This window comes from Pezoporus flaviventris, unplaced genomic scaffold (genome assembly GCF_033815535.1).
Source record: "Pezoporus flaviventris isolate CSIRO_AGI_PZ_B2104156 unplaced genomic scaffold, CSIRO_AGI_Pfla_v1 ptg000027l, whole genome shotgun sequence".
Lineage (NCBI taxonomy): Eukaryota > Metazoa > Chordata > Aves > Psittaciformes > Psittacidae > Pezoporus > Pezoporus flaviventris.
The window spans coordinates 172443-244531 of record NW_026892575.1 but is presented as its reverse complement, the minus strand read 5'-3'; positions in this window follow the sequence as shown (position 1 = coordinate 244531).

Here is a 72089-nt window from a genome sequence, read left to right as displayed (position 1 = left end):
TACTCCTTTAGGACGCCAAACTGGGGAAACAACAGCAAAACCCCAAACATACACAACATGCAGCCCATTCTCACACAGCAGAAGGCTCAGTTGGAAAATCTAGACAATAACAGCTTTAAATAAAAAGTATTATCTCTAGGCAGAACTGTATTTTCCTGGTCCCTTACAGAATTTTCCTCTTGTTTCTGGCTTTGTTTTTTGCCAGTGGGCACCCTGCTTCCCTGTTGCTTGAAGTAAAGAAATCTATAATGATTTCTCTTTATCCATTAAAATGTCTCTGTAAATGACTGGAGATAAATTCACAGGATTTTAAAAGCCTCAGTGGATGCAAAGTTGGAGAACTGAAGTGTTTTATGGCTACACTAAGAATATTACACAATGTCAGTAAACCAAATGAGTCTTAGTACAAAGCATACAGGTTGGTGCATTGCAACACAGCTTGCCTGCAAGCAACAGCTTTGTCTTTACTGATCTCCTGCCTACGCCAGACAGAGGAGCCAGGGGAGGTTTCCTTCCCACATATCCAGTGTTTGCAGAAGCTGCAGTAGCAGTGTGTTACTTTTCCACACGCATTTGCCAGCTGTTTTATCCTATAGATCAGTCAGGGCTCCTTACAGAGGAAGATGGTGAAAGCAGTGAAACACCCTTCCTTAATGTACCTCCATTTTCAAGCTCTTCCAGAGGTGAACTGCTGAGCACTAAATACTTTAGTCACCACATCCACATGCAGGGGGTTGGTATTACTAAGCCTCAAGCAATGCTGAATTCTGTGAGAAGTGAAATTCCTGCAGTTTACATGCATTCAGATTTGTTATTATTTAACGCTCACAAATTGTCTAACCTGTGCCTTATGGCAAGTCTGCTGCAGGCCTGAGCTTTCATGGGTTGCTGTGAGAGGCTGTTATGGCCTAATAAGACTTTTCTTCAGAATGGCACCAGACTGTGGGACTGCTTAAAAGTGGAGTTTTGAGAGCAACAGGAGAATACTGCATGAGGCCTCAGTTATTCTGTCCTATTGGGGAAGCAGCAGCAAAGCATGTGCATCTCATCTAGCAGATACATGAGAATCTGGAGGTGTTCAATCTCACCCTCCCAAGTCATACTCTTTAAGTAGGTCACTCTCTTTAAGGACCTTCATTAAGGCTCAATCTCATTAGTTGTCTTGTAGAAGAACATGATTGTGATCTTAGTTCCCTCATTGTCTCCTCTGAGTTATCATTTACATCAGTTCTTTCCATATAAAGATAACTCACAGAAGAGTACAAAATAACCAGATCTCAGCAAAAGAGTATGTATTTGACACAAGAGGAATGCACTGTTTACAGATGAGTGTAGTTTAAACATCCAGGATCTCTGTGGGTTTGCTCTTCTCTTTTTATGGGTGCACATTTTAAATCATGCTTTAAAAGGCTGACCTTTTGCTAAAGAGACATAAAGCTGGTGTGAGAAGGCTTAGGGTAAAAGGAGTAATAGAAATCTTTATTAACTTTTACTTCTGCTGCTGCTAACAAAGGTGAGTACGCATGAGAAGGCAGCCTGCATGTAGCTCTGCTCATGACCTCCCCAGATCTGAGCTTCACATCGTGCTTAATTCTGAAAGAAGCAAGGCCAAGGAAAGACAAAGATATGTTTTATTTCATTGTGCATGTGGTCTGGCTTAAGCAGTAACACCCCCATAGAAGAAAATCAGTCCAGTTGCTGCAGACGTGGCTTTCTGTTTACATGTGCTGTAGGAACATTAGGGGGTTGCTTTGTTAGATTTTCACAGAGCTCACAATAGTCCAGCTCTGAAGCCCACCAACATTGGAATTTTTGTTTTTCGACTTGCACCAGGTTTTCCTGCAGCTCTTCGACTTGTATGGACTTGTACTTTGTTGTTTTGGTTGGTCAGGAAAAACATGACAGGATTTCATAGGGAAACTTAAGAAGGTCTCAAGAATCTTTGGTTTCAAAGCTATTGGTAGGACAGTTCTATTGAATTTTTGGGTAGCTCCAGGCTCAGAGCCCTCCTGTAGTAGGCACCCTATGGTACATTACTGCCCGCTTCCAGTGAACTAGTAGGAGATGATTCTATGACTATTCTATTATCCTATGTTTTGTTTTTCTTTAATACAATACAAACAGATTTTATTAAAGGAAACGGACTGTAGAAAAGGATGCTGTCTTGTGGTGACTGTAGGATCTTTAACCTGTTCAGTATCCGTACAAAGCTGGGGCTGAACAATGTATGAACATCTTCTGTCACTATCAACTGCTGCATTTTAGGTTTAACTTGGGACTGGAGAGATCACTAAATTTGAGAGAAACATTTTTTGTTCAGCACCTCTCACATGCTTGTTATATGCACCCATCAAGTTCATTGTTTTATTTAAATTATAGATTGTTTGGTCTGGGACCATCCCTTTTCATAGGTTTGCACAGCCCTAAGGTAACAAGCTCCTACCCCTGGGGAGTTGTGCGGTGTAAGTCACTGATGTTAAGTCTCCCCAGATGTATATACAAAAGGACATTAAATTTGTGAAGTAAGGATTCAGCAAGGTACCAGGATTGAGGTTTCCTCTGCAATTGCCTATGCAGTTTTAATTTGGCATGCGTATATGCATTATGGTACAGACTCTCATAATACAGCCATATGCTTTGCACAGGAACAGACAAGTGCTCGCTACCACTACTGGTCCTTTTATTTTGTTCCCCTCCTTTGCTCCATAGCCTCCTGCAATCCCTGCTACACCTCACCAGACTCATGAGGCTTCCGTAGTTGCCAAATGTGCTATCTTGTTTGGGTTGCCTGGTTTTAGAAGCACGGGATTTGACTTTTTAAAGCAATTACAATGTATAGCACATTTCCACTCAGAACAGATGTCAGCGCAATAGAGATATTGCCACATCTGCAAACCAGAAACATTAGCTTAGATGTCTCAAGCTGGATCCCCAGAAAATGAGAAACATGGCATTACCACCTTCAAAACCTTGGTTTAAATCACTTACTTTTATTAACTACATGTGAGTGTCTGCCAAACATACAGTTCAATAGACATGTATTTCACTATACAAGCACTGATCTATATTAATGAATCCTCTGCCCCTTTCAATGTAGCCACAACATGTCTCCTCAGAGATCGCTTTGAGCTGGCAGTTATTTAGCCATTTCTTCTCAGGGTTAAAAGGTAATTTTAGTCTGTGTAATCGAAGCACCTGAGGATAGGCACAATTCTCTTTAGATTTGTATCTGGGAGGAGAACTTAGCACACACTTACTGCCTTGCCAAGGTCTTCAAAGGAGGTCACTGTGTCATCCTACCACGTTCTTAATCTGAACAGTTTGACAAAACATGACCTTAAAACATATTATGTACCATACCAATGGTGGGGTCCAGCTACAGTCTGAGTGGCAAAATTCAGTGCAGCACCCAAAGAGATTAATTTCTCATAACTGTCTACTATGAATAATGCACAGAAGTCTCCTTTGTTCACCAGAGATTGATCTTTCATTAGTCTACATTGATCTAGGACTTTCTTTGTATCATTGACTTCTTTGCCCCTAATTTGCCCACTTGCCATACTCCTCCTTGCTGGTTTAGGCTGTGAAGGGTGTGTAAAGATCATTTTATTATCTTACAGCAAGATCCACAGTAACGTGCAGTAATCTCCCCCTATTCTTCTCTAATCAGCCTCGAGACATAATTAACAGTTCCATTTCTCACTGTGATGCACCATGTAAAAGCAGCATGATACCTACCTGGTCCACTATAGACTCTCACCCTTGCAAACCTTTTTCTTTGCTCAGACACTCTTTTTGCCCTTGAACTTCATTTTATCCAAATCCGTGAAGCTCACTGCCACCTTTGATGACAAGGAGCAAAAAAATGCCAGTAACAAACTACCTGGACTACCTATGCTTGCAAAAATAATACATACAGATCAAACAGTGCTTATGTTCTAAAGTTTACTGATGCTGAGAAGAAGACTCACACTCCCCTTATCGAGAGAGATGAAAGTGTCTTCCCCTGAAATTCCTGTATTAATTACAGAGAAAACAGTGCTTTACTGGAAAAAAAATCCCTCCTGTTATCTTCCTAATAATCAATTTGCAAGTACAGATTGTAAAGCAAAACACCAGTGGGTGGTTCTGAGATGATTAACAAGATATAAATCTTTTAATAAATAATCTCATGGGTATGGCATTTTAGGAAGACTGGTACCAATTTCCACACTATTTTAAAGCCTGCTGTGCAGTTAGGCTGGATGCCATGCTGAAAAAGAACATCCTGAATCTTGGCATGGCAAACCTCCAGTGGGCAGCTTTAGCCAGTGAGTGGTCATATTATGCTCTTCTAGGGCACTGTTCTGCAGAAGCTATCAGAGGAAGAGGCCCATATACTCTAGTGGAGCACTAGTGATATGTAAATCCAAGTGTTTTCATGCTGTTAACTGAAGCCTACTTAACACAGGCTGTGTGTGCAGCATGTAAAATAACTGGGTGAGCACTTCCCGGTGTGCTAAGGCCACCCTTGCAGCAAGGGCAGAGAAAGAAAAATAGCTGCCCTGTCAATTTTCATTTAACTCTTTCAACAAAAATATGGCACTCACAGTGTCTAAGGGTGTGTATGTCTGTGGTGACAGCAACAGGAGGAAGAACTTGCAGGGGTACCATACCTCTGGATGTGCTTTCCCTGCTAGCATGGCTGTAAGGAACGGGTGATCTCAGAAGGGGCTGAATTCAGAACCTTTCTGACTGGAATGATAATGCCATCAGGAAGATAAGAAATGAGATGAAGCATCCAAATGCCTTATTAGCCTTTGATGGAATGTGGGGAGCTGCCAGCAGAAACGAAATATATACGATCTGCATTTCAGCTGCTTTGTGTATGAAAGCACAGGGCTGGAACAACGTGGAGGGTGTTCAGACATAAATTCTCCTTCCATGTGACAGAGTAGGTGAAAAGAAAGCCAGAGGAAAGAATTATAGTAGTCTCTCTTTTTCTGTTGTGATTTTATCTGTAGTCAGTTTTGTCCTCTCAGTCGGTTAATTACAATTCTGTTGTTTGTTTTATTTATTGTTACAGGATCTGACTTGGCCCACAGCTTGTGTTTTTTGCATGAGGACTGTATCATTTTGGTGTTTCTTTTAGCAGTCTTTTGTCTATTCCAAACTGCTTGCTCTGGCTATCTGGTTTGAAAAGCTAATACAGAGTTAGTCTATTCTTTTGGACAGTAGCACAAGGTCTAGGACAGCTTATTGGGGTGTATTACAATGAGAGAGACCTCAAACAACTTAAGAAAGAGGCTTTGTGTATTCTCTGCCCCAGCTGACTTGACTGTTGGTTAGGACAGCAGCACAGCATGTGGTTAGGCTCCTTCACTGCCTCTCATTGTCTTTGAGACTACACTAGCTCGATACTGCTGAGCACAAATGTTCATTTGTTTATGCTCTCCTCCTCACCTCCACCCTGGGAATATATATAATGGAAGAAAAAGTACTTTGACCCGTTTTTACACTTCACAGTGTTCTGGCATCGGCCAACCTTCCATGTGAGGCTGCTATGGCTGAAATAACACTGTTATACTAGCACCTCCCCAGCACAAAGATGTAACAAAGTGCTGGTACTGTAAGGTATGCAGTCCCCATGCTGATGCCTCTGCCAATCCCAGCTGTTAAAGCCACCATGAGCCAAACACAAGATAATCAGATCCTGGTTTAAAAGATGATACGTGGAGCTCTCTCTGTCCTCTGACTTTTGAACTGCACAATTTTGCCTGCTACGGAGGGTAGAAATACAATCTGTTACACTCTGTTGTCCTTTTAACACCGTTTGGAGATTCTTCGCACTGCTACAAGAACCTTTTTTCAGGTCAAACGCTAATTCTGGAGTTTAGTTTAAATGCTGTAAGACTCACAAATAGGCGTGAGGCTTTAAAACCAAAGGAACTTGAGTTTCAAGGGACACGTGACAGAAAGGGGCACGTCACAGGAGGGGCACAGACTGTAGGGAGAGCTCATTTTAGGAACGGGAATATAGGGTTTAAACTATTAATGTGCTCTCCTATTCTCTCAGCAGCTAGTAAGCATCTTCAAAATACTGTGTTTATTATTTTGTGTTATTTGGGGCTACTTACATTCTTATATGTATTATGTTTACTGGATCAAAAAGGGTGGACCTGAATTCACTCTCATTGGTGAATGAAGTGGTGAAACTGCCCAGAAAGCATGTGCTGTTCCACTGTCTTGGCTCCTTAAACGTTGCACTTAAAGTGTATTTCCTCACACTGATCTCATCAGCCATATGTCTCCTGTCCCACAGCACTATGTAACTGTTCAGTCCTTGGAAAATCAGTAATTCCTTGCAGTGAGCAATTTAACCATTTTAGCCACATGCCTTCAAGATAATTGCTTGAACAGGATGTGCAACTGATGTAGTTTAACAGTAAAATATTCATAAGGATGTATTCAATAGTAACACATTACAGGAGTTGTCAGAGTAGAATAAAAGAAAGGAATAAACACTGCTTATAAATATCTAGCTGAGTGCTTTAGCTCAGCACATTCTATATCTATCTATAAAGAATCTCTCTGATTAGATTCTTTTCACAGACCCTACCATGGTTCTGCTACATCCACTCTACATCACTTCATTACTTGGCAGGACAGCACCTGGTAGGACTTCATCTTAAAACTGGTGTTTGTCTCAGGTAATTTACAACTCTCTTTTGTAAATATCCTATTAGTTTGACAGAAACTAAAATGATCTTGCAATATGGACAATTATTTTTGTTTCTTTTCTTTGCAGGAAGTCTTAAAAGAAGAGTTTGTACAAAGTATGACTGAAACCCACTTGAAAACATTTTCTACTGCAGATGTTGCCACCCCATGGTAAGTAAAGTATGTCAGGAATTCTTTTACCATTGCATATGATTATGTGACAAACTTCTAAATGCATCTCTCACAGTCAACCCACAACTGATGAAGCATGAGATAAGAAGGATTAGGTTAGCTGGGAGCAGTCCTAATTGAGGAACTGCCAGCATACTACAGTCATGAGTTCTACCAAACATAGAGCACCACAAAAATTCTGCTACATTGCCTGATATTTACTACATTCACTGCATCTGTACATGCCAACACATTGATTTCCATTATAGGATTTCAGCAAAACAAACCCTTCAATAGGAACAATGTTGTAAGCCAGGTGGAGATAAAGATTTACACAGAGGCAAACTTGAAGGTCTAATACAAGTGAAGAACACCTGCTTACTCTGTCTTACACAACTTACTGACTAACACCAGATGGGTTGACGTGTCATGTTCCTTGCTAAGAACAGAAGCAAAATACTAGGCCAACACCTTTATAGCTTGGTAAGATGCACTAGGTAAAGATTCAAGAGAATAAAGAGATTCCAACATTTCTTGTAAACTAAACTATATGAAAATGTAAAGTATATGGTTGTGAAGCTCAAGGAATTCAGACTGTGGTCTATCTAATAAGATCCCATGTAAAAAGAGATATGTCAAGGGCATGTGGGTAATAAGGGTGGATACACACATCAGGTTTTTTGGTCAAACAGCCATAGGCTAATCAGCAAACACGAACGTGATTACTCCAGTGTAAAAGCTAGTGTAACCATGCTCAATGAGCTGTCATCAGGGTTTTCTTTCTTCCAGTCGTATCTGATATTCCCAAATCTTAATCTGGCCAATACAATCAAGACCCGTCTGCCATCTGCCATCTGCTTGGAAAGTGCTTGAATGTAACCCTGAAGTTTCCTAGCTCCTTCACTTCTCCATCAGTCAGGCTTCCTGGCTCACTTACCCTTTTCATCAAGAAAGCAGGATTGCTTTTCTAACATCCCATGACTATCAGACAGAGCAATCATGAACAAGAGAGAGACCTGTTTCTGCCCACAGCTGCAGAATAATGGGGCTTGTAGACAAATCATGGCTTCAAGACCCACCAGGAGGTTCTCCCACTGGCCATCCCAATCCACAGTGCCACCAGAGGAGGATATCTTCCTTATCATTAGATCAATCTTCTATTTTGCATTAATTATAAACCGTAGGGTCCTTAAAGCTGAATTAAGGATTATTTTTTAGGCTTAGAAATGAAATGATCTGTGAAATATATATATTTTAATGCCAAATGCTTTAATACCTATGAGAACGCCTTCTTTGATGGAAAACTTCAGCTATATGATCTCTACTGAAACATTTGAAGCAGCAGCTCCTGGCAACAGTAATTGACAGGGCTTGTTATTAGGAATTTTAACTAAGTAGAATAAGAGATAATGATATGTTTTTAAGTAATTTAGGCAGGATATCAGAAGAAAATTCAGAGTGAGATCTATTAAACAATGAAAATATTGTCTAAAGGAAGTGATAAAAGCCACATCACTTAAAATATTTAAAGCTGGTTTGTTTAAAGCTCTGGAGAGGATAATTATACTGAATCAATCTCCATTCACAGTGAATGAAATCAGCTTCTATTCAGGAGCATGAAATAAACTACTTAACCAGCCTTCGCAGTCTCTAACTGAAGTGACTCCATGGTTTCTATTCTCTTCAGGGGATGCTGCTTCACTCTATATGTTTGTTTTCATAGAGGAAAACGCTTCTAAAAAGAAATTAAGCTGGAAGACTAGTTTAGATAGCCTCCCCAAACCACTGCTGTACCCCAGGGTATAGTGCATGCAGTGGTGTAGTACTGCTGTACAATGAGCAAAATAAACTATCCCAGAGTACCATGGTTCTGCTAGATCCTGTACTCCTCACCAAAATGACCACTATGAAACCAAAACTATTCATAATTTAAACACTGCTCTGCAGACCAAAGAGGAAAGAAAAGACCCATGAGGAGAGATCCTGGAGCTGAGTAAGGCATTTAATAACCAGCACAGCTAAGAAAAGGCAATGGATGACTGTCATAGGTGACTCTCACAACTCAGAGATACAGAAGCACCCATTAGCTGACCTGATGCTCTTACTACAGAGGGTGTTGCCTACAGGGCTCATATCAGGGATGTCACTGAGAGACTACCAAGCTTCGCACAGCCCACTATTATCTGATGCTGTCGTTTCACATGAGCACCAATGAATCAGCCAGAAGTAGTCTGAGGAGTATCAAGAAGGGTTACAGGGCCCTGGGAGGGTGGGTAAGGGGCTGGAGCTCAGGTGTTTTCTCACCAATTATCCTGCTCAAAGCGAAAGGATTTGAAAGGGTCAATCAAATCTTGGGAGTAAACAAATGGTTATGGGACTGGTGCCACAGTCAGGGGCTCAGCTGTTTAGACCATGGAACTCACTTTGAGAAACCTGGTCTACTGGGGGCTGATGGGGGTCTATCTATCAGAGAAGAGGAAAAGCATCTTCAGTCATAGGCTTGTCAAGCTGGTGAAGAGGGCTTTAAACTAAAGTTGCTGTGGGAGGGGAACCTCAATCTGTCCCACCCTTATCAGTCTGACACCAGCAAAATACACCCAGAGCACGGAGAGGGATTGCAGGTCATCAGGAGAGGACCTGAAGATCAGCACAAAATAAATCCTGCCACACCAGCCAGTAAATCAGCATCATCTGTGGCTCTCAATGCCTCTACATAAATGCGCATAGAATAAGGAACAAACAAGAGGAGTTAGAGATGTGCACACACCTGCATGGCTGTGATCTTATTGGCATCAAGGAGATGTGATGGGATGGCACCTATGCCTAGAGTGTTGGAATGGAAGGATACAGGCTCATCAGGAAGGATGGACAAGGGAGAGGAGGAGCGTGTCACCCTCTATGTCAATGACCAGCTGGAGTGCATGGAGCTCCACCTCATCCACTTGGGGATGGATGAGGAGCAGACCAAGAGATTATGGGACAAGATTAAATGGATGGCATGGACACAGGACATTATAATAGCAGTCTGCTATGGGCTGCCTGATGAGGAAGACCATATGGATGAGGCCCTCATGAAGAAATTAAAATACCCCAATATCTGTTGGAAGGACAACACAGCAGGGCATAAACAATCCAGGAGGTTCCTGGAATTTGTTGATGATAACGTCCTTTTCCAAGTGACAGAAAGCCAACGAGCTGGCTTGTAAAACCACATTCTGCAACATTTTCTGGATTATCTCTGGTATATTCTCCTTCAGCACATTTAATCATCTCATTTGAAAGTGTTTTTCTGCTTCTCCATAATGTTGAGTCTCAGTTCTACAGTATGGATGATTACAAACTTGGATCCCTATATCATTATGGCACTAGGTCATATCATCTATCAACCACTGATGAAAAATGTTGACAGAAGTGATTTATAAATTTTCAATTCTGAGCCCCATCTAGATGTGCTCTGATTGTTTCGCAATTATTCCTTGGAGGGGTATATAAGAACATTCGTAAGTAGGACACTAGTGGGTTCCTGTCTGAGCACAATGAAAATCGTAATTGCAGTTACAGGAGCTGTTCTTATTATGTAATAAGACTTTGTATTGAGCTAGCATCCAAATGGAAGTTTTTGATGCAAACATCTGTTAATAAAATATTTACTACTTGACTTTAATATGGAAATCAGCCAGCGAGTCTGATTAAGCCCTAGACAATCCTTAGGGCAAAAAGCAAGAAAAACCCCAACCCTCACAACCCTCAGTTTTAATTAAAATGAACAAATACACCGTATATTAGAATTACATCATGGTTTGGATTATAAAGCCATTTTCCAATGGATTTATATGCCACATAGAAAAAGGATCAAAGTTTGCTACAGTGTGATCAAATGTTCTCAGTATAATGCACAACCATCCAAATAAATTCCTGTTTTAATAATTTAATTAATGTATATTCCTAATTCTATAAATATTTGGGTTCATATTTAACTAAATCCTGGTAGCAATCCACTGATCATAATGAGATTATCCACAGTTTGTTGACTTAACCCTATGCATAAATTTCTACAGCAAAGGAAAATTATTTTTTTTCTGCATAAATGTATTTTTATGTGTGCAAAAATATTTAAGACAGCAGTCTGAATTTTCTATAGTTTATTTCTAAAATAATTTTTTGTAATACTTTGTGACTGTGTGTGCACAAATGTATGTCTTGATATATTTCCTTTTTAAGGAAAGGTGTGTACACTAAAGGCAAAAACTATATAGGTATGTATCCATGTACTTTTGCCTCATCTACACGGTAATTAAATACATACATACATATTTATACATATATATACTCACATATTTATGTGTTAATAAATACATATATGTATGTCTTTATGTATATAGATGTATAAATAAAATAGGTATTTTATGTAAGTAAAAATAAATATAGTAAGAAGCAGAGTAAGTGGAGAGCCAGAGCTAAATATCACTTTACAATCCATGTCTCATATACATAAATACATGGCATTAATATAGATTAATACTAGAAGGGATTAGGAAGAAGAAACAGTGGATTATCATGAAGACTGGGGAATAAGGAAGAATAAATAGCTGAAAATTGGAATTCCCCAGCAATTATGAGATCTTATACTCCCTATATTCTTCATGCCAAGAACTGTGTAAGTTAAGAAATTGATGCACAAACAGTGCCATCAGTCACTATCAGCCAGTACTCCATTTTTGCAGAATAATCTAATTCTCCTAAGCACAGATTTATACTTCATGCTTTACTACTTCTTCATGTGTTCGCAGTATCAAAAGCAGTCTAATTCCTAACAAAATGAGATTGCTAATATATGGTAGATCACTAAAAAGACAGCTGTGCAGCAATTCCAGGTGTTTCACAAGCCAGTCCTAGGCAAGTGTATACTTCCACCTGTCCATAACATTTTGTTCAGAAAAGACTAGAATTAACTATTCAGACACCCTGCTCTGCCCCAGCAGCCAGCTTCCTTCTCCTGTGTCCACTCTGTGGTGAGCAGGTGGTTAGTGTTCAATGGGAGCAACAGCAGAGTAACCCATCACCTAACTCTGTGCCAGAGACATACATAAAAAGTGCAATCCCACCACCAGTGCTCAAGAACATGGCTACACCCTGGATTATTTTTCTCTGCAGTATCTTGCCAATCTTTTTCTGCCATGTCAGTGTGGTAGTGACCTAGCATGGATAAACTCAAATGATACACCTGGTATCAGCTATCTACACGATCTTCCAAATATCAGTTTGTTCTGGAAACTATGTATTACCCATCTGCCTGGAATGCATCCTGGGCAACTCCACCAGCTCCTGAGAAAAATCCAAATACACATTTGTTTCACAGCTAAGACATTTTTTCCATAGTTAATAATGCCCCAGATTTCCTAACCTAAGATAAACTCGTAGTGGTAGTGAAATAAGCTATACTATGTGATTTCTACAGCTACTACATTTATATTCATATATCTCATTTGAGATATATGAATATAAATACAAAAATGCTATGTAGTTTAATGCTGTACAATTTGTCTATACTGACACAGGATGTTTGACCAGATATCTAACTGGAACTCTTTCATGGGCACTAGGTCTTAAACAATCACAGATATTTTTTTTCATGTAATACCTTCTGGAATAGTAATTATGTGACCTGTTTAGAGGATTTAAAAAAATATTTTGTGGGAAATCACATAAAACTTTATGCAGTTAATAAAGAATTACATAGTTTCAATTTTCTTCCTATATATGCCACTAAAATCTGCTGTATAAACATTTAAGTTTGGGCATTAGCTCTGTAAACAACATGAATATTACAGTGTTGTATTTAGCAGTGTTGATTCCAGAAGAGTACCTCTTATCTTAAATGAGATAGCAGTACTGGCACAGCTGTAGCATCATGAGTTAGGTACGCAAAATGAAAGAGCTAACTTTAACCCTCATAGTTTTAGAATAGTGTTATGAAATTTGCTTTCAACTTTTGCAGCCTTAAGGCTTCACATTTATTTTTGTTTCCGCAGTTAGAACGAGGAGGTTAACTTTAAAAAATAAAGTAAGAACTAGGAATCTATTGTAATTCACACTGTAGGAGCTGGAATTATTTTTAAAATCCCAATATTGTGAGGACTGGAAGCTATGAGACTGGATGAAAATTGTTCAGCATTTCCTCTAATAATTGTCTGAATTTCTTTTTTTAAAGAAAAATAATTTATTTCCACAGAGTTCGTGGAAGTACAAAAACACCTAGCATTTCTGGCCTAAGAACTTGACAGTCCTGTTTGAAGTATGATTATTTAAGAAGTTGTCCTAAACCATTTTTAGATCTTGGCATACAGTATTGGGCTGAACTATAAATTTTCCTTTCCCTTTTCTTTTTAGCTGCAATTTGTGTCGGTATAAAGCCACATATGTCTGTAAAAGCCATAATTTAAGCATGGCCATTTGTGTTAATTGGAGAAGTCAAGGAAGATAAACAAAATAATATGCTATAGGGACAGGATACTTGTTCTTCCATTTTAGAAATTACAAGAAACGCACTAAAATATATATGACTCCCATTGGTCTCTGCATATCAGTGTGGCAAATCTCGAATTCCAGCACTCTCTGTGTTAACAGGCACTTGCTGGTTTTTATTTGTATAAATCTTACCTTTGATTTACACTTTCAAAACACAGAGAAAGGGAACTACTGCATGAATTATGGTTCAGTTTTTCCACTCTATACTTAAAGAAGTTAGATATAAAGTCTTATATAAAACAGCTTTAAAAACAAGACTTCCTTATAGACCTGATTTTCACTGCTCCTTAAAAGTCACAGCTGAGTTAGCTGTATTCACTAAGGAGTGGGGTGTTACTTAATATGAGAAAGTGGGTTGAAGGGGGAGGCAAAATCTAAACTAGAGCAAATACCTGCCATTCAGAAAGAGCAGTGCTAGGCATATAACATGGCAGTTAGGTTGTATGCAATAAAATGCAGTCTTTCAAAGATATAAACAGCTTGTCCATAAGATTGTCTCTGGGCATCCTTTAAGAAAGTTGTTAACTAGCCTCAGCGTTGCCCTCGTATTGAGTTCAAGTGGAACCTATCATCCTGTGAGAAATCTGATGGATGCTTACAACACCTTCCTTTGCAGGGTGAGGATCACTACCTGGCTGAATCACAGCCCTCTGCTGTGGTTACCAGCATTTCATTTTTCTGTGAAATAGTAATTGCTGTTTCCTGGGTCACTTCTAATGAAATACTTATCATCAGCCCAGTAATTACATTTGTTTCTGGAGATTGCTGGGCTTTGCATTGCCTGAGATTCACCATGTCGTTCACTCTAACTGCCAGCCCCTGTGGAAGATCAGGGTCATGAGAAATCTAAGCAGGGAGGAATAACTGAATTTGCTCTTCACAATACTTTTTAACAGTTGGCTTTGGCTGTGTCCTGAAATGGGCAGCCAAGCGCAGCTCCAGGAAAACCCTTTACAAAGCTTCCCCCATTGCAGACAGGTGGCAGCTGCAGTGCAAAGGCCCCTTTTTGAGCTGAGAAATAGACCACATGGGAGAGTATATTTAAAAATTTTAAATGTCCTTTTTTTCTGCTTTTGGTGTTTCTGAAGCAACAGCTGCTTCAGCTGAGCTGCTGCGCTCAAAACTCCCAACATCCTTCTCATAATAACAGATGCATTATTGAGCATTATGAAAGAGTCTCTCCAGGGAAACGGGGCCTGCTCTTGGGGTGCCAAAAAACACAGATATTACTAAAAAGACAGATGATTTGTGAATTTGAAACTGCCTGGTTCTGTCTCTCACTGTGTTAATAATGAATTCATTACAGCAGAGCTGTAGCTCTCCCCACCATCCAAGTGAATCACCTTTTTTTTGTCAGGCAACCCAGCACTTAATAATAAAAGCAGTTCTGATCTGAAATTGTACAAGTCTTGGAGAACATTCTGGCTGTAAGCTGCCCTTGGATTCCTTTAAAACCCCAAATTTTGCACTGTGGCTTCAGTGCTATCGACTTCAGGTGGTTTCAGACTATTCCACATGAGCTGAGGAAAGAAAATATGCCTGTATGGTTTGAACAGCTTGCCCTCTATCTGAGTTATGAGCAGGGATGGCCAAGTAGAAGAAAGTTAAAGAATTGCATTCTTTTTGATCAAGTGTACTGGAATACTTGCCAGCTTAAATCACAGGTTTACTACATGGCAGGCCTTAACATCCTTCTAGCCTCTGACCCTCATGGAGCAGCAACATATGAACAAGGCAGTAGTTCAGCACAGGAGGTACAGAACCACTTGCTACTGAAGGTGCTGTCTGCACTGGTCACTGCACAATGGTACCAGGTAATTATTAGGATATTATTAGGAGATTATGAGGTCCTATGCTTCCAACCTGACACTGGAAGATTTTGCAGAGCTTCTCCCATCAGGACAGCATGAAGGTGTTTAAAGTTAAACAAATCCCTAAAAAAAGGAGTGTGTGAAGGTATATGTAAAATAGGCATCACTGTCCCATCACTGGTGAGCTTCCAGAAATAGATGAGCAACAGTCTGGACAGAGCCATCAGGATACGTAATTTATGCCAAGTGTGATAAATCAGAGGAACACGGGGATTGAAACACATGGTAGGTGAAAAGATGAGTGCAGGAACATTTAGAGAGAAACAGACTATGAAAAGAGCTATTATTCATGTACATTTAACAAAATGAGGTTAGTACTAGTTGCAGAACTCCAGTTATGAAACACAACAGCAGAGCAATCAGTGGAAAAGTACAAACTTTACCCAGCAAGTGCTCTTTAGCTTTATACAACTTCAGTGTAGCTTGCCAATCTGTTGGAACCAGACATTCTTAATACTGCTTTACTGAACTGACTTTGTTAATTCCCTATTATAAGCAGAAAAATAGTTGTAAAAAATAATAAAAATTCTACAAAACAAAATGGTCCAACATCAGGAAAGGGATTTGCCAGGGCTGTATTCTGTCACCCACTCAGCTGTTCAGATGCTATTGCAAAATGATAATGTACATTGAATCTTGACCATTAGATTATGGAGTATGACTCTGAGAAAACAGATGGTGTGGTCTTGGACACAGCATGATGATGATATCCTTCCTTATTCCTTACTTGGAAGAATCAGCTGGGGTCAAAAAAAGTCTGTGTTGTTTCTGCGCTACACATGTATAATGTGACCTTTTTCGGTTTTCCTTCTTTGGAACTGGTAAAGTCCAGCAACAATGGACACTAGCAGTGAAGTGTCTGGGAAGGAATTTCAATACCCCATTTTTCCAGCATATAGTGATACAAGATGTACCAAAATATCTGTGAAAGTTAGTAACCCATCTAATCAGGAAGTGGCACATTAAGTGAATAGTATAATGAACTCCATAAAGAGTGCTCAGTGGAACAGAATAGTGATTTTAAAGCTTAGGTAAACTATTAAACAATGTATGACATAAAGAAGCAATCCCAAACTATGACCACTGTTTTCCCTGAGGATCATCATAAATGGTCTGCAGCTGATCAGCAGATCACCCTCTTTCCACACTCAGAGTCCCCCATGTATGGCATCTGTAGACATGTAGCCTAGCAGACAGGTAATTTACCATTTGACATACCCTACACACTGTGACACAAACCACAAGTTGTCATAGATGAAAAGAATTGTTGAGAACTGCTAATATATTTAATGCAGCAGCCCTATCCCTTCTCTCCAGTATGTCTGGAATATGCATCAATTAGATGTCTATTTTTAAGCATATTTGCCAACAATGCTCACTGGTACATCATCCTACTCATTTAATGAGATTAAATCATTTATCCTGTCAGTAAAAATTCTACAGACAACCTGTGTAACTTGTCAAAATAGATAACCACTTACTTAGACAATATGCTACTCAAAACTAGACATTTGTGTAATTTTCACACATTTCTTCTGTAAACTGAACATTAGGGAAATGGCTGACTTTGACCAAGTTAGATCAGGCTAAACTGAACATGGGCAGGAAGTTCACTTAAAACCATTTCAGACTGGCAAGTCTGTCTAGATATTATTCTTGGCTGACCTGGGGACCTGCAGGGACAATTCTGGAAATAAAGCTATATTAATCCTTTGAACATAATCATTGTGGATTATCTGTCTTTAAAAACTGATCAAAGTTCTTGTCTGACCAATAGAAATGTTTTACTTATGACCATTCAGATCATTATGGCCGTTCTGATCCCTAAGCACTATTTAGACATAGAGGAAAAAACCCACATTTGAATATGGGTATTACTAACACAGAGCCAGATAGAATGAAAAATGCACTGTGTCATAGCAACATAGCTACAATGACACTTGCTTCTCATTACGTTTTTAAGAAAGAAGAATTCATTACTGCATAATTTCCAGCTATAAAATAAAAGTATGCTTTTAGGATCCTGTTGTAGTCAGACTATATTGCTAATATTAGAAAAAGCCATATAAGATCAAAATGATAACAAATATTACACTTGATATTTTGCATGCAGTGATGAAAAGTTTTGATTCACATTTTTAGACAGGAATTCTCCTCAAGTGATTTTTCTAGCTCCTTTTGAAGGTCATAGCAGCATGGAAGCAAGTTGGCCTGAGTCAGCACAGATAGTAGCTGTATCATTCTTCACACTTTAAAGCCTAACTCATGTATTTTTTCAATTACAGAAAAAGAGTTCACAAACGCTTTTTCAACATATTGCATTTCAGCTTTAAAAATAAGCCTTCAGATATATGCCCTTTTTAAAACACAAAAAGGAGATTTCAGTTCAAAATGAAAACCCCATCATTCCAGTTAATAAAAAACACTTGTTAAAGCAAAGATGAGCCTTGGTGGAAATGTAAGTTTAAAATTATTTGGACTAAATGTATGTGTAATAAAAAACCTCCCAACAGAGAGGATACATTTTTACAACATATTCCTGTCATTTCTTGTTTTCTAGAGTACAGAAGCACTTGTACAACTGTATGTAGAGAAAATCTCCTGGCAAACTACTATATGCAATCATTCTGAAAGCTAATGTAGCAAACCAGCTCAGTGCTGACAGAGAAACACAACTCCAGCCACTAGCCTAATACGTGAATTCTTTTATTGCCATTTTGCTAACTGGAAATATTTGTATTTCTAGGATGACTAATGTGAATGTGGTTGCAAAAAGCCATAATTGCTATTAAGAATAACTGTGTTAATTTCTGAAGAGGATTTCTAAGAGCTTCAGTTCAGATGCAATGCTATAGAGTAAGACACAGTGATTTACTTGAATGTTAATGGTGGCATAAGCATGTCGGCTAATGTGTTTTTTCCAGGATTTGACACCTGATAGTCACAAAAATTGTTTATTCAATTCACTCTGTTTCTTAGGATGCTTGAATTTAGGTGCTAACTCCTCTACGGTTCCATCAGTACTTACATTCAATGTTAACTCTTTTTTCCCTTTTCTTGTCCTCATTAAATCAGATTAAAGCAGCACAATATAACACAAGATCATTGATGGTTCTTCACCCCAAAAGTAAGACCTACTCTCTTCTTGCAGTATTTGTGGCTAGGGACCCTTCTCAGACAGGGAGAGTGTTCTAGGAATCCCTCATTCTTTCCATCCTAAAAGTGGAAAAAAGCACCAACTGTCCTTGAAGCAGCAGGAAGCTCTTTCCCAGCTGCTAAGACAGACAGAGATAGCAGCAGGGGAGCCCACTCGCTCCAGCAGCTGGGAAATATCCAGTTGGGTGTGTGGGTTGGCCTTGTGTGACTATTTGTGGAATCTGTCTATGTGCAGCTTATGAATTCTGCATTGATATTTTGAAGCTGCTGTTGTAAAAAATCCTGAAAACTGGAGCACCATAGTGGCCTGCATCCAGATCTTCAGTGGGCTGACTTGACCTCTGAAAATGTCTATACATTATCCATATATATACATATTTATATAACCATACACAGGCAGCCTATGTACATACTACAGACCTAACTCGCACAAATGACATGATTGCCTCAAGTTTGGTTCAAAAAATTTGGAACTGTGCATCCTCTTTTGTTGCCAAAATCTCTACTAGGTGCCAAGGACAAGTGACTAACCTGTATTTTGACTGAACTATTAGTGTGTTAAGTAGATGAGGTAAAAAAATGCTGGTGTTCAGACGGGATAGCTGAATAGACTCTTTTTACTAGAATCGTGCACTAGGAATAGCAGTGTCTTTTGGAAAGTAGGTACACTCACTCTATGGTATATGCCTCAGAAATGATGTAATGTATTTCTCATTCAAGGATTTTATGAAGTGAGCCATATTAGAAAGAATGGCTTTACTGTGTGGTGTTTCCCAAAACATACGCTCATCAGAAGGGAATTCATGGCACTTGGGTACTGACAGAGATCAGAAAGGGCAAAAAGTACATGAGCAACTGCTACCACACAAATTAAAACACATATTTTGACCTTGAATCTTTTGAAGGATCCTTTTTTTATTTTCATTTTTTATCAAAATCTCTTGTTTCCTTCAATCTCCTTATTAATCCAATTCCACCTTTGTTATGCTCAGCTCTTTGTTGATAAGGAGAGAATGACAACCCAGGTAATTCTACCTCTTCTCTGGTCACTGTAGATTGTTGCAGTCTGAAGCTGTTGATTTATTTAAATCCACCCAGCTTTGTAGTTTTCTTTGCATGGGTCTGTCTTTCTCCTACTTTTCAGGCCCTGGTTATCTATTTATCACTCTGTCTCAGGTCCCATTCTTTCAGTAAGATCTCTGTTGGCCAGAAACTAGTTTTGACTCCAGAAAATGCTGAACACTTTTAAGGTGGTTAACACAATGCATCTTTGATCCTTTGGGGATTGTATTGCTACTGAAGTATTATCATTTATCAAACTGGGAAATTAAAATCTCAGTTCATCAAGAGAATACAGCACAGATGCCCAGTTGAATGAAACCTTCCGAACTACTTACAGATTACTTACAGGAATCTGTATTCACCTGTCTGAGAAACATTACATTTAAGATGATGAATATAGACATGGAAGAAAGACCTGTCTGTGCCTACTTAGTTTGTTTTCATCTAAACAGCTGAATGTTTTACTGTGTTTTTATGACACACAGGTTATATAATTTTATCACTGAACTGTACTTTCTGTAAAAACAGTTTTGGCTTCAGTCCCATAATGACAAACCACCAACAATCCCTTTAATAAAATCCTGGGGTCTTTCTTCTCACAGTGACCCTTAATTTCAAAGTTACATTCAAGGAAAAAATATTGGTTTCATCTTTGTTCAAATCATCTTGAATAAAAATACTGTAATCAATCCTTTAGTGAGTTGCAATCCACAGTTTTCAAAGAAAAGGACTGGTTTACATTTAAATATTTCAGATTTATAGACATACTGAAAACACATTGCAGAGATTTATTGCTTTTTTTTTTCTTGCTGGTCTTATAAAGATGGGCCTTTATTGCTGACACCACAAAGATGTAAACACTCTGGATAAAAAATAAAGAGTAACCCCCACCAAGAATGAGATCCAAGCCACAAGACCTATAAAATGGCTGTGGATGTTGCAATGTTAAAAGCATTCTTGTTTGTAGACTGCTAAACTTGTTTTAGCAAGGACTTGAAACGGACTTTTAAAAGTTTATTGTATGACGTGCTGTGTTCATATTCTTCATGAAGAATATTTAGTAATTTCTTTTATAAGGATAATGTGTACAAATTCCTCACAGCAGCTTTCTTGCTTTTCACTTTTTCTAGTAACATTTTCCTCTCTTTTTATTTCCTTATTTTTTTCCTTAATTATCTTTGCTTTTCCTCTCTTTTCCATCTTAAAAACCATCCTAGAGATGATCCGTGCTCATTCGTTCACCTTTTCAGTGTTAACACTGATCTGTGCCTGGCAAAGTGACTGGGAGCACACTAACTGTGAGTACAAGGAGTGTCTGTGCCATGTATGATAGCGATTAGTACAGGATAAAGATTCTTCATTTCAGAGATGGCTTCTTCTTCACCTTAAAAAAAATACATGATTGGTTATGTACTTCCCCATAGGTTATGTATGACTTCTGCTTTACGAATATTGAAAAGATCAGTGAAGAAGCAAATGCCAAAGGCAATATGTGTAAAAATCAAAAGGTAGAAGAAGAAAGGGAAAAAAGAGGAGGAAAAAAATCAATCTTATTAATGAAAGTTGATTAATAAACAAGCCTTCATTGTTTTGGAGACAACTCTAGGAGAAGCAGTTTCAAAAAGAAACAGCAATTGATTTTCATACCAGAATGACTCCTACTGCCCAGGTGAGGTCAATAGGGTGGACTCACAAAGCTAGGCTTAAAAGACTTTTGACCAACCTGATCAGCACTGAGAGCACTAATACTCATCTCCTTCAGCCACAACTGTGCTTCATTTCTTCATCAATCTAGTATTGTCTTGATGCTGTTAGAATCACAAATCTGTCACTTTCCATTTTTTTCAATGGAAAATTCTGCTAAAATACTGTCGTCTCCTTGGCTTCCCAAGAACAGCTACTGCCCAGAGCTTTATTTTTTCCCTTCACTCCACTACAGCATAAGAGCTAGCATGCTTTATGCTGTTAATGCTCTGCTCCTTCCATGTTCATGTAGCTCCAGTTTGAGAGGTTTGCCCTATATATTGTTCCTGTAATTAAACTGGAAGATTTGGCTCCTGATTATGAGCAATTGGAGTTTTCTTGCAGATGCCAAAAGAACAAGGAACAAGATTATGTTCAAAGACTGTGGCTAGCTTTATAAAGACCCAGCTGGTGGGGAGGATGAAAGGAAAACCCTTTACTTCTGCTCCTTTAGTTTAACCAGGGAGATAAACCCGTAATTCAAGTAAATGTCATCACCTGCCTCAGCTTCTTTTAAAAAGAAGGATGACAGTTGAGAGCGCAGCTTGGTGGAGTTGCCTACAACTGGCATTAGAACGAATACAGTTCAGGATCTTTTTCTCCTGGTAATAAACAGCATTTCTTGCAAAGCACACTCTAATATTCCCTGTTTGGTACTGCACCTATTTGTGTAGCTTAAGAATCTGTTCTGAAGATTTATGTAAGCCAGTGGCATCTGCAACGTGTCAAGCAAAAATATGGGCCATCCAACACTTTGATTTAAAGATGATGCCTTGTGCTGTGTAATACTAAATAATGTCATGTGTCTGACATACCCATTAGAGCATGAGACGCACCCTACAACATGTTTTAAATTAATTTATCCTTATGGGGAAAAAATTGTTTCCTTGCTTGTGAGAGGTTTTTTTTATTATTTGCCTGTTCTTGGAGAGAAGGTACATCTGACTACACATTTTTTCTGCCTGTCAACAGGATGCCAAGATCTCAAAAGTCAGGATAAGGCAGAGAAGGAATGACTTTATGATTCTGAATTTTTTTCCTTGTTCCATAGCACTAGATTGCTTTGGTGCAACATTACTAATACTGACTTCAGTAATGAGAATTAAAATGAAGGTAGAGAAGTGTAATTTTATACTATCTCTTTACTTATCTTACACAAGTAGGATAGGTATTTTAAGATAAAGGTTCTTATCTGTTTTAACAATTATGTGGTTTGCAGAGATTCCCTCTTGCCTTTTCTAGGTTAGTTGTGAACCTTGAAGGATCTTCAGGAACATGATCATGAGCTGTTCATCTTTTTCTTCACTGAAGGCAAAGGAGCACAAACAACTCTGGAGAAGATGAGGTGGCCCCTGACTGCCAAATTCAGTCTGCTTCTGGTGGCTTTTAGAATGTAACTCCTCAACTGTTTGCTTACCCTTTCAAAGTCCTGCTGCAATATGGTGCAACACAGGTACCATTGTTCCTGTAATCTGTAGGATAAAACTGAAAACTTAAAAAAAAAAACTGATTTAAAATAACAAAGCAAAAGCTTTCAGTCCCAGTGCACTTTGGGCAAAGAGACACATTGACGCAGGGCTGTTATCACAAAGGTACTTCCTCTGCCTGGGTTTTACAATGCATGCCTGTGATATATTGAATTATTCATGTAATTGACTACACTGTAGGGCACTACAAGGTTGAAAATTACCCTTTTACTTTGATCTTTAGACATTACTCTTTGTAATCATGAGTACAAATGCACTTGCAGGAGCACAGAGGCAGTAAGATCCTCTGGATTAGTTTGTGACCCCCTACAGTTGACTAGTGAACAGGAACTCTCCTGTGATTAAAGTGAGGTGCACCTAAACAGCCTGCTGGGTTTGGTACACAGTTTAGAAATGAGTTACTTGTGCAACAGAAACCACTAGTATTGTCTTGACTTCCTTGTCTCTGTTGGGGAAGTAATTCAAATATATATCTTGCAAAGCAGACTTGAATTAGAGTTCTGCCCAAGCAGAAAATTGAGGTTCCTTTTCTCAAGCTTTGTTTTTGAAACTTCTGCATGCCCATGGGCTCTGGAAATTCCTGTCGGTTTTGAAGACCTAACTATGCATGGAACTGAAGAACTCTGTTTATATCCTGAAAGTCTATTATGTTGAAAAAGATTAAAGATAATTCTGTGTTTTGAGACTTAAGCTACCATCATTGTTCTCTCATTAACAAATAATCACTGATAACAAACAGAATCCCCCATTCACTGGGGACTACAGCTTTTATGACACACACCAAGCAGTACCAGATGACCTTCCTATTTTTGCTACATGAAGAGTGTAAACAACTACATATTTCTGAGCTATAATGAAATCAGTAATAACGTACTATGTGAAACACAGAAATAGGGCTCTGCCACTGATGAAGCAGAACTGCATTGAGAGTATGGTGTAAACAAAACAGGGCTGCACCTTGTTGTGACATGACTCACAAATCTGAATGTTAAGAGACAGCTGAAGTTCAGATTCTTTCCCCCATTCTTCTCCTTTTGAATTGCATAGGGACATAAAGAGCTCTTTGGGGCCCTAAGACCTCAAAGATGAAGACTCCTTTATTGCAGACCCTATGATACCTAAGCTTAAAGCTATCATATGACTCCTTTCCAGAACAAAAAAAGCTGGAAGTGATTCTATGATTCCATGTTTATTTCAGAACCCGGGCATCAACTGACAGCATTGACAGCACATTCAGAAGGAAATGTCAGGAAGAGGAAGTGGGGTGTAACCGGGGAAGCTTTCCTCAGGTGTTTTTTGGAGCGAGAGTATCTCTAGCCTTCAGCGATGACCATAGTTGGGAGATCTCAAAGATAGTTTGAAAGCACTGAAGCCTTTTCACATGGGCTATACAGCCTGTGCTTTGCCTCTCAGAGCAGTGGCCAGTTAGAACAATTTTCTTCAGTTTGCATACACATTTTTCCAATGTGCTGAGTGTTTTTTCTTCTGTTTAGTGTTATAAACCAAAGCCATTAACTTCTTCACTAACTTTGAAAAAAGAAACCATATTATTCAATATTATCATTTCTATAGCAGTCTCATGATTTGGGACAATCTCAATACTTCCTTAGTGCCCAAGACACAGATGGATTTGTATCATTCTGCAGTCACTGATATTTTACAGCCAAGATGGCAGTTTGACTGAAATCATTCAGTTTTATTCAACAAAGGCTAAAGATTTACAAATGTTCACTTACCTCTTTATACCGTAAATGAGCTAACTGTAATGACCAGACTTACTGTTTCCCACTGACAAGCCTAATCCTTACACATGCACTTTAGTTTGCCCATCAAGTCAATCCCCATGAAAACTCAAGTTATGTTTTCCCATCAATATCAGTGACATGATCAAATCTTTTCTGGTACTTATCTTTGCAATCAGGTTGTCATTCCTGAAATGTCTCTCATACTTTCCCACAACAAAGACAATCAACAAAGAAGCTAAAAAAAAATAAAAATCACTATTTGATGAGTACAGATTTGCCTGTATCTTTTAAAGTTAGCTTATCCACTAAAGCTGTAATTAATTCTTATACATGATTATGTTTTTTCTTCTGATCCCAGCTTAAAGCCAAATCTGTGCAATAGGACCAGCGACATGGAAAATCCTTCTGCTATTAAACTAAAGCCACACTAAATCCACATTTTAGAAGATGAAATTCAGAAACATGGAATGACTACTGAGCTAACAACAGTCTAAGTACATTTCATTTCAACTCAAGTAGCTGTAATTTACATTGCAAATAACCTAATTACACTGGACTTTTTAGTACTGTATTCTTCTATGATCTTTTTGATCAGACTAGGAAATATTAGCAGTCAGAATGTAAAATGATAAATCACACTGGTGAGTGAATAAGTGAGTCATTCTGATAAGTGAGTCATTCTGAAAGACCATAAGAAATACAGATAAATAAATTTGGATACCAGAGAGGGACTCTTCATTAGGGACTGTAGTGACAGGACAAGGGGTGATGGGTTTAAATTGAAATAGGGAAAGTTCAGGTTAGGTATAAGGAAGAAGTTCTTTACTGTGAGGGTGGTGAGGCACTGGAATCAGTTGCCCAAAGAAGAGGTAAATCCTCCATTGCTGGCAACTTTAAAGGCCAGGTTAGACAGAGCCTTGGGCAACATGGTTTAGTGTGAGGTGTCCCTGCCCAAGGCAGGGGGGTTGGAACTAGATGACCTTAAGGGCCTTTCCAACCCAAACCATTCTGTGACTCTATGATTCTATTATAATATCAGTGGGAAAACAGTAAAAAACTTGAGCTCTGAAAACCTTCTATGATTCTCTTGCATAAAAATCTGCAGAGCAAACAGTTCAGCTGTAAATATAAGAATTAACTGCAAACATCTTTTTTAAAATTCTAATTAAATATTCAAGTAGTAAACATCTTAGGTTTTGCTGCCTGATTAATTCTGAGTGGTAAAAAAATAAATGTAGCTTTTCTTTATACTTTGTACCAGAAGAAATGCAAAATATTTAAACTGACCATACCATAGAATCATAGAATAGTTAGGATTGGAAAGGACCTTTAGATCATCTAGTTCAAACCCCCCCTTGCCATGGGCAGGGACACCTCAAAATAAACCATGCCACCCAAGGCTCTGTCCAACCTGGCCTTGAACACCACCAGGGATGGAGCATTCATAACTTCCCTGGGCAACACATTCCAGTGCCTCACCACCCTCACAGTAAAGAGCTTTCTCCTTATATCCAATCTAAACTTCCTCTGTTTCAGTTTTAACCCATTACCCCTTGTCCTATCATTACAGTCTCTAATGAAGAGTCCCTCCCCAGCATCCCTGTAGGCACCCTTCAGATACTGGAAGGCTGCTATGAGGTCTCCACGCAGCCTTCTCTTCTCCAAGCTGAACAGACCCAACTTTCTCAGCCTGTCTTCACACGGGAGGTGCTCCAGTCCCCTGATCATCCTCGTGGCCTCCTCTGGACTTGTTCCAACAGTTCCGTGTCATTTTTATGTTGAGGACAACAGAACACAATGCTCCAGGTGAGGTCTCATGAGAGCAGAGTAGAGGGGCAGGATCACCTCCTTCGACCTGCTGGTCACGCTCCTTTTGATGCAGCCCAGGATACGGTTGCTTTCTGGGCTGTGAGCACACACTGAAGCCGGCTCATGTTCATTTTCTCATCAGCCAACACCCCCAAGTCCTTCTCCGCAGGGCTGCTCTGAATCTCTTCTCTGCCCAACCTGTAGCTGTGCCTGGGATTGCTCCCACCCAGGTGTAGGACCTTGCACTTGGCATGGTTAAACTTCATCAGGTTGGCATCAGCCCACCTCACAAGTGTGTCAAGGTCCCTCTGGATGGCATTCCTTCCCTCCAGGGTATCAACCGAACCACACAGCTCGGTGTCATCGGCAAACTTGCTGAGGGCGCACTCAATCCCACTGTCCATGTCAGGGACAAAGATGTTGAACAAGACCGGTCCCAACCCCGATCCCTGAGGGACACCACTTGTTGCTGGTCTCCAGATGGACATGGAGCCATTGACCACAACTCTTTGTGTGTGGCCATCCAGCCAGCTCTTTATCCACCGAGTGGTCCATCCATCAAATTGATGTCTCTCCAATTTAGAGACAAGGATGTCGTGTGGGACAGTGTCGAACGCTTTGCACAAGTCCAGGTAGATGACATCAACTGCTCTACCCCTGTCCATCAGTTCTGTAGCCCCATCATAGAAGGCCACCAAATTGGTCAGGCAGGATTTCCCCTTAGTGAAGCCATGCTGGCTGTCACCAAGCACCTTGTTGATTTTCGTATGCCTTAGCATGCCTTCCAGGAGAATCTGCTCCAAGATTTTGCCATGCACAGAGGTGAGACTGACTGGTCTGTAATTCCCCGGGTCATCCATTTTCCCCTTCTTGAAAATGGGGGTTATATTTCCCTTTTTCCAGTCATCAGGAACTTCACCTGACTGCCATGATTTCTCAAATATGATGGCCAGTGGCTTAGCAACTTCATTCGCCAGCTCCTTCAGGACCCGTGGATGGGTTTCATCAGGGCCCATGGACTTGTGCATGTTCACATTCTTAAGACGGTCTCGAACCAGATCCTCTCCTACAGCGGGTCTAAGGTCTTCATTCTCATAGTGTCTGCATCTGCCTTCCAAGACTTGGCTGGTGTGGTCAGAGCATTTGCCAGTGAAGACTGAGGTAAAGAAGTCATTAAGAACCTCAGCCTTCTCCAAGTCCAAGGTGGCCAGATCTCCTGATAGCTTCCAGAGAGGGCCCATGCTGTCCCTAGTGTGTCTTTTATTCGCTACGTACCTATAGAATCCCTTCCTGTAATCCTTAATATCCCTAGCCAAGTTTAATTCTAACTGGGCCTTAGCTTTCCTAACCTGGTCCCTAGCTTCCCAGACAACATCCCTGTATTCTTCCCAGACTGCCTGTCCTTGCTTCCACCATTTATAAACCTCTTTATTCCCTTTAAGTTTCCTCAGCAGCTCCTTATCCATCCACAGAGGTCTCCTGGCCCTCCTGCACGTCCATCTGGACCAGGAGTCCAAAGTGTTTCTTAAACAGAATGTGTGTTTTGATCCATTGGTTTGAAATGGCACGTTAAAGATCTAAAAATCACATAAACCCACAAATAGGCTGCAATGATATGGCTGGTCTGAGGATTTTATTAGAATACATTTACCACAATATTAGGATCATATAAGGATATCATCTCTCAGCTACTAGATGCTCATGCTTCACATGTAAGTTTATATTTCACAAAATAACACAAAATCTGAGTTTATCTTGTGAGGAGAATTATACACAAGTATTCTCATAGAGGCTGGTGAAATCAAACCTCATTAGTATTTCCTGCCTTTGAACATAAATAATGACAGGGTTTCAAAGACTGACAGGTCTTTGAATAATGGCAACAATAGTAATTGTCATCTTTGAGTTGTGCAGGAGCCATTTTGAAAATTGTCCAAAGAGTAAGGAAAAGGTTTATACTTTTGCACAGTGGACATTAAGACTGAGAGAAGGCTGTGTTAGGCCCTTGTCTCCAATTTTCTGCCCTGATTAATTACAAAGACTGCTAATTGTGCATTGATGTTAGTCAAAACTATTTGGCATTTGGTATCTGTCTAGTCATGTCAAAATTAAAATCCCTCTATGTAGACGTTAGGTCAAGGAAAGTAGCATAGTGTTTTTCTCTCATTCACTTTTGCTTATAAAGCCTTTAAACTATTTGTATTTGTATCATATTGAATCTGACTGCAAAGGGTTAAGAAAACACAAACTATTGAAAAGATCAATTATAAAAATACAGAGTGGAAGTGGTGATTTCTAAATGTTATTGATTTATGGTGATGCTGTGGCACAGTTTGTAAACAAAGAAAGGATCTGATTTTCAGCAAGTTGGGCAGATAGTTATTCATGTGTTGTACATTTAATTTCTGTTTACTGTTGTTACACATCAAGACATAAGTGAGAAGCTACATTTTGTCTTCCTTTCCCTGTCTGGTAACACTGAATTTGTTGCACAGAGCCTCCCAGGCACGATACAGCCACAGCCCTTTACACTCACACGACCATCTTTGTGCCTTACAGCCCACTGAATTTCAGTTTCTAACTCACATTTGTATATTGTTTGCTTTTTCATTCCTGTTTTTACAGAAACTGATTGATCAGAAGGTTATTCCACAATGACTCACACATCTGGGAGTCCAACATCTGGATATGTTCCCATTTAGTGCATGTTCCCAAGAGCCATCTTACATTGTCAGTGGTGAACTGCATTTGCCTCCTAACCTACCACTTGAAATAATCCAGAAACTGCTGAGTCCCAGGGGTGGCACCTCAATAATTACTTTACCTCCAAACTTATGGTTTAATTTAGTTTTAGTTGTAGGAGTGTGATTCATTTAAATAAGCACTAAACAAAGCTACAGGTTTCTTAACTACAAGATTCAGAGATCCACCACGAGACAAGAGCAACATATGGATTTGGCTCACCATCTTTAAACCTACCTGCAAACTAAATGGAAGGATAATGTATGAGAACTGATTTCTTAAACGCTTAAAGGTCTTAAAGCCAATGGTAAATAGCCATTTTTCAGTGTGACAGCAAAGCGTAGTCTAGAATTAAGTGCCTTGCAGAATTAGCATATTTAAGGCTGTACCGGTGTCTGGGTTGTAAAACCAAGTCCAGTCTCCCTTGTGCTGTATTACTCCTGGGTGAACACTTTCAACTGTTGAGGGCTCCAAGAAAAATTTGAAGCAAAAGACCTCAGCTACATAACCAGGCTTGCTCTCAAATGAAAGCTGTCCTCTGTAGTTTTCCTGGGACTCTAAGACACCATCAGCCCACAATTTTTCTACTTCCACAAAATACCTGAATGCTAGCAATGGCTTTTTCTTCTTAGTAAAGATGTATCATTTGAACATAAAAGAAAAGCATTAGTGATCCTCTCCATGCAATATATATTTGGACTTTTTAAAATGAGCTTGTTTTCTGAGATTCCCACAGGCCACCTGCACATGTTCCTTCTGCTCTCCACCCACCACAAAACAGCTTCTGCCTGTTAGAATTGATCATTTCACCTTCCTTTTGTTAAAGTTACTTCTGCCACAAATAGCCATTATGATTCCCTTTGGTCATTTTGCCACTCCTCATGCAAATAAATCTTGGTTTTGGTAGCATGAAAACATCATTTCAGGCCTTCGATTGCAGCTAGTTAAAGAAAGGGAAATGTGCTCCGCACTCCTTACTGAGGTCCGAGCAGAATGATGACTTCTGGTAATTCAGATGCACTGGACAGTTGTTATTTGCTAGTTGCCAGTAACTGCCTCATGTGTTAGAAGCTCTTTGACAGAACCTGAAAATGATTAATTGGTAAAACAAAGGTAGAGTCCAATCTAAACATAGATCTTAGACATCACAGAGCCAACAAAATGAGTGCAGTGTCTTATGATTAACAGCAAGTAAGGAGATTTCAATACAGTTGGAGAAAGGTACCAGCAATTCATGTTGACATCAGAATATTAGTTATCTGAGGGCAGATCAAGGAAAGTGAGGCCCCAAATACTTGCATTTAGACAGCTGAGAGGACTTAGAAAAGGTGTTGAGCTGTTTCTGAGATAAAATGTAAGTATGAAACTGTAATATAGCAAAGTTAGCATGATGTGAATGCTGCTCAAAGAATTATGTATTAATGCTGTGGCAAGGACACTGATAACATTTAAATCTATTGTTTTCCTGTTGTATTCCAAGTCGTTGTAAACAATGTGGATGAGCTACATTTCTTAGTCCTTAAGAAGCATTGCAATAGCATTATCTAAAAGGCACATAAACTGCACTGTAGCGCTCATCTGAAGCCTCTTCATGTACAGCTTGTCGTGACTATCAGCATATCACTTAACAGCTTTCAGATAAATGTGAACCTTACATTAAGTGACTATTTTTTTTCCACAGAACAACTGACTGAAGACAAAAGACTTTATTGTTTTAAAGTAAGCCAGGTTAATTGAATAAAAGGATTTGGATTATATTACATATCTCACCAAGGTACAGATAATGGAATTCAGTTCCTTCAATTCCAAATATATGTCTCTCAAGATTAAGGATTACCATTTACCACAGTTGACTGGATCATGCTAACATGGCATACAAAAATAATGGATACTTAACAAAAACTTGGAGTTTACCAACTTCCAAAGTGAGGTGAACAGAATACATAACATTGACAAAAACTGTGTCAATTCCAAATAACTTCTTCTGATGCCTTCTTCTAGCCACTTTGTGTGGGTTGGGTTGCGTAAACATGACGTAACCTGAAAGATTATTGAATCATAAAGGGATCTGATTTTCAAATTATCTCTATCCATCTATCAAAGCTTTTAAGCATAATCTTTCCTCTCAGATTCATCAGGGAACAAATTAGATATAGCAGGCTTTCTACCTGTTTTCCTGGGGTTTTTTAAAAAATTTCTGTGAAGATAAACACCTAAGTTGGATGTGTCCAAAACATACCACATCACATGGATGCCTGAGAACAGAGGTAGGCATTCAGATACGCAAACTCCATTTGGCACACCTAAGTGGAAGGTAAAGGGGCAAAACTACTGTAAGGCACTATTGTTTCCCTTAGAACAGGTGGGGTCCCCAAGGGCTTCCCAGAATTGTTTAGGAGGAATTCTGAGATGCTCTAAATTATGTCTGTTAGACTCTAGGGACACATCTGCCTCTAATGGCCTGGAGTACAGCCTTCCCTTCCCGCCTTCTTCATGTAATGGCATAAGAAATATGTTGGCAAGGAAATGTGGTTAGAACGCTGCTGGAGACAGGATCTGCTGGAGTGCAGCCAGGTCTTTGGCCACAAGCCTCATGCAGCGCACCCAGCACAAGGTGTTACAGTAAGACAGTATGTTACCTTAAGATCAGGAAATATCTTGGGGGGGGAAACAGTACTGGTGATACTGTGGAAAGTCTAATCATTCTGCATAAGTGGTTTTCTGCTTGTGTCCAACATGGATCTATGCTCCTGCACAGGGTACACAGCACAATTGTAACAATAAGGTCATTCTCAGTGTCCTGTAGGAAAAGTGAAAGTAGTTTACTGACATGATTTCCTTCTTTGCCTTATGAGCCTTTGGCAATCCCCTTGCAATTAACTGCCAACTCGTGTCACTTAGCAAAAACTATAACGCTGAAGCAAAGCATTTCTGGAAAATACACCATTTATCACATGCAGAAGTAGGCTTGGCGTACTCAAAAGCTGAAATGAACTACAGCTCATAGCAGCTACCATGTTATAAGAGCTTAATGGATGTCTGTGCTGAAATGTTAAACTACACCTAAAACATATGACAATAAAGACACTGCAGTATTTAGTGCTGTGAAGTTTCCCATCTGTTCAAATAGTATACAGTTCAATGAGGTATACAAATACTTCTGGTTTCCATGATTATATACATCTTTCCAACACAGTATATGGCAAAAAGTGTGTTTAATTGCTTCAGTGGAACCGAGTAACCCTTAATGGCTGCTCAGGTGCTTTATTAGCAAGACAGTGTCAGTGGCTGATACTTAGGCAGGCAGTTAGGTTAGACTGATGTGCACGCTGATTAACCAGAGATACCAGAGAGACTCAAGCCCACATTAAAGCATTTTGTCTTCTCTCCTGCAGAGACAGTTAAAAATGTGGCACAGATTGTTGCATGCACTCAGAAATTACTCATTAGGGAGATTTTATAATCCAGTTCAAAGGTGATACTCTCAACAGATGTTACAAACAGAACTGTGCAGTACTGATAGGTGTCTATGGGAGCCCTTGTGACTATAAATAAGGTGCACAGACTCCTCACTGGTGTCTGATTTGAACTGTTGATCTTTTTAAATTTCAGTTTTATGATCATTCTTCTTTCTTATTATCTAAAAATTATGAAGGGATAAGAGGTAACACGGCAAGAGGGTAACTGAGTTTGCTCTAGCATTAAGATAAAATTGAAAAAGGAAAAATTCTTCATTAATAAATTAGTGTAGTGAAAGACATAAACTGTTGTTTTAAATGAAGCTCATTTAGTAAGTTCAACCTCTGCCCTAGACATATACCCTACATCTGTTTAATTTAATCAGAAAAGACAGACAGTGTTAATCACTTTCTGATGGTTGTTCTGTACTGTGGCTTTGGCAAGCGAGAAAAGACAATTTTTAAGCTAAAGGACATGGTTTCTAAGGGATAAAGAACACTTAAGCTGTATGGCAGCACATACTTTAAGTTTAAAATCTTTGCGTTTTGCTATTTGTAATATATGTGTTAAGATGCAAAAATGTGCAGAGGTAACTCATACCCATTTCTTCATTGTATATCTGCATGAACTCTCACTAGTGCTTTGTGAATACAGCAAAAAACTCTCTGTCATTCAAAAGGTGTATACTATGACTGTCATTAGATTGACACAATTTAAAGTAATTCTACAGAGAGCCATGTTTGCCCAAAGCCTGACTTCTGAGTTAATATTGTGAAGCAATTTGTATTGAATGTATCTTGAGTTAGTCATAATGGAGCATTCATGTCAGTCCTGCTTCAAGGAGTCCAGCTCATCAGGGAACAGAAACATCTTAGCTATCTTACGTGCCAAGCCAGAGCAATCTGAGCTGTTAACTGTTCACAAAGACTCATTTGTCAAATGATTTCAAAGGAATTGATCCATAATCATGCCTGCGTCTCACAGGTACTGCTGGTCTCTTGAAAGAACGGTAGATATCAATTGTCCTACCTTTTACAGTGGGGAAATTGAGGAACAAAAAGTTACTACAGATCACACATTAGGTAAAAGAACAACATTCTGCACAAGCCAGTCCTAGCAATTTGTAAACAAGACAGAGGAAAAACAGATTGGGTGTATTATTGAACAATATCTATTCTTGATGCTAAGAAGCTGCAATATTTCCCTATGTCAAAATTTTACACCGCAGATTTAAGACCACATGTGCTTCAGTCACTACAGTACACGCTTGTCCCCTTCTAGCATCTTTAACTATTATAACCACTTACTATTTAAAAATAACTGCCTCTTATTACTTTACAGGCCATGAATTTAGGCGTGTTATTCTAGAGGATGTCACATTCTTAGATACAAAAGTATGCGTGTGCTGTGATGATGTTGCAGTATCTGTCCTATGAATATCATGGGTACAAATCTGATTTTTCCATCTGGTTGAACTGGAATGTTTTTATTGTCTTACAAGTTTAGAGTGTTGTTCCAATGAAATAATGGAAAATAATACTATGGGAACTTCTGTGAGGAACAATAAAGCCTATTGTCATGGATTATTTCCTTAGTGATTTATCTGATGGCTTCATGATCAATTGGATAAATTCCTTCTGAAACACTACATGCATGATTTATGTATTGCTAAATTCTCACCTGAACATAACATTTTACCCTCATTTCCTATTGAGTATGACACATTCATTATCTTTGTGCTTTAATGGAACAGTTAATTATATGTTTATTTCTGATTAGAAATCCAACATTTTTATTATTATTCTTTCTCTTCACTTTGATGTTGTCCCCCATTAATGTTGGAATCAATGAGAGTCAAATTCATTTAACTTTTCTCACATACCTAACACTACTGAACTCAGTGGGACTGTTAGTGTGAAAAAGGCTGGATTTATATAGCATCATGTCACAGAAAGAGGTGGGAAAAACTTCACATCCTATGACAGCAACAAAGCCCACATAAATGACACATTCCTGTCATTGCACAGATATTGTCTGTTGAGTTTTTGTGTACTTCAACTCTCTTTATGCCTGTAAAACCTTCAAGTATCTACCATTTGTACCTCAGTTTTAGCTATTTAAGTTAGGAGCTACTCCAGTTAAACTGAAGGAATTATACCACTTAAAAAAAGGTCAGAGGAAGTCAAACTGGGACTGTAGCATGGTAATAGCTGTAGATCAACGCTATCAAGTATACTACAGGCAATAGCAGATTATTGTTTAATATATAAATAGTGAACATAATACACAGCGTTGTGTCATTTCTCTGTGGAAGCTAAATGGCTATCGAGGCTCATCTTGAAACAGTTGTATTTACTATTATTTTTCCTATAATATGTTGAATCCTTCTGAAAATTTGCATGTCAAAAGTGTTTGGAAAACACTTTAACTTGTGCATGTGTTACTCAAAACCTGTGCGGTAAAATAGGAGAATAGGGAGCACTGAGATAATATCACATACGGATTTTCCTCTTTCTTGCCCCTGAGGTTTTGCTGAAAAAAAAGGCAAAATCTGAGGATTAAAAAAATAAATATTATTTCAGCATAAAAGCAAAGGAAACGGAGAGCAAAGTCTTACAGAATAATACTTGATATATATAAACATCTGCAGCCAGCAGCGGGAATAGGTGTGAATATTTCTTTTTAACAACTACTACACACTATTTTCCCACACAGGTTTTCTCATCCTGTCCTCCAAAATATTTGAAACCACTTCAGTTAACTATAATTTACAAGTTTTGAATGTGCATTCATCTTAGTCATTAATGAAAACATTTAGTGGAAAGTCAAACGGAATTGGTTAATAGCAGACTTCTTTGAAACTTTACCTGAAATTTAGATTTTGCGCTTCCCCCTTATTTTATTCAATAGTACATTGAAAAGGAAATCAGTATGCTTTGAATTCTGCATAATCTTAATATTTCTGTCATTTCTAATACTATTTTCTCTCTTAAGACAGGTCTAGATGTAAAATAGGAATTGCAGTATACAACCCTCTTTCCTGAGACCATGCTCAGGTTTTTTTGCTTGTGTGTGCAGAGCACAATTCTGATTTTCAGTATTTTTTGGGACCAAAAGCAGTGAAATAACACATAACACATGATCTGTAGTATCTAAATACTGAAAACAGCTGCAAAATTTCATAAATAATTGCTAAATGGTTATTTCCAACAGATTTTTTTCCACTGTTACTTTTATACAGTTTTCAGCATAAACCCTTCCTAGCACACTTACATACATAATCTGATGACTTCTCAATGTCTTCAGTGTGACACTAACATCTACATGCCACCAAACCTCCCCAGAGAACACTGCAGCTTCACCGTCTTTCAGCATTCCTTTAATAGAAATTGGGCCAATTTCTGAACTCAACAGTTCGGTTTTCTGTAGAAACAAAGGACTGGAACAAACCTCCTAGATCTCTGAGTCAACTCCTCTGCTATTGTAAGCATCATACCCTATAATTTTTGTCAGACACTTGTCAGCTTACAGTAAGAAGAACAATAGTACGGAACTCAATTAGCCCTGGCTCTAGGATGAACATCTCAAAGCAAACTTCAGCCGTGCAGTCACTAAGTCACTAGGATTGATTATCTTTAACTGCTCTGTTTAAATAACCTTCTCACTGCCGAACTGCAGCTTCCTTAAGACTCCAGCGGTGGGTGTGAAATCTGCAGCTTGCCCTTAGTAGAAACTCTGTAAACAATTCTCTTCTGTTTTTGTCTGAGAAGCGCTGAACTGAAGCAGTACAACGATGTGGGATTCAAAAGCACAGAACAAATTAATAGGAAAATTATGCTGGGGCATTACTGACAACTCGAGGAATGAGAAGCTACCCAGTGTCTGGCTGAGAATCTAAAATTGTTATGGTAACAGGCTACTAATGATCTACCTTACGATCACAGATAATCTCCAGCAAATGAATCAGATTTTTGTACCTCTTGCATTTAGAAAGCTTTGGGGAAATGTGGTGAAGACCAGCACTGCTGCCCATCTTAGGTGAGCTCCATTTCCACCCCATGCTGTCACTCTACCTGCTCATTTAAAAAGCAGGGAGCTGAGGGACTTCTTCTGGACTTCTGCAACTTGACTAAATGGCAGAGAAGGACAGATACACAAAACCGTTACTGCATTCCCCCAAATATCAAAAGGTATGGATGATGGAGATCAACAGATTACTTTTAACCTGAAGAAAGTAAGGAACCAAGGAATGAGCTAGAAGTATTCATTACTCTGCCCAAGGGCATTATAATTTTGCAAATAGCTATTTCAGGATGATCAATAAGCCATGACTGATCCAAGTGTGTGGTGTGGAGAAAATTAAATAACACCAAGGACATCAAAAACTAGTGCATCAGGTGTCCTCACTGTGGCCACAACCAGGAGGTGACCATTAGACTTCCTTTCTTTGCAGAAACAACCTAATTAAGAGAGGGGTCACCTCCTCCATTTCCAGAAAAGGACAAGACATGTTTGGTCTACACTTGTGGAACTAAATAAAAATAGAGTGACATTAAGAGGTGGTGAGCATGACAGACACCATCTCAGTTAAGAATGACATCATGTTTTTTCCCTGTATTCGCACAAGGTTTAAAGTCTTTTCAATTTAAATATCTGGGGAGGCATTTTTTTGGCCTGATTCATATATAAACCTCGTTACATGGAAAGTGATACTAAAAGAACACTCCAATAAACCAAATTGTAAGCCAAAAGATGAACATGGAAGTTTTCCTACTTGAAGAAGCAGAAGTCAACCCAAATAATTCTTAATGCAAAACTGAAGAGTGCTTAGTTACTTCTGAGACAAATACAAACAGAAAACTATTTAGTAGTGCTGGTAGAGTTTGTGTTTATTTTGGCAGATTTTACCATCTCAGTCAACCAAACAGAACCAACCCATTTTGAACAGCCATTGGCTTGATACAGTCTGTGCTGAGTCAGAGCTATTCAGAAGCTAAATACAGCTTATACAATATATGATATTTATAGATTTCTTCTGTCTGACAAGATCTATTAGAAACAAAAAATGAATGTACAAGAATGTAAATTTCTATATTAAAATATATTTAAAACATGCTTAGTAGAAATATTTTAATAAAATAAGGTATTTTTTTATTCATGTGGGAATTCATGGTAGAAAAATACAAATTTGATAAGATCTGATTCTTAAAAAGAAGATCAAGAACCTGGCTTTCTACACTTTTTAAATTTGCAAAATAAACCACATTTCAGGAAACCTCAATTTTCCAAAAGAAAACAGCATTCCAGTAAATGCCAGGATAAAATTCGCTTGTGTTCAGTACTATGATAAAATATGCTTTAAAGCATATAATCCAAAATTGAAACATCATAAGGTGAACTAAAAGCCAACCTACACTATAAGTGAAAAAGTACATGCACACTTAACTTTGGTAATATCTACAAATAATTTGTGACTAGTGAAAACAGATACAGAACATGTTGAAACTGCTTAGTGGACAGAGTATATTGGGAGGATTCTATTCTTGCTTCTATTGCTCTTGCTTAACTGGTCCCAATGCTCCCTATTTTCCTGTTTTCTCGTAAGCTAGATACAATATTGGAAGAAATGAGTATTTTATATACATTTGGGACTTGCCACATTGTTCGGCATAAATCAATACAGAAGCTGGTAAGTGAACTGTTAAGACAATGTCTTTGAGGTAATAGGTACTACATGAAAAGGGGACATAGTCCAGCCTCAGATGAGTAAATTGATTTTTGTAAAATATGCTACATAACTAAGAACATGATCATTAGATATACCAGGTTTCTGCCACTCCCATGAAATCACCGGGTGGTCAGCAGCTCCTGGTGCTGTGATCAAAACACCAATCTCTCCTTGGAATTCAAACAGCTCCTGTGGGCTCTCAGTTCTGTGAGGTGTACCTGATAATCTTTTCACACCAGATGTCCATTTACAAGCATTAATGTTTTACATATGCATGACTGTGGGATATTTTGGCTGCACACAGTGCTCACAGTGGACTTCCTACCAAGTGCTCCTAGTAATCATGTTTGCTATGGAGCACAAACACAGGGCTGGCCTGCGGAAGGTTTTCCTGCCATCCACTGTACAGTCAAGCTAAATATGAGCCAGTTCATAGCTTTACACTGGCATGGGGCAAAACTCACAAATGACAGGTTTTTCTCAAGGAAATTTTTAAAATAGCTAGTTTTAACCATTACTGCTTTTTATATTTTGCATTCACTTGAAACAGTTTTCAAAAAAATGAAAGAAACCCCAAACTCTTTAAAAATAAACACTGCAAAAAAAAAAAAAAGTTTCTATGTCCTGTTTTGCACAGATTAATTCAGATACTACTAAATAGAATAAACTGTACATTCAATGATGTCTATCTTCACCTTTTTATTCATGATGCAGAAGTCAAGACAAAATATCACTTATTGTTTGTGGAGAGCAAAATGTGTGGCAAAACTTCTAGTATAACTTTTACATATAGTGAGTGAAGGCTGTTTATTTCTTCTTATAATTTTACATAAATTTTATCCATATTTAATAAGTCAAATTGGCTAAAGTGTGGTTTTTCTAACCAACATAGACCTAAATAAACCCTGAGCAGTTAAACTAGCAAAGTCTGGATCTCTGCTGACTACATTAAATTTGTAGCTTACAGCCTTCCCTCGTCTTCAGCAGGAGCAGGTCTTTCCTATATTTCACTTGCTATTTACGCAAAGCCTGTACAATAAGGTGGTCTTTGTTTTTCTTCCTACATTTAGCTGGTACTGCATAGAGCTCAACATCATAAAACAGAGTGGGAACCAATATAGAGCCAATCTATTTACAGTTCTGGATTAAACCATATGCAAGGTCCTTTGTTACACATGGAATGGAATGCTTCTTTCTCAGCAGCAAAACTGTTAGGATTAAACAATGGATACTCTTACAATTAGCTTCATTTGAGTCACCATCTCTTGGCTCCTTTTATTGTGACGTAAATATTTGATCACTTTAAAATTGCAGGGAATAATACAAACTACATGTAAGAAGTTGAATAAGATGTTCTATCTTTTAAGGTTCATTCACTACTATTTCTTTCCCAAATCCATTTTTCATCTTTCTGTTGTCCTTATTCTGTATAATTTGTTAATATTTTTCTTCTAATTAGTCACTAGTTATGAACTTTGCAAGTACTCTGGCTGAAGAAATCCAGAATATTTGACATTTATTAGATTAGAGAATTTCACTGACTTTGATTTAAGTTAATGCAGTAATCTAGTACTGCATTATTCTCCTATGTAGTATGACTATGTGCCATCCAAATATAAGCTAATTTTGGAAAAAAAAAATCCTTTTAAATTAATTTTGCCTTTTTGAATAACACTTTTAAAAATAATGTAGATTTATGAAGCATATTTGAAAGCAATTATAAACTAAACCACAATTAAACAGTAGCGGATAGAAGCAGAAACAGATTTTAAGTGCCCCATGGCAATTAATAACTTAGCAGGCCTTCACAATCAGAAGCCAGAAGAAATGCTTTGTATGCATTCAGGATAAAGTATAACCTATAGAAAGAGAACAAGGATGATTGGTTGTGCCTTCACTTTAAGGTATCCACGCCATGAGGCAAAAACTTCAGTGTCCAGAAAATTTCTAACCATCAAAAATGCAGCCTTATACGTTTGATTTGTACTTTCTAGAGGCTTGGGAGGATCCACACATTAAAAACCCATCAGATTCTGTTTTGGTCTCTTTTTTGACTTGAAGAGAAAGGAGAATGATGTGGAATATGAGAATGTGCAGCACGCTTATGTGATCAGATTTGGCTCTACATTACAAGTGTTGAAGACTACTAAGGCCTATATCCAAAGCCCAGTGAAGTGAAAGGTGGTCTATCAGCTTCCATAGGATCTGGGTCAGTTATTTCCTATGGGTTCAGTTAGTTGGGGTATTTCCTATTGTTATTGAAAAATGTTCTATGAAGACTTCAGCATAACTTTTTTGACACTCAGCTGATTTGCAAGAATGTGCTGTAAGTAGGGCAATGCTAGAAAACCCCACAGTGGTGTCCCCTGGTATTCACAGACACACACATGCTTGCTTTGCCTACACTCAGAGCTAGTTGGATGATAGCCAGTTGTAATCAAAAGTCTGCAAACAACCCTGTAGTTTTGCCTCCCAAAGTGTCAGCTTATAGAGATCACAGAAACCTCCCTAGCTGACTGCATAGCCAAGTCCATTGTAATAAAAGACTGAGTTAATTTTCTAAGTGCAAACAACTGCAAAGAAAAGAGTGGGTGGTGGAAGGCATGATCTATCAGCTGGCAGGACAGCAGAACAGACTAGTGGGAGAGTGCAGAAAAGGAATTGCTTATAGGACAGATGCCTATTAAACACATTGAAATGAGGAAGAGCTACATAAGTCAAAAAATGACTTAAGACAACATATAAAACTGTTAATACAGTTAAGATGAAGCTGGACAGAGAATTCCTAACGAGATGAATTCTACTTTTAAAATAGAACATGATCACTTTGTAGAAAAAAATGTATTTTGTGACATTCAGATTTTGAAGGACTCTTCTATGTCTACAAGATCCAGTGTTATGGTTCTGGGTGCTGAAGAAAAAAAGAAGGTTAAGATACTAGGCTTAGATTCTCTACATTATAGTAGTCTCTTTTTCTTCTATCAATATCCAAAGTGACCCTTTCAGAACCAGTCTAATAAAGGCATTTTCCAAGAAAGACATGGGCCTTTCTTATTTTCCCCTGTTTAAGCTTACAACAGCCTGGTTTTCCTGTATACAGATAAGTTAGTATGCCTAAAATATTGTTTAGTTAATCAGTTGGGAATGTTACATGTGTTCTTTATTGCAACACCACGGAGTTGGACTTCAGAAATTGTGCTTTGATGCAGCCAGTTGCAGACAACATGTTACTGCATTTCCACTAGGTTACTGACGTCAATGTGTCAGAGATTTAGGCAAATGAGTGTATGTATGCTATAGAATTCAGAACAAAAGGCAAGGCTTTATTTGATTTTTAAATTTTTGCTTTCCCTCTGAAAAGTTAGTAGGAGTGACTCCTACCAGCAACTATTTTCACTGGTAGTAAGTTTGTAACCGTGAACCCTCATGTGGTTGCGTAGAACTTGCCAGTACTCAGGAATATTAACTTCAAAATTCATTTTCCAAACATGTAGAGAAAAAAAACAAACCACTAAGCTTGAATAATAAACACCAACAAGCATCTAAAATATTCTAAGCCATGCCTTAAGCAATACTTCCTCTACTCTGTGATTAGCGATAACATGATCTTTCTACATGCTCCTTTACATTCTCCTCCCCACTTTATGACTGAGAAGCCTGACAATCAGATATATTCCATCTGAGAGTTGTGGGTTTACAGATTTTCTTCTGAAGACAGGTGTTTCCTGAGGTTCTAAAAATGAGCAAAGAATTCACAGGCTTTGCTTGCAGGATTTCCAACAAGACAAATCATTTAAAGTCACTGTTTTCCTTCTTTGTTGCTTTCTTTTGCCTAATTTCAAGAGAAATACATCAGTCAGGACAACAGAAGATGTCAGAACAGAACATGCTGCCAGAGCGTGCCAGTTTAGCTCCCACTTCTGCCATACATGTTTCTGTGTAAACTCCAGATAAGCAGCTTCTTGTGCTTTAGTTCCCTGAGGAATAATAGCATTATTCTGTCTTATCAACCTATTTTTAATAAAACAAACAAACAGCCATTAAGAATTTAAAATTGATAGCCATGTTTTGTTTATTTACCCTTCAGATTAATCGGGGCAAAGAGAATGACTTGTTTCTTTAGGTGAAGTGCAATGCAAACACAGTTGCTACATGCATGTTTGTTATTAATAATAACAGAAACTTTTAGATTCAGGAGTGAAACTGATTTTCCTGGCAGGGAACTGCAATGTCAAGGATATTGCATTCTTCTACTGCATTTTTACTAGAGTTAGAGCACTAGAAAAGGCGATATCCCTTTGGGGAGGGGCAAGTCACAATGATTTTGGTTCTTAGTCAGTTTAAATGGCAACGTTAGCAAAATGCTGCAAATAAATGAGCTTGCTAAAAGCAGAAGATGGCTTGGACAGCCAGGTTTCTGCAAGCCTTTTGGTTCCTTAGTCTAGGAAAGTAATTTACACAGGCCATTCCACACCATGAAATGGATAATGATATGCCCTAGTGGCCTTAACTTCTACATTCAGCATTTTGGGGCATTCTTCATCCCCAAAATAGACCCTGCTGGCCAGTCCTTGGGTGGAATAAGGCCAAAATCACTCCAAGATTGCAAAAGACTCAGTTCAACTTTGATAAACTGAAATTGGGTTTTACTCTGCCTCAGAAACTTCACGGAACATTCAGTAGTTCTACTTTTTAGATAGTTGACTGCTTCTGACCGGGTTTTTGCCTTGTGTATGTTTTGGAGATTTGTATTTCTTTTTAATACAGACCATATGACATCTATTAGGTCTAATACATAATTTTGTTTAAGCTTGATATAAGCTATGTAAGACTGACTGACTCCAGTAAACATCCTTCCTTTTTCCTTTTTTCTTTTTAGACAGATACTCTTCCTCAAAGACTGAAAAAATAAAGTTATATTTTAAACTGAAAAGAATCTAATATTCTCCACTCTCAATATTCTGAGATATATAAAGCCAGCCTGGCAAATGCTGAGTTTGTAATTTTTTGGAAGATACAAGCTGACACAATAAACACAGAAACACTGTATATCACTTCCCCATCTGGTCCTATCTCTCCACTCAGGGGTACCACAAGAATTAAAGTAAGTAATAAAATATCTAGAAATTGTTTTCCAAAGCCTATTGACCGCACCACAAATGAGCCACGTTCTGAGACTTCTGTTTGAACATGCCCTGTACACATGCTAAGAATAACAGATTGAAACAATGCAAATTAGAAACATAACTGAAAAGGCGTCAAGTCATCTGCTGCTGCCAGTACGTACAGTTGCAAAGCAAGAAAGTTCTTTTTATGAATATGCATGTCTTTATTAAAGAGAAAGTGCAGATATGTTTAATTTCAAGATCCTGTGAGCCACGCTTTCTTTTCCAGCAGCTTCTTTCTTCAATACAATGTGATTGTCAGACCAGACAACCTCACAACTTTACCAGCAGAAAGTTGGCCTGACCATTAATCACAAAACCTGGAACAGAACTTAATTAATCTTTCTCTCCTTCTTCCTCATACCTGCTTCTTACAAATCAAATATGTCAGGCCACATTGGGAAGAACTTTAACATAACCTAATTCTGAATACTTAATATTGGTTCACAGTCACAAGTTGCTCACAATGAAAGTGAAAGAAAAAAATCTCCAGGATCTTGCCTTAGAAAAATTGAAATGATTGCAAAGTGTTTGCAAAGTTTCCAACAACAAAGAGACAGGCTTTGTCTGGAATATTATTCACTAGCAAATATTTCCTCAGGTCTCATATTATGAATTTGGAGGTTTTCTTTTCTGCTGTAGGTGTTACCCTATAAAATACAGCAGCACCAAAGCCAGATCACATAAAATACAATAACTGCTGATGACTTGCGAGCCAGTACAGAAGGGCAGGCTGGCTACTGATGCCACCAAACAGGGTCTGTCCCAGCTCTCCCAGAAGGCCTAAAGAGGGGTCTGGAATAAGCAAAAAGCACCTGACAATAACAGTACACTGCGTCTTGTAATTGCTTGTCATCATGAAAGTGCTTGGCTGACAAACACATGAGGCCCCAAGCATCTAATGCACAGTTCTGGAATTTAACTTCAGCGTGGTAATTCAGTGCACAAACACACTTAAAAGCTTTCTGACTTTCTTTCTACATTCCTGACTGAAGAGAAAAAAAAAAAAAAAAAAAAAGAGAAATTATACTTCAATCAGTAGGTGATATTAAAAAAAATTACCTCCTTTTCTCTCTCTTGAAATCTCAAACTTTGCTAAAACAGGAAGGAGAGTTTTTGGCGCAGACTCTCCAACTCTCAGCCATGTAATTCCACCAAAATCTTTGCATATCACTCATACAGGATATTAGTTTTTAAGGTGTACCATGGGGAATATGGCCTTTCATTTTCCTTATTATTAGCAGGATTGTTCTTAATAATATTAAAATCAGCACTAAGATGAATAAAGATCATCAAAAAAGAGTATTTACCACCTACATTTCAAAATGTATACTTAAAGTACATAGGGTACAAAATAACAGCATGGGATCCATCATTCAATTACAGGGCTCCCATTAATTCAGGCAGATAATCTGAGATTTTCAGTTACTGTGGGAATTTTCAAAGTAATTAATGGGTTTTGGACAACATGACATCATTGCAATGACTGACATTTGGTTGAACTTAATATGTCACTTAGCATTCACTGCTAAGCAACCAAGCTTTTGGTATGCTGAATGTCTGAGACATGAGGTCAATGTCTAAAGTGTATATGCAACACAATTACTCGTAACTACTAGTCTCTAGTAAAAGTGCACTCAAGTTATTATTTCAGTAATTCTCCTGTTTCAGAAAACTTAAAAGCAGTGTGTCCTCCATAACTTCTTCTAAGCTTAGGTATCTCCCATATATTATCTGTGTTGGCGTTTGCTGCTTAAGTACAGCAAGTTATATCCTGCACATAACAAAGACAAAGCAAGATAAATTGCTTTAACCAGTCTTAAAAAAGTTATTTTACATTTACTTTAAGTAAGGTTTCAGCTGCTGATCAAGATGGATTTCCAGGAGCAAAACACAGATCCAGAGCTGGGCTTGATGTCAAACTTCCACAATGATTGACTGAGGACTGTAATTTAGTCCCATTTGTTGAAGACTAATTTAACATAGTCTGCATAATGGAATTATAATCCTGATCACATCATCAGGAAGTCATTGTCTTGAGAAGCAATTCAGACTTAATCCAACTTAATATTCCAAATGAAGAGCCGATTTAAATGAATTCTCATTATGAAATTTATTCACTTTCTACTTTTCTGCTTTTTAGCCTGTCTGTTCTCAGGCTTTCTTACACAGTGCTGCCTTATAAAAGACCCATGAAATGTTACAGCTTTTCACCAAATAATTTTTTCCACTCACAGAACGTTACTTCAGGAACCGGTCCCACCTTTTCCAGGAGTAATTTGGAAAGGGTCCCACCCTGACCAAATCTGACCTCTGATTGATTGCTTCAAAACCTACACACCCCAAATGAGAATAACTGCCCAGGACAAGACATATAATAATGATCTCACCTGACAGAATGAGAGTGATACAACTAAAGTAAAGCCAGAGTAGTGGGGGGCGAGGGAGGGGGGGGGGGGGGGTCTGGGGGGTGTGCGGGTGGGGTGTGTGAATGGATTGCTTTCCTACTTCCAGTGCTCATTTTGTTTGCCAAATACACTCAAACAGGAAGGATAACATAACAGATGATGGCCTGAACTCCAGAAGTCAAGGACCAAAGTATGTGACTCGTATACACTGCAACTAGTTAAGAAGAGACATATTAAGTAATTCTGGAAGGAAAGCAGCACTTGTCAGTATCATCTTAATGCGAATACAAAGAAACCCATAGCGCTGCCTAAAATATATGAGACATCATTTGTGTGCTATACCTTCCAGGCAGTTACATGTACTTTTTCAGCAACATGACCATAAACTCCTAGATATTTTTAGCATTTGGTTACTATTAGATTATGTTTCAACCATCCCAAAATATCAGTAAATGTCGATTCAATTAATATTCAGCTAACTGGCTTAGCTGTAGCTAATATAAATACATTTCTATTTTAATCTTGCCAACAAATATCAAAGACCAATTATTATTGACCAATATCTGATGCCATTAACTCCACTTTGATCACATTGTTCTTAATTTAAAACTGGGGTAAATGCTAACATTCTTGCAAAGTTGCAAATGTATGAACTTTGCACATAAAAATGTAAATATTATTATATGTGCATTCCTATGTTCTTTATCTTTACATGTGATCAGCCCTGAGCTACAGCTGAACCACTTTAAGTCATTAAGGAAACTTAAAAGCATGTAAGGCAGCGTCATTTTAGAAGAAAAATTTATGCTCCAGTGAACCTCAAGAACTTCACTGAACCTCCAGGTTTTTAAGGATCTTTCATCACAAAAAATGTTTATATTAAGCATATTGCCTATTTAGAGTACAATTTTTCATTCTGTGAAAAATTCTGTCCTTGACCTCAGAGTTGCAGGCAAAATTCTTAAGGCCAACATGGATCTTCAAAGCGATTCTACTGAAATCTATTTTGTTGGAATAAATTCAGTGAAAAGACAGTGAATTTCCAAGTTAATACTATCCGAAACTGGAAGGAAGAAACTCAAGAATTCTGTCTTCAGATTCTGAAGTCAGCATATCTAGATTTAATTTTTAAATGCATTTTAAAGCAAGTTTTCCAAAACCTCATGTTGGTGTTTGCCATATTGCTGCTATATGAGAATCCAGCATTCCATACTGTACAATTCCCATTAACTTTAGTGGGACACTGATATTAGTTCAGAGTTAGTAAGAGTTGGATGTGTCCAAAGGATCAACTTTAATCACGTATTTGTGCCTGGGTTTTTTTTTCACAGAGAAATGATTTTCACAGTTAAGTGCTTGTTTTGAAATTATTTTAGGCAGTATTACAGCCCAGATAAAACTTGGAATATTAGAATACTTAAATAAAGCTAAAAGCAATAATATAGAACATAATTTGGCTCTTTATATCTTATTACCACACTAACTGTAGGCCTTCTCATTGTAAAGACCTACTGATGCGTCTCTTTGAATAGATGTGATATGAACAAAATTCTTGCACTAATAATAAACACTAGGTTATGTTACTCACTTGGGATATTTTCAAAAGAACTTTGCATCCTCAAGAAGCCAAGAGATTCAGATAAAGTAATTTTTTAGTTCTTACTGCTTGTTACATTTAGAATTAATGATATTGGAACAATACATAGCAAGTAACTATGGATATGTAAACAGAAACCACTCAATTTTTGCAGACATTAAGTTTTAAGTTTATTAACCTCAGCTCAATCCAGCTTTCAGGTTCTTTTCTCCTGTAGCTCCTCCTTGTGAGCTATTTTCACTAAACTCCATGGAATCTCCACAGATAGGGTAGCACCCAAACGAGCATCCAGTCATGCTCAAAAAAAATGAGTAAAAGAAGGCAGAGTTATCATCTTCTTCCTGAGGACAGCTTCGTTCTTACCTGAAAGAAAACAAGTTGCAAGGCTCTAAAAGGCTTTAGGATCATAGACCTAGGAGGCATCTGAGTCAAGAATGACTGATTAATTTTTGTGCATGTTTGGGTTTGGGTTTTTTTGATAATACTTCCACTTTTCAGCATAAACTTGCTTTTTAATTGGTTGAGAATTGCATTCAATCATCCAGCCTTCACTGCATGGGCTGAAGTTGAGTTACTGTTCATCTTGCTTTTAAACTTGCTAGTTTTAACCTGGCTTCATGTTGTTGAACTCCATAGGTCACACTGCAAGAGCACTTTAGTATACTGACCGGAACATATATCAGCTCTCTTGTTGCATCCTCAGAATGAAGAAGTGGACCAATGGCTCACATAGAACCAGCTTTCAGACTCAGGACTCCTGGGGACTCTTCCAAGTTCACACCATATTGGCCCAAAGGTCCCATGACTTGTGCCCAAACAGCTACACAAACAATTTTGCAACGATCACTGTAAATGCTGTCTGCTATACTGGCAGTTTATACAAACTGCCATACAGCTAAGAAGTCTTTTCATAGTCAGCAGCTAGCAGGGAGGTTCTTTCTACTCTTTAAGACACTGTAATTTTGATTTTGCTCTCCTAGTCTTCCACACAATGCAAAGTTCTTTTTTTTGCTTATTTTCCAGTCCAGTATTCATATTTACCTGCCACCATCTCAAACACGGGAATATCACATTTGTCAAGAATCACAAAATATTGAAAATCTTTAAAGTTCTGAAGTTGTGGGACTCATTTTAGCTCTATCCAATTTGCTAATACCACCTGCTCCCTTTCTGGAGGCATTTCTCTTGCACACTCTTAGACACTGAGACACAGCAGTATTTCATTTCAGTAACTCCGAAAACAATGGGTAAATTTGTTAGCAAGAATTAACCAAGCTTTAAGCTTGGCTGAAATCGTGCTCTGCATCCACACAGAAAACTGAGGTTATAAACCAGTTTTAAACAACCTAACATCCATCACTGCACCCTGTGATTTGAGGAGGTGGTCAGACTCTACCTATGTGGCCAGAGTGTGAGCTGGGCTTGTAAGGCAACAGGGATATTTGCTGTCCCTCTGTTTCATGATAATTGCAGGGTTATAATCTAGGTCTGCATGGTTTGCACATCAAAAAAAAAGTCAAATTAGGAAACTGTTATTGAATTGTATTTCAAAAGCAGGTATGTGTCATCTTTCCAACAATTTTTAGAAGGTAAAAATTTTCCATTTCCATCCAGAAAATTCAAAGATCTGATTTCAACTGACAAATTCTGTACACTTTTCAGCTGAAACATGAAATTTGAAAAGCTTATACCACTTTGATTGATTTCAGTTTTTCCATACAATATAGGTCTGTATACATATGCAAGGAAGGGTTCGTCTTCAAATTCAGCCTAGTATTGGACTGGGAGGTTCGCTGTTCATTCTCCGTTGTTCCCATTTCCAAGGTGCTTCCCTCAGTCAGCTATCTGTACCGTAGCTCAGCCTGGCAAGACAACCCGTGCAGGATACAGGCGTACCTGTGCTCTAAACCCTAGGCTCCATCCTTACTTCTACTGCTGGGGCTGTTTCCCGTTGCTCACCCTGGCGAGCACCTCGGGGACCAGGCGGCTGCCCCGCCGGGCAGCGCTGTTGAGGCGACGGCGCCATCTGCTGGGCAGCGAGCCGCACGGAAACGGGCACCAGCGGCCAACGCCGGGCCCGCGGGGAAAGGAGATATTTCCAGCTGAAAAGGGAGCGATCTCCCACTGCTTCTCAGAACGTGTAGCTCAAGACTTGCCCTGCAATTACACTGGTAACTGCATGTCATCACAGAGTCAAGGAATCGCAGAATCAGAGCGGTTTGGGTTGGAAGCAACCTCAAAGCTCACCCAGTTCCAACCCCTGCCATGGGCAGGGACCCCTTCCACTAGAGCAGCTTGCTCCAAGCCCCTGTGTCCAACCTGGCCTTGAGCACTGCCAGGGATGGGGCAGCCACAGCTTCTCTGGGCACCCTGTGCCAGCGCCTCAGCACCCTCTCAGTAAAGAACTTCTTCAGATATTTCTTTATAAAGAATTTCTTTATATTACCAATAGTACTTTGATTTCCAGCAGGCCAGTAGTAACTTGCAATAACATAAGCCAAGAGGCAGATTTGAAGGAGAAAGAATAGGTCCATAACCTCCCTCGCAGTAACTCACGCATACCTAGAGGAGACACTGTTGCCCCTATCTGTTTGATGGTGTGTGGGTCTGGATGTACAATGCAGTGATGGAGCTGCATGGACTCCACAGTTCACAGTGTGACCAGACTGTCCTGTTGTTAATATAACACAGGCTCTATTCTCACATCTTCTACTGCAAATAGAAAATCCTCTAACAGAATTATAAGCAAAGATTCTTGTTGTCTCACTGTAATATGATTTGGAAACTCAAAAGCAATGCCTCTCAGTTGGCCCTAACTGGCAAAGCTTGCTGGGAGCTCAGGAGACACCTAAAATTATACTAACCAACAAGTCAGCCAGATTTAAAATCCAATATAAAAATCTAATTGGGTTTGATGTCAGTGTCCAGTAGCTGTAGAGAATAGCTGTGGTTGTATCTGGCTTTCCATGCTGAGCAGAGTGAAAGGGAGTAGACACAGGAGCATGTGTTATGTTTGGTGTAGCTTATCAACCCTTTCTGTTTGATATAATGGCCATTCCAGGAGCTTAGATTGAAGACAACAGGGAAGAATATGGCTGTCTTGTCCTATTCTTCTCATATCTTCTGGCATCTTTGCATGCAAATGTACACAAACATTGCCTGGCTTGCCATTCAAGTTACAAACACACTCTTGATGACTTTTAGAATTGCTAGGGAAACCACTAATTCAAATTAATAATAAAAATATATGGAAAGGTATCTGAGCAAGATTGCATTTTAAAAAAAAACAACAAAACCAACAACAAATATGCACAGTAAGCAATGTCACTCTTGGTATGAGGAGTTGACCAATGCTGTATTCAGGGAGAAAAATTTAAATCTATCAAGTTGAAGCCTCACACCTTCCAAACAAAGTAAGCTAGTCAGAAGAAGACAAAGCATAAACAAAACTGTCCAGAACAGAGGCAGCCATCAGAGATCCATCACAGACTGTAAAAAGGTTAAGACACAAGGGTCAGAAGATGCTCATTACACTTTGCACCCATGTTTGAGGAGCTCAACAGCTTATTCTTAAAAAGCAGCCATGAATACCCTTCCTATTTTTCAAGGGGTTCCAGTGTATAATTTACTGTTGTTACCAGTAGCGAGAGCAGTCAAAAAAGCAATAGGCAATAAGTACACTTTGTTTGCCTTTCGGATATGATGGCATGGAACATTTTTGACTTGCTGTATTATATCATAATTTTCCTCTTGACTTCAGCTGTCAACATGTCAGACTGCTCTGATCCCCTTTCAAGCTTTCATGACAAAAGCCCCCAAGAGATTAATTCTTTTCATTCATCAGTTTTCTACTTTAAAGCCTTCCGTGCCTTGAGGGAAAGAGAGCAAACACTGGAGGGTCAGTAGGGGGTTAACATTCTTTGACCATATGAAACAAATGTGCAGGCCTACTAGTTGTCATAGGCTGGTACTGGGGAAAATTGATTAGTAAATGAAAGACACAAAATAGCTAACTAACTCTGCACATTTATCTGTGAACGTTCAACACTCTAATCAACATGCTTTCTCATAAAACACTTCTATGAGCTTTTCTGGTTTTAACTGCTGTGATACACTTTCCACCAGTGCTTTGATTTTCAGCTAAGTGATTTCCACTTAAGTGAACAATCTGTCCATATGTAGAAGCAGCAGGTGTTTGCTACTATTTTCGACGCCTTGACCAGCTAGATAGTTTTATTTCAACTTTCGCAGTATAAAATGCCCTAGAAGTTTAATGGTTCTCGCAGTCATTAATACATGGGAGGAAAAGAGGAAGCAGGATCCAGAAGTTCTTACGGTTAAAATGTTAGTTTTTAGGAAAACACATCAGAATATTCTAAATACATAAATCCTACCTGAAGCTTCTCTGAAGGTCTGACTTTATGTGTGAAAGATTTCACACAGTTTCTTTGGGGAACATAAACAGGCTACAGTAGCTCAGAGCAAGAAAGCTCAAGGGAATATCCTTTACTGGCAGCGCATTAAGAGCATTTTCCTTTCCAGATGACTGCTAATGATAACAGTCTGTATTTGGTTTGAACTCTTGTACCAACTGAATAGTTTTTTTCAACTTAGCAAGATTTAAGTTATCTCTAAAAACCGGCACCATTAGGGAGTCCAGCCTCCTGTAGGTTTCCACTTGATTTCCATTGTACTCAAGTTTAGATTAAGATCACTGCTGTGATCTAAAGAGCACTTGACTCTTCAGACTATGTCTTGAAACATATGATCTTAGAGGTATGTTCAATGCATGTCAATTGAACGTCCATTTAAAAATGGAATCCACTCAAAGTATTGAATACTGTACATAAACTAAGTTCAAAGTAAAACAAGAGTGAAAGTAAAAAACCAAAAGGTAGCAAACTGAAAATACAGATCATACAGCCTGCATGCCTCCAACTTTTTTTTCCCTACAGCATCTACCCAAACAGTAACTCAGCATTAATACATTTACATGCTTTTTAGGCTTCTTAATATATTCTGCTAAGAATGTGGAAAACTGGTTTTGACCCTTTCTGTGGTCATCTGGAATCATTTAAGTGATCTTGGAGTGTAAGCTTTTGTGAAACACAGCATCACTATAGCTCCCAGTTCACTTAAGGAAAGGTATTTAACCACCTGAAATTGTAGTTACATAGGCAGTAAGATTCTCAAAAGTTCCCAGGATCCTAATTTTTGCTATGAAGTAGATATTTTAGGGGGGGTTGGAAATCCTAGTAGCTCTGTGTCGTGGTTTAAACCCAGTCAGGTAATTCATCCACTCACTTCCCCCCAGCCATTGCTCTCAGTGTAGCTCTACCAAGAAGGAGAAAAATGACTGCTACTGCTGAACCCAGGACACTCTGTAGCCTCAATTTTAGGTGTCTTTAAAATTTGGACCTTCAAAGTCAGGCAATTAAATATTTTTTAAGTGTTGTCTTCTGAATCTTCAGGTCTTCAAGCTATTGGCTTCTGCTTTGCCTGGAATGATACTGTATGTTACATCTGATTCTACCCTCCAAAGTCTTATATGATGAGGGAGGATGAACACCTCACATGGAAGGACCCTACTTTGTTCCAAAGAAAGAGTTATTTGGTAGCTACCAAATAGCAGACTCATGGTTACAAGTATGAATGGACAAGTACTCCAGGCATTAAGCATGATATTTTAGCACCAGTGGTTCTATGTTCAGCACATGTCCTCAGAACTGAACTCTGTAACTTACCCTGCCATAGACAGAACCTATGAACTTTGCCCAGAGACTCCCATCTGAGCTGCATCTGCCTTGTTCCAAGCTGCTGGTAGCTGAATTTGTCGCTGGCTAGTTTTATAAAAGCATTCATCTATTATCACCAATTCCCTTTTGATACATGTTTTAAGTGAGCCATTTCTGGTGTTTTGTGCAAACTTGCAAAACAAGAAATTCATGAAGCAAACTGTGTAAAAATTTCACACATGCATAACTGGAAAGGCAATCACTGTAATAAATGCTGCACTAGCTATATGTATGGCAAGGTGGGTTGTTTTTTTTTTGATAAAAAACTTGTGTTAATGACAACCCCCATGGACACACCAGCTCACTCTGTGTATGGGAACCCACTTAGAATTCCAGAAAAACATTCTATAAGTATATGACAATGTGCCTGATTCTCTTGTGCAGAATCCAAAGGTCCATGCTTATGTTTTCTTTCTTTCGAAGCATGCATATGAATTCAGAAGTATTAGAATACAGGCATGAATACAAGCATAACTTAGTAGGGTAATAAATGGAATGGAAAAGTTAGAGGCTAAACCATGGTCTACAACCCAGAGAACAAGGTCAGCCCCTCAGAACAAGGTGGACCTTGGGTGTGCTTGCTGCTGCCTTTCCTGACAGCACATTAGACATAAGAAAGAAGTGGCTTCCAGCCTTCCAACAGGGTCTAAGAGTTCCTTCTCTTTTTGTAACCCAGCTCTAGGCAACCTCTCTTATACAATGGACAACATCAGCTCAGGTAACAGGCATAGGCATACACGTATGAGATCACATGCCATGTGGACTACACCAGTGGTTATGAAGTCACTTGCACACAAGTCAGATGCACATCCTACCACTCAGGGGAAGGGATCCTGCGTCATGACTCTCACTGTTTCTGTGCTATCTCTGCTGGTATGGTGCACTCTGCATTTTCAAACAAATAAAGTTCTGATAACTGGTATCAGTAAAATATGGGTTTTGCTCCTGCAGTCTTCAGCTGAGACAGGTGCATAGCAGTGAGTGTGCAGCATGAATATAGTCTATGAATATAAGAAAGCAAAGCAGTTCAGCTAAAATTTCCACATAATTAATAAAATGTATTCCTGTTTTGTTTTATACTCCAGTATCTTACTTTCACTTTTCCCTGCTGGTCCAGCTGATCAATAACAAGTACTACCCATGCAGAGGGAAGTTTTGAGATGCTGCTGGGACTGCCTCGCATGTCAAACCAAGAGACATGGTGAAATATGGCATCTCACACCAGCTTGTGGGACTTAAGAAAATAAATACCTTTAACCTTACAGTGGTTTGTGGCATTCCTGCTAATTATCTGAAGATGCCCCAGGAATTCTTGTTTATTTGTTTCAACAGTATTCCAGTTGCAAACTCATACAGCAACACCAGGCACAGTGAGTTAGAGTTAACTAAGGCTAAGCGCTACTCAGTCATTGTGTGCCCTTACATGTTCTGAAGTAATTTCAAAGTCCCCAATGTACTGGAATGTCTACATAATTGCAAGCGAAGGAGTAATTTCCTCTATTTCAGAGGTTAAATGGGTGCTGCACTGAGGTTTCATTTGTCAGGTGAATCCTGGTTTTACTTACAGAAGAGGAAGCAAGTATACAACTATGGTTATTTTGTACAACAGAAGAAATCATCACAAAGTTTTAAAGTACATGCACAGCAGTAGTGGTATGATTTTCTAATTACTCGTTATAGAAACATATATGCTATATACCACTAAGAGCTAAATATAAACAAACACAATACACTTGTTTAACTGTCAGTACAGAACACACAGGCATGTGGAAATGCAGTAGGCATTCAACCCCTCAGGCAAGCAAAGCAAGCTCTATGGACAGATTTGGCACATTGTTGCTCTTTTTATTGTACCATCTTGTGGATTGCAATTAAAACTGCAGCAACACTCCTCAAAATGGCATGGTTTGATGATGCTTTTTGGTTGGGTTTTTGTTTTGTTTTTTTTTTGGCATCCTGAATTCTTGGATGTCAAAATAGCTTCTTCCGAGTCATGTGATAGGCAATAATTTGTAACTAATGCTTTTAGGACATAATGTTCTCTTTTCAATTAGAACCTCACCAAAAATGGGACTTTTTTTTTTTAATCCTTAGCAAATCCTTAAAATTCCAAGGAATTTTAATGTAGCTAAATCTTTATCTGTGAGGAAGCCTGTTTTTCTTGAATTAAATAACTTTGCCTGTGTATATCCATGTAAGTCAGAACCCCTCTGTACTCTCATGCACTTCAAACCTCAGAGGCTGTCAGATTATGTTTTTACTTACAAGGATTCCCAGGCAGGGAAGAAAGATGGAGGTTCATTCTTTGGTTTGGAATAAATGATGAGCTAACCATTGGCGAAAACCTCCTGGTTCCTTCTGGACAGAAAGGTTTGCAAGTGGATGTTTTAGTGTATTTTTAGATTTTGTTTGAACAGCTGACAAAGACAAAATAATCAACAACAGATGCAAAGTTAGAGAGGCAGAACTGAAAGAATCAGCATATGTCTGGAAAATGTCTTATGGGGAGATGGAGGAGGATGGGTAAAATAGATAGAGTCTGATTCTTGGGACTGTGTTTCACATGTATTTGATTGTTACGTGACTCGACCTCAGATTACATTTATTTCCATTTAACATCATCTGGAGTGCCAGAACTGTGATATTTGGTTCTGGCTGAATAATCCTGGTTTGTTAAAAGGCTAAAATCTAAAGCCTTGAATCAAGTCTTTAAGAAAACAGGAGATTTTACATATGTGGACACAAGGTAAAGACTTTTTTGGAATTTAAGAGCAGATCAGACCTAGTGACACAATCTGTGTTAACTGACCTGCTTGTTATAAAGTGTACATGTAGAAGACATGTTCAAGACAGACTTCATTTAGATGAGATGTTCAGATGAAATTACTGTGGTTACTTTTAGTCTTGGGAAATTCCTCTTATGCTGTAAGCATTCATAGTGGAATATTCCTACAGTGATCTTCAGTTTTAATATATTTTCTGGCAGATCATAAATGAAATACATACTGCCTAAACATGTATAGTTTTCTAATAGCAGAAGAGCCTATACAGATTGCCTACAGCTGTCCTAACCACATGAAACAATTGAACAAGCTCCAGTAACCTTATTTTGCTGTAAATTCATTCATCAAATGTTAGATGTTAAGCCACAGATAAATAATGAGCAGTTTGACTGCATAACATTGTCTGCTGGTACAAATTTACCCTCTACAGCAAAACAATCCTTCCTACAGGATGTATACGAGGGCATATCAAAGACTTGTTTTCTTATGCTGCCATTGAATTTCACAAATGAAGTTCATGTTAGGAACAGATTGTTGAAGAAAATGCCTTTCTGTGGATTGATTTTCCAATCTTCATTTAACCAAATTGTAAGAATTACCAACACCCATCAGAGCAGATATTAGCACTTTATAATTACTGTCTGTGCACAGGAATTGACATTATCATCCTTAATGCTTGCTTTGTTTGGGACTGTTTCTATGTAAATTAAATCTATGCAATATTTTAAACTGTCTTTATACAGAACCCTTTCAATTGTGTTAATTATTAGAGAAGTGATTATTTAGTCTCAGATTTGAAAACATTTCCAGCAATTCAACATTTCCAGAGTCTCAAGTCAAGACCCAGAACAGACTGAAAGCCAGATTTATTCTGATGCTATCCAAATGGAGGATAAATCCAGTCCCAGGATTCCAGATCATGCTTTTGCAAGCTTGGAAATGTCCCAGGTCCTTTTTACTTACATTTGTTTATAATGTGGAGCAGGATAACGGGTGGTTGTGAGTGCCACCTTTTTCACAGTCTTGGGAGCCATTCTTAATATTTTCCAAACATGTCACAGTCTTTCAACGAAAGGTGGAATGAAATTCCATATCATTCTCTATTACTTTTCGTACCAGCTTTCACAGAGAATATATAAGGTATAGAAAGCACTGGTTTACCCTGACTCTGATATACCATTTTTTTACCAGGCTAATTCTATTGTTGTCAAGGTTCACACTAATTTAACATTCACACCAGTGAGAAACTGTTATAATAGAATGGGATTTGCCTGTAATTAATTGTTATATTGGACTGGTGAAGGTACAGGAAAATTGATACAGTAAACATGCACAACTTAGCACATATATAGGTAGACCTTTGTAATTTTATGATTGTTTTATAAGTTTGAAATTAAAAATTAATGGACAATCTTTCTTTATGTGTTCTTGAGCCTGCTGTTATGTATATACATATCTGAGAATGGTTAACGTTTTACCCTAAGATTGTCCTTGAGCCAGTCAGAAAATTCTTCCCCAAATCCAAAATGCATGAAGATGCAAAATGCATGCAGACGGTTAGCAAGTCCATGTGGCAAGAGCACAAAATACCAAAGCAGTGCACTTGTACTAGACTCACAGGACATTCTGATCATGTTTTCTAATTGCTGTAACGGTAAAGTCAGTTCACCATATTGTATGTGTTTACAACTAACATGAAAAAAGCTAGCTCGCTTTCAACAATTTCTTAACAATTTCTTAACAATTTCATGTATTTACAATACCCCAGTTGAAAACAGAAATGCACAGAACTCTTGCAATATCCGGAACCTTTAAATTACTTTTAGTCACAACAATTTGTAGCAAAAGGAAGAGGAAAGGAGGACCATTTTTTTATCCGTTATTTTTTTTCCTGCTCTATCTCACACTCTGTAACTTGGTGAAATAGTTGGAATTCTTTTCCTGTCTCCCATCCAGGAGCATTTATCAGCTATTTTCCTAGTTCAGAAAGCACTAGGAAGCACCTTTCAAAAGCTGTATCTCACTCACACATACACGAGATAATCAATATTGTAATTCATTAGCTAGGTCCATACAAAATTTGATTTTTTTGTCATCTTCCTAAGACTTGCTCTGTATCACTGATGAGAAAAAGCATTGCTAGCTTTACAGAAAACAGTGCCATATATGGTTATTTACCTTCAGTTAGCGAGTAAAGCCTTGCTGTTAACCAGATTAGCAGGAATACAGAAGTGGCAGCTGACTTTGTAAACCCTGGGGAAGAACATACACTTGATCACTGATTAGACTACTGCCAAGGACCTTGAGCCACTCTTCCTGCATTTATGTTCTCACCACGCCACTAAATATCACTGTGTCCCTAACACACGTCACTTACACTTTGCACATTAGTGTCCCCACATTAGGACCAAAGTGGCAAGGTAGCAGCAACACAGGTTGTGTGAAGTAAATAAAAAAAGTTCAAAGGAGCCTTGAAGTCTGGGAATCAGAAACAGAAAAGGAAAGCATATATATATATATGGTCTCTGTTATGCTTCAGTCCTCAAACACTATGAAAATATGGAATACATCTCAGCATCACATGTCATATCTAGAAAAGGTGTAGGACAGTCAGGGTTTACATTTGCCTTAGGCAGGAAAATTACTAAAGTAATTATATTCCAAATGTTATCATAATAAGGTATCTGGAAATTAAAATTCTTTGTTAGTTAATCAGTATTTATGAATGTGAAAACTGGGTAGGATCCCATTCTACAATTTCATGCACAGCAAGCTGAAAGAGGCTTGACTCCTGTGATAGCATCTTCTAGCTACTAGAGCTTATGATTCAGGGGTTTGCTCTTTTTTTAAAGCGTTGAAGACCAGAAAGGGCGTTAGGTGTCTATTTTTTCATCATTTGGTTGCAATTGCAGCGGCGAAAACAATGTTGTTTTTTAGACATAGCTCTGTCACAGCATGTACAGGAGCCTGAAATACTGTTTTTGTGGTGTGCACTGATGATTGCAAATGCTCAGAGTAAGCCCCTGCTCATCAACTAAGTTTCACAGACTATGTGCATTCCTAGTCATCCCCAGTGGTAAAGTAAAACTTCAGCTTACAAACTCATTAAATCTTGGTAACTAAATTGGTTGTGAACATCCATAGACATTCTATGTCTCATTTTCAAATATGTCCTGCAGACAATTTTCAACAGCGGTTAGGCACTTTGAGAGGCACATGGAAACCAAATGTGATCTCCAAATGCATGTAAGCAGATTGAACATGCAACTAAAATTAAGCATAGGCACATTCAACAAAATTTTACCATCTACACCTTAAAATGTCTGTAGCTGTCCTTATTTGGACATAGGCTCCTAGTCTAAATGAAAATGCTAGTCCCATCTACCTGGACAAATACATGGCAAAGGTGTTAAGGCAGAGTAAAAGCAGAACTGACACCAGCAATAAAGCAGTAGCATTTTTTGGTGTGAAGCTGTGTTAATGCTGTACTCTCACTAACTGCATTATGGTTGCAGCCGCTGAATACAGAAAAGCATAGAGAAGCCTGGGAAGCAAGAAAGAACCTTGTTAAAGTACATTTCAGACAACTTCCTACTTCTGTTTTTTGGCAAAGGAAGTATTAATGTACCTTACCCTGAGCTCTTTGCTCAGGTAAGCAGTCTGCAATATTCAAACAGTCCTACTGAATTATCTGTTAGCAAACTAAGCTATTTCTTTACCCACTTTACTGGTTTAGTATTGCCACAGGCCTACAGCTATTGCACCTTCATTTATATTGGTGAGATTTCTCACAAAACAAAACTCAAAGAGAGTTTTAATTTATGGTGTGCCGACAGATCCCCTCTGCCCTGCGTCTTCACTTTCAGTCATATTTTATGTGTTAATCTAGCTCAAGGAAATCGGAAGGATTGCAAGGAAACCAGAAGTATAAAGACAATTTTTAATCCTCCAATGTTAGAACTAGACTTTGACATAAGCAGTAATAACAAACTGCATGAGTAGATTCATTGCGATCAATTTGCTTGTAAAGAAACATATTGCTTAACAAGAGAAAGATCTTGTGCCTCTCCTCTCCCTAAAACACTGAAAGTATGTCCCAGCTGTTATATACAACATGACTGCTTCTTGCTGTTTTTTCTCATCATCTTACAGAGGCAATGCACACCCACAGTACAGCAATTCATTTCAGTAGTGTGTGGCTTTTTCAAAGTCCATGTACATACTGGTAGTTACATAGTAAGAAAATAAATGAAAGATACTCAATTTACAGTTGGGTGCGTATTTTAGCATTTTAAGGTTCCAGAAAGAAAGAGGGCAAAACAGCGGGGAAAAAAGTAGCATAACTAACAAAATATGGCTGATTTTATTTAAAACTTACTCATCAAAAAATCTCCCCCTTCAAACCTGTTTTGCAATCAACTATAGTGAATACAAAAATCAAATTTATAGGAAATTGTAAAGTCCTGATCCACTGACCTTTGAGGAAAATGGGAACTAAGCCCTAGAAGACAAAAGGAATACAGGAAGGGGGAAAATAGACCAGTCCAAATGTGTATTCATGGACCATCTGTTTGAAATCCAGAGGACACATTCCAGCAAAGAAAAACTCACGATTCTAAAGCACACTTTACCACTACACTGTCCTTTCTGAAAACAAATCAAGAAGTCCAGGGCTCCACACACTGCTTCATCATGTGTTTCACTCCTGCCCTCCATAACACTCTGGTAGAGCCCTGCACAGAAAAAAGAAAGCCAGAGTGTACTTCAGTCTTCACATGCTTCATTCCTCTCCTCCATAATAGGCTGCTAGAGTATTTTACAGGAAAAGAAAGCTGGAAGGGCAGACACAGACAGAGCAACTAAAGAAGACAATTAAGGAAGAATAATGGAATTGAGTGGTAGATTAATGTTATTATTTTTTTAAATCTTATAAAAAATATCCTATTAGTTCTGAATGAGGTCAAACACAGTTTGGGATGGAATGCATATGACTGGCTTTCCTTTGTTTTCTGAATGTAATAATTGTTAAAAGAGCTGAAATATTTTTTCATAAAATGATTATGAGTTTTAAGAGGTGAGATTTGAAGAAGGATATAAATTATAGAGAAAACATCTAAACGTTTTTATAATGTTGAAATGGTTATTGTAAAAAATATATTTGAGATAATAGGAAGCATATGTTTCATTAGGCTGAACCCACAGAAAATATCCTCTACAGAACAACTGCATAATCATTCACATTGAGTATACGCTACTCACCTCACAAAACATGTGCACTGTAGTCCTTTTCACACTGCAAACACTCTGGTGTTGTAAGAAAAGGAACTTGGAGTCAGAAGTTTCTTAAAAGTTTTTGACTAAGAAAAGGAATCTGCTGTCTATAAATTGCAAAGATGCTTACATGAAATGTGCTGCAGTAAAACTGCATGCAGGTTACAAGGGATACATTTTGCATACTCAAAGCTCACTTAAGCACCTGAATTCCTTGCCATTGTTTGGAATACAGAAGTGCAAAATGGACCAAGTTGGAAGCCTCTCCATTAAATTCATTGGACTTTGTGTAACCATAGGCTCAAGACGAGTAATCTAAGCTTGAACTAACAGTGTAATGAACCTAGGAGGGTTTTTTCAACAGCTCTTACACCTATCTACCCTATTAGTTGGGATGATTTAGAGTCGAATGTTGCTTGCTCAACCATATAACGCTGTCATTGATGTCACTGTATCAAGATAACAGGCCCTGACCTTTACAGACAGTTTAATGAGTACAATGATGTAAGAGATTTTAATGAGCTCATAGTATATATCCTTCAAGTTACAAATAAAATATTTTAATAGCTTTTTGAAATATGCTGTCTTTAAAAATTATAGACAGAGAGAGTACACTGCAGCAATCATGGCTTACATCACGGCTTACAGTGCTTTATCAGCATTTAGATCAAACATGCACCAACACAGTCAACCAAAACCTACTATCTTTATCTTTAAACTGATCATCTTTGCAAATATGAACATTAATAGAGGGAATGTATTTTTACCTCGTGTGAAAGAAAAGTAGCCATCTAATATGCCATGTGTAACAAAATCACAAGACCTGCAGTATTACATACCCAGGTTAACTGTCTGAATGATCAGTGCAAAACAGCTATGGATGTAATTGTCACAATCAATAAACTGACATCAGGGAGAGACAAGACGCTATCTCTCAGGTTTTAGAGAATGAAGAGGAAATAAATCATCATAGAGATGGCAAATGTGACAGCTGACTAAGGCCATTCACATTTGGGATGCCTGAAGTTTTAGCAGAGCTGCCTGATGCTCAAGTGGATCATTCATGTCAGAAACATATACAGAAATGAAGCCTTCTTAACAATTAGTACAGGACCATTTAGGGCCCCCAACTGAGGGGAGTGTAAGAAACACCGCAAGCATATACCATTATACAAGCAGCTAAAACTGTAGCTGTTGGCAAGGATGGCAACAAACAATGTTCAGGAGTATAGTAAAAGACACACAGAAAAAAGTTTAGATTTCCATTACATTTCTATGTCTGAAAGTTAAATACCAAAGTTTGCACTTGCATCCTTTTAAAATCACGGTACCACAGCAGTCCATCCTGTTAATAGGCACTAGTTACTGTGTCTAGTTAAGACCTAGGTGCTTAACATTCACAAGCTTACATAAAAGAGTTTGAAGTCAACACTTCCCCAGTGAATTTTCTAGCATTTAAAGCTGTTTAGGTAAATCCCATCTAAGGTAGTGCATTATCATTAATGATGAATTACGTTAAGTTCCCTACGAAAAAGACAGGAAGATAGGTGCTTGAGACGAGAAAAATTGTGCTCTTGCTTTTTTCTACAACTTTAAGTCCTAAAGGACCTTAAAGAACCAGAATAAAAAATCCTGGCTGAAGTCATATAGACAGTCAAGGGTTGAGCTGAAACAAGAATGTAAATCTTGGTAACCTAGCTCAGTGTCCTATCTATCAAACTGCACAGCCTTCCAACTCATCCCTCATAAAAACCGGAGACTGGAACTGAGGTAAGGATTACTGCTTGTTGTTTTGTGCTCTATTTGTGCAGTCCTTTGTAAAACTTATCCCAGTTCCACTTCAGGTTGTTCCACATTCCATGGAATGAAAAAGTAGTTTGTTACTATGCAGCTGTGCTCCTTACTGAGCAAAAAGCAGCACTGAAGACACTCAGAAAAGTAGAACTGTAGGTCAACCTGACATTTGCTGTAATGTGCCTGTGAAAACATTTCTTATGAAACTTGGACTTTAAAAAAGTTTTGGCTCAAATTAATGCAATTAAAAGAAAGCATATTGTCAAAACTGACAGCAATGAACAATTACTGTTCTCCATCTTTGATAGGAATTATCAGACTTACAGCCCAAATCTCAGTTTCAGTCTGGGTTTGCCCTAAAGCATGGAGACTGGAAAACACTGCTTCTTCTCTAATTCTTTGTGTGATGCACTGCTGAGCCACTATAAGTTGCACAAAAACTATCTACTTTGGCATCTCTATGAAGAATGATGCTGACAATCAGAGCAGCTAGGAGTCTGCATCAGTGCTGATATAAGTGCTATTTAAGACATTATGCTACACCATATGAAGCCATAATTTTTATGAAGTGACAGAATCACATTTATCATAAATTGTTAAAAAGTGAGGAGGTCTCAAACATAAAAATGCCATAAGGCGGAATGCAGAAGATCATGTTTTAAAGGAAAAATACATGCACTCCATTGTAAGACAGTTTCAATGAAATTCTGAAAAGCAGAGAGTCTAGTCACTCTGGACTCGTACGTGTACAATGAACACAGAACATGAGAAAATGGCTCAATGCCACCCATCCTGGACATAAAACAATTTAAATCATCATAGTTCTGCAGTGCTTATAGACTAAAGATGCACAGATACTTCCACTTCCACAGAAGTCAACCAAAAGATTTTACAAGTATGAAGTGCAGGTAAAAAGTGTGCAGTGTTTTGGAGTCTATGAGCTATTTATTTATAGCAAAAGAAAGATCTGCAAGAGATGAAAGGCCTCAGAGATTCCAACAAAATGTAAACTGGATCTACCCAAGTAAGTCCTTTTACTTTTTATTAACTCCTTTCCAACTTTACCCAAATGGTCTAGTCCATTTACAGCTCAAGTCCTCATTCATCTTTCCTTCCTCCACTTGCCAGAGATATTTTCTTATCCTAATTCCCAAGACAGCTTCCCTGACCCAATTCTTTTCTGCCCCCTTGATACTCTTATCATCCTTCCAGGAACTGAGTTCAGAATGTACACAGTGTTCTATTCAGCCATCCTTTCCACCTGTGTGATTCTCAGCAAGGTACAACACTTATATTTTACTGTGATATAATCTTACTGAAGATCAGCGAAAGAATTAACAAGACAGCTTGTATATCTTCCGACATGGAGCAAAGACACAAAATGCCTATGAACGTTTAAGGCCATGCCCCATATATTTTGACAACCTAAGAAGTGTTCTGCAAATCACCAAGTAGCCATATTTTAGATCCTTTGTTACCATGCAAATACTTTCCTCCAACTATTATGCTTTCTCCCCATCTGAATAAATAAAATCGTGCTATTTTTTCTTGTATTTACATCATTCAGCAATGTACGTAATACATTAGTCTTCACATGGACAATAATTTAACCTAGTTTTTGCCCTTCCATCACTTAATAATGCATATATTTCTGAAGAAGCAGCAAAAATTTAGATGCGTCGCACTAAATGACTTTGAACAGAATTTACTCTTTAAGACAACCTTGACAAGGTGTTTCCTCTGAATTTGTCCTAAATTTTCCAAACTCTGGTTATTGCTTTATAAGTAAGAACTTCAGAATGCAGCTGTCATTATAAGTCTACCTTTATAGACATAATTGTTCAATATATTCAAGTAATTACTTTTGCAGCTGTTGTGTAAATTAAATAATAGCTGATTATCAACTCATAATAAACAAAAATTCATTCTGCCACCTGGATGGTAATCTTCAAAACATGCTTCTCATTGCCATTACCTAATCTAGGTCAGGTCAGCGAAGTTAGAAGAATTAAAAACATTAGCAGCAACAGGAGATCCCCTAATGGCTTTGTGAAATGAGACACACTTTCTTGTTGCTCCAGAAGGGTGACGCTTCTAACAGTGGTAGCAATCACAATAAAAACAGAGGGTTCATGAAGACCTTAAGAAGTACATAGACCGGGTGCTGTTTTCAGAAGATGTATACTGACACTGAAGACATTGCCATCAGATATTAATCGATGAGGTGAGGTGATAAAAATTTAAGACTTGCTCTTGCATATTTCTAAGCAGTTTGAACCACATTAGCATGCAGACAGAGAACAGAAGGGAACCTAGATACTAATTGGAAGCAGTACTTCTGAGAACAGGACATGAAACTACTGACATAGCACTTTTGAAGAAGTAGAATAGGTTTTCAAATCAGAAATAGTTTAGACAGTTGACTAGGACCTTTGAGGGCCTATATAACAAGCTCTGTAACTGCATCTCCTACATCAGCATTTTGGTGGGTTCTAGATTGTTCAAGACAGATAAGCTCCCTGAAATCCATGTAGCTGACACGCATATGCACATGTAAGCATATGACTGGTATTCCATCATTTACACACTGTATTAAACAACTGTCACTTAGCACTCTGTGAGGGAGGGCATCCAGAGTGGCATGAAAGTCTCCATCCTGCTGCCACAGGAAGCATTACCAAAGGTGTCCAAAGGACTTGAACATAGGAGCTGCTCATGTTGAACTAAAATTATGATCACAAATGAAAGCCAGGCTATAAATTCAGTCATCCGAAAGTCAGTGCAGATAGAACCTGGAATGGACATTTTCCAATGCGGTAAAAAGGCCCTCATATAAGTAAAACCAGAGCAACCTTTCAAGTACAGGAATAAAATGTGATAGGCATGCACAATTTGGTATTACTCTAGCATTACTCTGACCTACCATTTTACTACTCAATGTTTTACTGTAAGCCACCTCTGAGCCAAACCAAAAACCACACTGATTGTTTTACGTTAGAGAGTCTGCTTCATTAAAAAGCAGTAATGTGGGTAATCTGTCATTTTGTTAGGGATATTTTTATACTGAAAATGAACACTCCTTTAGTCTGCGGGCAGGAGTTAGGTGAGGGTGCTAAGTGCTACTGAAATACAGTCAGAGTTGAGGAATACTGCCACACCACATACCGAAACTAGGTCACCCTTTGTATTTGGAATATGATCCATCCCACAGCCAGACACCAGGAACAATTTTTCCATGAATAACTGTCTTCTGGGAAAATAAGGGGAAAAGATTATCTGATACTCAGAATTAAAAGCAATTAAAACTGGGAGGAAGCAAGACAGGTGGGACACATGCTGAGTTTATGGAATATAGAAGGCAGAATTTGCAGGATAAAAGGTACTTGCTGAGGTAAGCTTTCAATCCAGGTCAATACCTGCTTCAAGATATGATCGCAGGCTGCAAAATTTGCCCAGAAAGTCTACATCTTTGGGCAGTTAGCCAGCATTAAGCACATTGCTTCTGCAGCCAATGTACTGCTGGCACTGAGGTATCGTAAATTATGCATGAAATCCTCTAAGTATTGGATGTTCAAAAGATGCCCAATCTGATATACTCTTCACACTCCTAACTCCACTTAGAAAGGCTGTCTGCACTGGTTTCATGAGTAAGGTCCCTTGAGAAGCTTCTCACAGAATCTGGCCTGACAAAGTCTCTCAAGGCTTCAAGATCCCTGCACATAAAGTTGCATTCTTACTAATGAGGATGAAAAGAAAGTTCCATCCTAAAGAAACAAGAGTAGAAAGGAGGAGTTCTATGCAATGGAACTATACTTACCTGTAAGATCTGAGGGATACCAAGAATACTGCAGATTGAAATCCTTACAGGACACAGTTCCACATGTTCTTTTTCCCACTGCCAAGCAACCAGAATGTAGAATTTCTGCAGATGTCATATGTTATTAGGGTGAAAAATTCTGGGACTTTTTTAAGAAAGACTTTGTGTCACCTTATGTCCTGCATATTTGCCATTGAAAGCACTGCAAAGTCAGACAGGATAGATTAGATCACCACGCAAAGTACAGTCCTGACAGCAGGTCAGCACTCCCCACAGTACAGGACTCACCCAATTACTTCCTCCTGGGAGTACCAGCAGGTTGCTCACAAAGCCAAACTAATAAGAATGTTTGTAGGTAAATTGTGTGGATAGATGGAAAAATGTGACCTCATCTGAAACTCAAGACTGCTCTTGCACAGCAATAACAACATAATATTTTATCAATTATCCTAGTTCCATGATTTCAATTTGTATCAGTCAAGAACCTAGCTTAGTGCTCTGAGCGATTTCCTGTGTTAAGATAATGGGCAGGAAAATATAACAGAACCATTAATTTCCACTCATTGTAGAAACACAATAGCAGCACAATCATCAGCCTAACAGACTGCCTCATGGAATTTCTTTCCACAGGATGTTGTGGATGCTGGAAGATTGCAAAGGCTTGAAGGGGATTGAACAAATTTGTTGAAGAAACATCTAATAAAGGCTTTTAAACACAAAGATTATCCTCTAGCTCAGAAAGTCCCTGAATACAAAATAATTTTGGCAGTTGATTATTTTGGGAATGTATCACCATGGTTTTTCTATTCTTAATTATCTATAGATGCTGTCATCTTTCAGTTTTTGCTGGTTTTCTTCCAAACGATGAGTTAAAAACATTTAGAAATGAAAACTGTGTTTATACCTGTGATCATTTCACAATAAGCTGAAGAAGCTTTGTGAGAAGAAAAAAAACCCACATTCTTTTGGAAACTAAGGAGGCTAAAAGCACACAATAGCTATTTAAGGGCTTGGCCAAGAGAAGAGCTGACAGGTGCGCTCAAGTCAAGATATTTCTTGGTCTGTAGCACCTGAAGATCATAGAATAGAATGGTTTGAGTTGGAAGGGACCTTAAAGCTCATTCAGTTCCAACCCCCTATTATGGGCAGGGACACTTTCCACTAGAGCAGGTTGCTCCAAACCCCATCCAACCTGGCCTTGAACACTGCCAGGGATGGGGCAGCCACAGCTTCTCTGGGCAACCTGTGCCAGAGTGCTGATAGTGTTTTAAGTTCACTGAGATGGAGTGCAGGCTTGGGAAGAGATGCTATCTGGCTGACCCCCTCCCAGCACAACCGTTTAGAAACTGAGTCAATAGGTTTGGGCTTCTATATATAAAGATGTAAATGCAATACATTTAGCCCTATAGAGAGCAAGAGCAAATGAAGCCTAGTGGGATTTTGACTTGACCTGATCTGAGCCCACCACACCACCACACAAATAAGGAGCTTGCTTTTCTTATTATTATCATTTATTTTTCTTTAAAAACCTGGAATTAAAGGAATATAGGGACTGTCTCGATTAATGCCAATTCTCTGATAATTCCCCTAGTGTTTTGCAGCACTTTACTAGGAAACCATGAAAAAGCCATAAAATTAAAATAAATATTGCAGGGGAAAGTGATATCATCTCTTAAATAGTACAAGTCTGTATACTGTTTTTACACGGTATTCAGTACTTCATGATATAAATTAATGGTTGGGAAATATTTTTCCAGAACCCAACAAAGTGAAACAATAGTTTGGGTTTGGATTGACTATTTGGCATGGCAAAGATTATACTAATTTTCATTGCTATGAGGTTGGCTTTGATATAGAGTTTCTTCACTAGAAAGTAACTTACAAATTTACTTTGCATTACGTTGTTCTTTATTTCAGTTGGCCAAAGACAGCTGATTGTCACTGATCCATATAATGCTAAAATAGGCTACATGTTACAGATCTTTGCTCCATTTAAACACTACTTCAGATTTAGAGCTACTCTTTTCAGGCAACTTGCCCTTTTTCATCTCACCTTAGTGAATCTTTCAAGAGGTCTAACAAAACACCAACCAACAACATCTAGAACAGCCTGTGGCATGTTGCTAATTTTTCTTATTTGGAAGATTTTCAAGAAGGAATTTTTTTTATTACTCTCCTCAGATTTTCAGAAGAGTACACTTCGTAGTCAGTTCTTTATACATTGGGAATAATGCTTTCTCCTATCACTACATAAAAGTGCAGCTATTTTGAAGGATCCTGAGCAAGCTTCCGTCCTATGCCTCTACCTTATACAAGGCACACCATTTAAAATTTTTATTCATTTCACTGGAAGACTAACATCTGGAAAAATGTGAGGCAACTAAACCTAATTCAGATTTGAATCTAATTAAACAACTTACTTAAATCAAACTATTTGCATAAGTAGCTAAGTAGAACGTGCTAGTTACATGCAAAAAAAATCAGCAACAATCGTTACCATACAGTGATATGCATGATACCACATGTTTTCTTATGATTATCTAAGACAATTACTGGCTGTTTCCAGTTCTGGAGGTTGATGTGGTTTGCAGCTCACAGCATGAGCTCCTTAAATTTTGTTATCATGATGGGAGATTTTAATATGGCTTCAATTCTGTTCTTGAATTCAACAAAAAAATAAATACACTGTGCCAACAACTGCATTCATTCACAGCACTAATTAATACACTTGAAAAATCAATGAATTTTATGAATAACACTGCAGCTTCTTTTGGAGACTTGCAATTTTTATGAATGAGTTGTGCTCAGCATCTCATCTACATCGTGTTAGGTGCACTTTATCTAGTTTCACATGATGATCAAGTTAAGCCATAAAAGGTGCTCATCTATAGACATGTTTTTATCTCTCACCAACAAGACCAAATGTAGAAACTCAAAAAAGAAAAAAATTAAGTTTCAAAAAAATACACATTTGGGTCCAGATCTGGGTTTATTTACGTCAATTGCTAACTGAAATAAAAAATCAGTGGATCACTAACACTTTGGAAGGTTTCTGTTAAAACTGCACAGATGTCCTTATCTGACTAAATAGAGAGGGCTGTTGAAAAGATGCAGTTTGCTTCTGAGCTTACATTTAAAAATTCCTCACTTTGGGAATCAGCAAAGGCTGAAAGGTTAGAAAGGTAATAAGAAATTAGACTCCATTTGAGACACATCTAGTTCACAGCAACATTTCCAAGAGCAGAAATATCTTGCTGCCTCTGATAAATGAAAGGTAACTTCCTCCCCCGTAAGCGAAGAGGACACCAAAAGGAGGCGAACATTGATTTATTACGAACGAAATGTCTGTGAAAACACAACTTTCTCTTCTTTAGAGTAGTTAAACTTTTCTTTTTGATTTCTCTAATCTAGATTCTAATACAGTAGATGGAAAATATTTCACATTATTTAGGCCATAAACCACTAGTTCAGGTGGATCTGATTACCAGTTGCTGGAGGTGGCATGTTTCCAACTTGCTACCAAGCAAACTTATATGTTTTTTATTCATGAATTCTTTGTCTTGTGGAATCTTATCATTTGATTTATGGACTGTTTGGGTTTAGAGCTTTTAGACTTATGTTCAGGTTTGTTTAGGTTTTGCCTTTTGTACTTCAGCCACTATTTATAATATCAGAGCTCTGAGTAGGATTTGGGTAGCATACCTGCTCTCTAACAAGTCTGGGGGGAGGATCCAGACAGTGCACACACTTTTCACTTGCAACTTGGAAATGTTATGTTCTTTTCCAGCAAACATCACCAGGAATAGGCAATGAAAAACCAGATGCTACATGAAGCTTTTCTTAATAAAACCACAGCTGTGGAATCAAGCAAACCTCGAAGAAAAAAACCACCACTGACACCAAGCAGTCTAAAAAATGTTACCCTGAATCCTGTGGTTTCTTGGTAAAACCAGGTCTTAAAAAGCCTCACAAAATGAATGTCGGGCCCTTAGATACACCAAATAATTAGTGCTGCAATAAACTTTGAAAGAATGACTATATGATTTAGATCAGCCAAACCCTGGAAAGTCTGTGGGCTTAGAGTAAACCAGAGTAGGTTTTACTGAATGCATTGCATCTTCTCAGATTTACTCCAGCTGAGGTCTAGCCCTTTTGTTTATTCAGACATTTTGATGTTTTCCATGTCCCTCATCTGTCTCTGTCTCCTCTTTCATGCCAAACCAGAATGGTCTCTGCTCTACCGATCCTGTCATTCCAGTTCTGTGACTCCCAGCTGGTTCAGAGTAAAACCATTTCAGATTTCACACATCAAGCATAATTCCTTTTCCCATCACCTCAGAAACTAAGGTAAAATGTGATTTTGTTGGTTAACACACTAAAAAGCTTTTGCGCAGACAGAATTATCTTCTGAGTACTGATCGTAACTTTTTTGGTTGTTATGAGCATACTGATGTTAGAATGCTTCAATGCCCAGCTTTAATTAAAGAGGCAGCAGTCAAAGTGTCTGTGTGTGTGTGTGTGTGTGTGTGATAGGATTTGGGAATATAGGTATTTCTGCTGCAAAACCAGAATAATGCATTTCATCATAGTCTGAAAACAGCAACCCCAGTTGATAGGCAAAGAGTAAAATAGTAGAGCAAAACAAAGTATTTTCCCAAGGGGAGGACAGAGTTACATATACCACATGTCCCGTTTAAACTGGATAGCAGGTAAATTCTGTTATCTGCAGAGCTAGTGTTCAGAAAACACTTCCACACAATGTACACTGCTCTAACAGTGATAGTCCCAGTGTGCAGGGACTACTGCTAGAGGGGACACTGCTCTCAGCTTACTCAGCAAGCTAAGAGTGAGCTCTGCATGGAAGTGACTACAGTGCTCCCTATTTGGGTTGGCAGGGAGCAAGACCAGCTTGCAATTGAGTCTTCCTACACTTTTGCAATATTTTTGCATGAATTCCACTTTGTGTTTCTTCTTTAAATGGTAGAATGAAGACTCAGCATGAGCTCAACTCCTCTAGCATTGTTTATTCTGGAGAAAAATAATTCTGTTCCCATACTGCCCACATAGATTAAGGCTTAAGAATCATTTGTCTCATAGAACTGCTATGACCCGCTTCCAAAATGAGTCATTAGGCACAAGGATAATATAGTGAATGCTGATATACTGTCATTTACAATGACATCTAATTTTGATGCTAATACGCTGTTGATGACATCTACCTGGACTTGTGCAAAGCGTTCGACACTGTCCCACACGACA